Source organism: Eptesicus fuscus, chromosome 2 (genome assembly GCF_027574615.1).
Source record: "Eptesicus fuscus isolate TK198812 chromosome 2, DD_ASM_mEF_20220401, whole genome shotgun sequence".
Lineage (NCBI taxonomy): Eukaryota > Metazoa > Chordata > Mammalia > Chiroptera > Vespertilionidae > Eptesicus > Eptesicus fuscus.
This window is the reverse complement of record NC_072474.1, coordinates 60517223-60574509: the sequence shown is the minus strand read 5'-3', so window position 1 is coordinate 60574509 and position 57287 is coordinate 60517223. Positions and strand designations below refer to the sequence as shown.

The 57287-nt window shown below is 43.5% G+C and overlaps 2 protein-coding genes, 1 non-coding gene and 1 pseudogene across 4 annotated transcripts; 2 read left to right on the top strand and 2 right to left on the bottom strand.

Moving 5' to 3' along the window:
- Window positions 1–716: 716 nt before the first annotated feature.
- Window positions 717–25229, bottom strand: SLC10A6 (solute carrier family 10 member 6). The gene is made up of 6 exons (XM_008143581.3): window positions 24853–25229; window positions 11219–11337; window positions 9269–9357; window positions 6166–6341; window positions 3582–3739; window positions 717–2366 (listed from the first exon to the last, which is right to left on the bottom strand). Exons 1-6 carry the CDS (start codon window positions 25227–25229, stop codon window positions 2149–2151), a joined length of 1137 nt encoding a protein of 378 aa, XP_008141803.2. The 3' UTR covers window positions 717–2148.
- Window positions 7391–7496, top strand: LOC114232279 (U6 spliceosomal RNA). Its single transcript, XR_003618318.1, has one exon. It is a non-coding gene; the product is annotated as a U6 spliceosomal RNA (small nuclear RNA).
- LOC114232291 (small nucleolar RNA SNORD115) lies at window positions 23476–23561 on the top strand (annotated as a pseudogene).
- Window positions 25230–33167: 7938 nt separating the features above from the next.
- Window positions 33168–44420, bottom strand: LOC103287873 (uncharacterized protein C4orf36). 2 transcript variants are annotated; one of them, XR_008558391.1, is made up of 5 exons: window positions 44019–44420; window positions 42944–43081; window positions 40837–40991; window positions 40272–40604; window positions 33168–33249 (listed from the first exon to the last, which is right to left on the bottom strand). XR_008558391.1 is itself a non-coding variant. In XM_054727629.1 (4 exons), exons 2-4 carry the CDS (start codon window positions 43003–43005, stop codon window positions 40471–40473), a joined length of 351 nt encoding a protein of 116 aa, XP_054583604.1. In that variant the 5' UTR covers window positions 43006–43081; window positions 44019–44420; the 3' UTR covers window positions 40199–40470. The 2 variants fall into 2 exon arrangements, 1 of the variants encoding a protein (XP_054583604.1); XM_054727629.1 differs by lacking the exon at window positions 33168–33249 and having other exon boundaries at window positions 40199–40604.
- Window positions 44421–57287: the final 12867 nt, after the last annotated feature.

The window sequence follows — 57287 nt, the reverse complement described above, 5'->3', positions numbered from 1 at the left end:
ACTAAATGTTTGACCAAATATCGCAATATAATTTTAAGTTGATAATGTGTATGGCCCTCGAATGAGGTGACAAACATCCAGATGGCCCTTGGCAGAGAAGAGGTTCCCCACAAGCAGGAGCCCTCCCGCCTGGTTACTGCTGCTGTGCCCTGTGTCTGTGCACGACGCGGACCAGCTTCTCAGCCCCTCCCGTTTGCAGGTGGGTAAATGGGAATCCCCCCGGGCCAGGCAGCCCTGAGGATTAACAACCGGGGCAAAGGTCTGCAGAGTTTCCTTCCATGTAAATACACCGGTGACACCCCATGGGGCTCTTTCTGGGCCACCACAAAGGTGTGCTCCGTTGTTGTGAAACCACCACAATAATCATGGTCATTATATTAACCCACGAGTTCTTGGGAATACTGACAAAATAAAATGGTAAAGATTTATCTCAGACAACACACTTTCTTACACATTTCAAAACTTACAAATGAGAATAGACAGAAAAAAAAATGGAACCAAATGGAATCCCGACCCCCCAAAAAATATATTATATAGGAAGTTAGGTGATAAAGGAGGCATTTCAAATCAGTAAAGAAAAGATGAATGAGTCAATATGTGATATTGGGACAATTAATCATAAAAAGATTACGTTCTTAACACACCATACAGAAAGATAAATTCAAAATGGGATAAAATATGTACATGCCTAGTTTTTCATAAAATCAAGATAAAAGTATATGGAAAATATGTTTAATGTAAGAATAGAGAAGGAGGATGGGCTCTACAATGCCAGGCAGTACACACAGCAGCTAGTAAACACCCAAAATGAACTCCCTGAAAAGGGGCCAAATACATTCTCAACAAGGAATCCTTTCACAATTCACAATCACATAAAAATATAAAGTTCCAACACTGGACAGAGATCAAGGTCAAAAACATTATTTTAAAAGACTAATACTGCTTAATATGTAAAAAATGTAAAACTGTACAGCAAAAGACATTACCGAAGAGCAAAAGATAAATGAGTGGGTAAAATACTGACAAAACGGGGCAACGGGTCACTATCCATAAAGTGTTCACACTTGTCAATCAAAAAGGACAAATAAAATAGAAAAGCAGGCAAAGGACATGAATAGGCAAGTGGTCATGCAAAAAATACTTTACTCAGAATTGATTAAATGCGGCTTTAAATGAGACGCTCTCACAAATCAAAATTGATCATCCTTTGGCTGGGGCCATGGGAAACCAGGCCCTCTCGGCACCGCTGCGCACACAGCATTGCCGGAGAGCAGAGTCCAGCGTCTTCCTGTGCAATTGGTCCGGCGATTCAAGTTGTAGAAAGTGGCCCCACAGAAATGCCCCCGAAGGGCACAGGCACGTGTAGCAGCATCGTAATGCCAGTGAGTTGACCGCTCTCTAAATGCCCATGAATGGGAACGGTGAAACCAGCCCATCCTTCCCCGCAGTGAGATGCTTCTACAAAGCCATTGTCCTAAGAATGAGGCAGGTCAACACAGACCGACGTGTGAAGAAACTCCATAATGTGTCATTAAGTGACTTATTAGACAGTCTACGTGGGAAGAGCCCAGTATTTTTAAAGTGATATAATGTGTAAACAACAATTGGATATACATGTGCCTATCACTGGGGAGTGAAAATATGGGACATTCACCTTTTAACCTCAAGTGTTCGTTAACTTTCCTCTAAATCTGTATTACATTTAGAATCCAAAAAGACTTTCAAGCCCTTAAGAATTAACGATCATTTGAGAAAAGACCCCATGTTTTCTAAGACCTGAGTGCTTCCTCCCCAGGGCTCCAAAGAACCTTCCCAAAGCCAAGGGCGTTCAGACTGTCCTTGCCCTGAATATGAGATGGCATCTCTACAGAGTCCCTACCCTCCTGTGGTTAAAAGCCACAAGTGAGGACGACCGCACATAACAATGGGAAGACAAGAACATAGCAACTAGTAAATATGTTGTGTAAACCCCAAAGGACTCCCTGAAATAGGCAGAATACATTCTCAAAAAGGGATCCTGGGACAATTTACAATCCACACAAAAATGTAGACACTCCCACAGGCCTTGCCAATGAGATCCACGCATCAGGCCTTCACTATCTTTACTGACGGCGGAGGTAGCCGGCGTCCAGTCGGGCCAGCAAGCCCCTACTGTGCACATGAGGAGATGGGGCCCATTGGCTCAAGAGCCAGGGGGGGATCCATCGGCTCCGAAGTCCCAGGAGTTACAGCGATTTCTTCATTCACCTCCAAGAAAGCCCCAGTCTCTTGGGGAGAGGTGGAGCTCTTGTTACGGCAGCCTTCTGCACAGCCCGGGGTCTTTTTTCTGTGTTTATTCTTCAGTCTCCTCTTGTACAACTTATATGCTAGATGTGAAAACACACAAGTCATTTAACAAATCACGTTAGTAAGGATTATAATTTGGTGACCTTGTGCGCTTGTCCATACTTTAAGAATTGGTTTGTTTGGGGTCATGTGTGTATTAACACGCAGGAAACTATGAAACAAAACAATTTAGTGTATCAAAATGGTGACTCTGTCTGGACTGGACCATTTGTGAAAGAGACTTAGTCATCAGCTCACCAACAGCTCATCCATTTATTCTGTCAGTCCGTCAGCAACTCCCATGGAGGGCTTCCAATGAGCGTTCCCCTGGGTGCGGGAGGAGAGCTGGGAATCCCGTGTTCCTTCCCTCACGGTCTCACCAGGAGAAGGCATTCAAGCTTGACTTGAAGTCCAGGTGTCTGTTAGGATTTCCCCTATCTTGTTAGAAAATTAAACCCCCAGTATTCTTATATTGATTGTTGTATCAGTAATCAGTATATAATCAGCTATATCAGCAATCACTGAGACTTACTCAGCGCCTGTTCCCTGACAATAATAAAAATTGACCATGGCCCAAGATTAAAATGCATGTGTTCATACCTACCGATCTATATTTTTTTTCAAATTTACCTTATGAGTCTAAATAGTGATTGATTCCAAAATGACATATATTTGGCTACATGGGTAGACAGCAGACAAGGTGGGGCAAAAGTAGGTGTATAGTTGTCAGTATGTGAAACACAGAGTTTGTTCTTGTTTATTATTTGTATTATTTTCCATACGAACAACTGTAAACCTTTTTTGCCCCCTCCACACACACACATAATTAATTTCAATATTTGTGTATGTATTATATTTGAAACATATGTCACAGCCATTCAGCACAATTCTTTGCCACAAGAACACTGTGAAATAACTTGACATTTGGCTCTTGATGAAACATAGTAAGTGTCTGTTTTGAAATGAATGATTGCTCCTGGTGACTGATCAATCCTGAAATCTAAGTTCTGATCGTGCACTATTTTTGTGTGAAGCATACTTGTTTATCTTCGTCGGCTCACTTTCCCATGGTTTTTTATATTTTTCTGTGAAACTTCCACTTTGTGGCAAAGGATCTCGTTTGTGCATTTTATTTGCCAAAAAAAAAAAAAAAAAATGTATCACGAGGACAGCCCGTGCATGTTTGGACTGAAAAGGGAGTTGGTAAGGTGGGTCAACAATTTTCAGTCAAGTGTACCCAACAGGGCTCTACCCACCTGCAACAATGAGAAATCCATCCAACATCTGGAAGAGTCCATAGGACAGGGGGAAGCTAATCATCTGGACCAACTGCTGGGCAGTGAAAGAGAGCTGCAGCATGGTGAGGCACATCTGAATATTCTGGGCTCCAGTTTCTAAGGATATTGTCCTGCACCTACAATGAAAATTTTTTTTTCAAGAGTTACATAATAGCAATAAGGACTATTCTTACATGTTCTCTTACAAATAGCAATAAATGTAAGCTGTGGGCTTAGGTCCCTAAAAATGTTTACTCGTTCAATCATTACTTGCCGAGTGCCTACTCTGTAGGTGGTCTCCTGAGAGGCAGCTGGGAGGAGGGCCCTGTGAACCCCACCCTAGGAATCCGCTTGGAAAGTCAAGATATACACACGGGAAAATTCAGTGCCGCCACCAGACAAATCGGGGAGATGCTGTGGACATTTAGAAAAGGGGCGTCAGTGGTTAGAAAAGGCTCCACAGAGGACGTGGGATTAAAGGATGGGGAGAGGGGAAGAGGCATTTACTGTGGGACAAGGACTGAAATTACAGTTCCAGGGACAGGTGTGAGCTCGGCCTCCCCGGAGGCACGGCACGTGCTGTAAGCCAATCTGTGAAGAGCAGAGGCTTGGGGATGAGAAGGGACAGTTGAGGTAGAGATAGAAACAGCATAAGCTAAACAACACTTGGAAGTAAACACAAAAACCTTTTCCACTTTCCTACATTTTATTGGTTTGCTCATTGCAAAGAAAGAAAATAAGTAAAGAAACCTCACTTGAAAAAGAAAAAGCAAGAGGAAGAAAAAAGAAGACATAGGCAGGGCCTTGAGGGCTGGAGTCAGCAGTTTCACCTGTCTCAGGTTGTAAAGGGAGTCGGCAGGTTTTTATGGCTGGAAGAGAAGAGAGGTGTTCAGAAGGTAAGCTGGACCGGAATGTGGGTGTGGAATGTGGGAGTGAAAATGTCATCACTTGTCACAGGACGAGTTCTGTGGCTCTCATTTTATTTATAGTGGCCCCATTGCTTGCTATGCTTTCTTCAGACTACCCTACCTTCATACAACTAAGCTACAAGCTGGGCCTCACACCGAGGCCATTCATTCACTGGGCACATGCAGTATCCCAGTTCTGATCTTTCTTAAGCCATCAGGTGGGGGGAGGATGGGTAATGAGATTGTTGACTACACTTTGCTATAGGAATACTTTCTCTCCAGATCCAATTATGTTTCAACTGCTCAACAGTCCCTGTTCCTAACTTTGGAAGCAAACGCAGGTCCAAATCCTAACTCTACCACATTCTGGCTCAATGAACCTGGTCAAGTTGCTTCATTTCTCTGCAAACTATTGATGATATCTCTGAGGCTTTGTAGCAAGTAAATGAGATACTCTTGTGGAACCTCACCCCGTACTTTGTACAATCCTAAACGTTCCCAAGTGAACTGGAAACAGCATGAGGCCAATTACATTTTTCCCAAACGCCACCTTTGGAATTCAACTGCATAGTTTACTTTTCTTCAAAAATTCTTTTCTGATTTTAAAAGAATTGAGAATTACATACTCAGTGAAAAACATAAAAAATATACCAAAAATGCTAAGCAATTAAAATTAGTCTTAATCCTACTATTCAAAATAAACACTATTAGCATATGGTATATTTCTTCCAGTATTTTTCTATGCATAAAATTCTTTTTCTTCCATCTACAAGATGAGACTCAAAATGCATACTGTTTTCTTTCTTTTTTAACTCAAATTTATCTGTTAAGTATTTTCAAAAAAATTAAAATTGATACATCATATTCCATCACATAGCCACATCATGAATTAAATCTGTATTGTTAGATATTTAAATTGTTTCTATTTTTTATATTTATGAATAACATTTCAATTAACATCTTTGCATATCAATATTTGTGCATTTACCTGATAGCTTCAGGACAGAATTCCAGAGGTAAAACCACTGTTAGCTATAAATATTTATAAGGCTATTGATGTGACTTGTCTTTTAGACAGTTTATGCCAATTTATGTTACCCCCAACAGTGTATAATAATGCTCATCTCATCTATTCCAATAACATGGAATATTATCATTTTTAATATTTCACAGCATTTATAAATTATGTTCCCCATTTGTAATGATAATATTTAAGGTAAATTTCTATTTTATTTCTCAAGTTAGCCCTTTCTCTTCTTGCCCCTCATAAGTAGCACCTTTTTAAAAATTGGCACAAACAAGGCAGATATGCTTAATCTCTTGAACTTGCTCATGCCCTGGGATGATCTCTGTATGTAGTGAAACCATCTCACCCCTCCTATTTAACCACTAGAATATGAAGAGCAAGGTGTCCAGATTACAAGTGGTATCAAATACCCAGGTCCTAATTTCACAGATTACAACGTCCATCAATCTGGCCTTTGCGTTCATTTACATAAAGAATCACTGTGAACTTTTCACCCTCTGTCTGATGAGCTGTCCTATTCCCTCCACCTTGTAAGTCAAAACTCTGAGTTTCCAGACACAGCCCGACAGCAAAGGCTACGCGTTTAATTTATTCTTCTCAACAAAGTTTATGGATAGTTTAACTGTACCTCTGCCAAGAATGGTGGGTAAGAAGTGCCAGCAGAAAGCCCGCGACATGGCCAATCAAAGGAAAGATGCAACTGATGATCAGGAGGGTGATGTCTGGATTCCAAGATTCTCTCGCCAGCACCACTCCAGCAACTGTGACCACCAAAAGGAGGGCCCCACCAACAACGGCCCCAATCTAAAGCAAACCAATAAAATAAATACATAAACTTCTTGGTCTTTAGGTTCTACGATGCAAAGTCCATCACCGCTCTAAGAAGCTTGGAACCTAGAAGTTTAAGAACAAAAAGAGGACTTTGAGACCACCAAATCCATCATTTTACAGAGAATAAACCTAAGGTCCAAAGTGGTCACGTGACTTGGCTAAAGCTAGGAATTGGTAAGGCTCAACACGAATCTCCGTCTTCTTGTTTTATGAACTGTAACTTCTCCCTTTAAGTGGAGGATTTGGTCAGAAGGATTGCGTAGTCGTTTTCATAGGTAGAACATATTTGTGAAATAAGTGAAACCTGACAATACGCATCCAGCACCTGTACACACACCTCTTAGATACCTCGCTGGTAACCTCTTATCTGAGATCCTTCCTGCCTGACCATCCCCCACTCTCTTCCCACCATCCCTTCACCCACCAGTGGCTTCTTATTGCTTTGGTCCCTGCCCTTCTCTCCTCCAAATGAAAGTTACCCATTCTTCATTAGACAATCTGAGCTAATTCATGTGACATGAGAGGTACTGACAAATACTTCTACCCTCTCCCAAATGAATGCTGTCTCTTTGGTTGTTTGTCAGAAACAAAAAATCAACAGAAAATTTTCCAGTGGTTTGAGTTTTAGATCAGATAGGAAAGCAGCAAGACCCAGAATATTTGGGAAAGATCAGGGTCTTGGCAAGCTCCCATTCATACCATGCTGACAGCAAACCAGTTTCAGCACCCGCGGTGAGGTGACATGGTTGAGGGTGTAGAAGAAGGTAGCCATGGGTAACCAAAACAAAACAAAAACAACTCAGTGTGCCGTAGATGTGTTCCAGGGGTCACCTTTACTGCCCAAACACAGGGAAAGACGGCCTCACCTCCCTGGAAGATGCTGGAACACACTGAGAAGGCCTGCGACTATAAAAATCCTTCTGCATCTTTCTACCAAAATGGGGATTGAAAGTTTAAAATTCACAGAAAGCAATTTGTTTAGAAAGCGAATCAGATCTTAAATTAAAGGAAGATGAATAACAGTGCTCGCTTCGGCAGCACAGATACTAAGAGTGGAACGATAAAGAGAAGATTAGCATGGCCCCTGGCCAGGATGACATGCAAATTCATGAAGCGTTCCATTTTTTTTTTAAATAAGTAAATAAGTAAATAAATAAATAAAACAATGATTTAGATTTTTTTTAAAAAGAGGATGAAGAACAGAGTGAAGATATACCAAATAATGATTCAATTTTCCCAGTCTTTTTTTTTAATCAAAGTGGTCTAGAATATCTATGCATATTACTAAATATTTTCTGCCACAAATCCAATGGAATAGCCAAAGGAAAGGGGCTTTAAATCTGACCTTTACAGAAATGAAACTGAACTACAGAAAATATATTTGATTTCCCCATTGTTACTGACAGATCTGGAAACACCAAAATCATGACTTTCTTTGTTAGAAAATAGTCCAGGGTAGAGTACTTGAAAAGTAAGAGGTTCCAATAATCATATTTTCTTCTCTTGTTTTATAAACAAAATTATAACCATAAACTGCCTCATTAGACATTTTCTCCCACCAAAGTGACAGTCCCTCCTAAATGCGCCATGGAAGCCTCCTCCAGCGCTGTGCCAGCTGACCTGCCTGCCTGTCCCCCTTTCTCATGTTCGTCGTCTCATTGGAGGGCGGATGGCAGGGTTTGGTTTGGGGCCAAACCGGGAAAGCAGCGTCCATTTGTGCAGGCACATGGAGCGGCCTGTTCTGCCAGGCAGAGCCAAAGGGCAAGCGCTTAAACTGAACCAAACTGTAAACCTTCAACTGAAATGACCTCAGACATATTGGCGGAACCTCCGGTTAGCCCCCGCTGTTTATTTCTTTATAAATGTAAAATATAACCACAACACCTTTAAACACTTCATGAAAGTAGCACACACTACAATTCTCTGTCTTCTGAAACAATCCTAGTAGATAGCCCTGGCTGGTTTGGCTCAGTGGATAGAGTGTCAGCCTGTGGATGGAAGGGTCCCGGGTTTGATTCCAGTCAAGGGCACATGCCCGGCTTGTGGGCTCAATCCCCAGTGGGGGGCGTGCAGGAGGCAGCCGATGAATGATTATCTCTCATCATTGATGTTTCTCTCTCTCTCTCTCTCTCTCTCTCTCTCTCTCTCTCTCTCTCTCTCCCTCTCCCTTCCTCTCTGAAATCAACATATATATTGTATATATCAAACTAAAAGAACATAGACACTAAAAATAAGCATCTATAAAAATAAATAAAGAAAACAACACATAACGGGGAAATCGGAAAGCACCCCAGGAGGTTAACACCCTTGTTGCGAATATCTTCTGTCCAGCTAGTTACTTTTACAAGCCATTTAACAGGGACACGTGCTTGGTTCTCCGGCAAACACAAGACAAGGCGGGAGCTGCGGTTACCACTAGTCCATGGCCAGGCTCCTCCATGTGGTCGGCAGCCCTTGCCCGTGTGTACAAACTACAACCTTAGGAGCTCCCCCGGGGATGTTTCCGAAAGACAGCCCTTGGTCCCGCTCTGCTCCCTAAACGCTGGGCTCCACCGCGCACACTGACCGGCGGCCACCGGGGCGCCTGTGTGAAGCCTTGTGAGTGGATGGGCCCTGGGTTCTCCGACCACACTCAGGCCTCAGCTTTCTGTCGCTCCAGCAGGAGTCCCACACTTTCCGGGGTGTCCTAAGCCTCGGCTGATGGGTCTATGGGAGTGACAGAGCAAGGCTCAGAGAAGCAGAGGAAACTTGGAGGTAGGATCCAAAAATGTAGGACAGGCAGGGGAAATTGCTGGGTGTGGGACCGCATGTGACTGGCTTGTTTGTTTCAGTCATTGCTACATCCATCTGTCACGTCTCTGAGTCTGAGGATGTGCCAACTGCCAGGCGGAGCTGCTTACCTTGAGGATGATTTTGGATTGTTTGGGGCACCTATAATTCACATAGACACCGAAGGCCACAGGAACGGTCAGGCACAGGAGGGAAATCCCTGAATAGAAGAGAAATCCGTCAGGCGGCATCGCCTCTCACCTAACCCTCGGGCCTCAACAATTTCTATTTCAACCAGATAAAAGCTTTCATTAAAGCTGCATTTTGCTTCTGCATCCACCTCCAATTTTTTTTTCAATCTTTGGAAGGCAGTCTTTGAAGGGTATTGACCGAGTGGCCAGATTATGATCTCTGAACGCATAATAATCTGGCCACTCAGTGTATACCCTATATGATAAAAGGCTAATATGCAAATTGTCCCCTCGACCAGGAGTTAGACTAGCAGGCAGGCCGGCCAACCGCCCATGTCCCCTCCCTCTGGCCAGGGTGGCCAGACCCCCCCCCCCATGCACAAATTCATGCACCGGGCCTCTAATATATATACTGAGTGGCCAGATTATTATGCATTCAGAGATCATAATAATCTGATATGATACTACTGACTGCCACCATATTTGGTCCATCATTTCTCTCAGAATCCCTCTGACAACCCCATGGAATTTTAGGGACAACTGGAAATGTAAAGTTAGCAAACAGGAGGATGCTCTTTAATCTGTGATCATCTTTGGTGCTATGTATGGGGTCCCCTCCACAACCACAGCTATTGTTCCCTTTTGGACGCCAATGGGTCATTTGCTTCACAAAGTAAGAATACCTGTTTCAGACATAAAAAACAGCACTTGTTACACATACCAAAGCCATTTCTCATAATCTCCAAGTGTAGCTAGGTAACCCAACGGCAAGTAGGAAAAAAATGCCTTTTAGTTAACACAAGCGAATAAAGGCCCTGAAGGCAGGCTCAGTAGAGCAGGGGTCATCTTGCCAACGGCATCCGTACGCTGGCATTTCCAGAGCCCCTTACCAATGCCTGCAATACTGGCTCCAAAGGTATATGAATTGCTCCTAATAGTTTGGGTTTTAATTATTTATGAATGTCTTTCAGAATATGTTATCAAAACAGAATATATTCAGTAACTTACTAATCAGAAAAGTTGTACATAAAATCATGATCTCTAAATTAAGATCTCCCTCAAATTTTACAGTCAATAGTCTCCAGCTATTATCAGAAGATGGCGCTAGTCATGCTTTTAAAATATGGACTGTGGTTTGTAAGCCTTCCAAGGGCCGACTTGAGACTCCAGATTGACATGTTAGACTTTTAAGAGTCATGTTTTCTACCAGTTCTCCAAACACTCTGACCAAACTAGAACAGGCAGATCATTTTACCCAGTTTTTCTTCCAAGCCTAGTGAGTCCACAGAGATCTCTAGGAGCTGGGTAGAGTTTGATGAGAAATAATATTCAGGAAGAGAGATAATGAAAAGGATATGGGTAATAGTTGTGACAAGTGGACACACTCCAATAATCAACAGGAATCATTTCTGTTGATCAGCAGAGAGGTCAAGGCTCACAGGCGATGTGAAAGGTGGACTTGTGGGAACTGAGGTCTCATTAGAGCCACAGCGATCCAGGTAACCTTTTGGTCATGGTGAGTCCAGTTGCTTTACAATAAACTATGTAAATGTTTTTAATAAGTTTTCTGGCTTTATTTTCAAAAGTGGTGAGCTTAAGTAGGGGTTAAGAGCTTGGACTTTGTGGTCAGATTCCTGAGTCAGAATTCTAGTGCTGCCATTACCAACTGCACAAACTTGGTCAGGTTACTTAATCTCTCTAATCCTGAAAATCTAGGAAATGGAACTAGTAATAGAATCTGTACTGTAGGGTTACTTAGAGAATTAAATTAGGTAACAAAAAAAAAAAAACAAAAAACACGCTGCCTACAGGAGACACTTAGTAAATAACAGCTAATATCCTTACCATCCCCATTCCTGTTACTCTTTCATTGCACAAGCTCATACAGACCTATGTTCTGATATGGAATGGTGAAATTCTGCTCAAAATTCCAGGACAAGGTGTAGAGATAAAGGCAGAGTGGCATCATTCCCAGGGCAGCCACTGTGGAACAGGTTGTCATACTGATGCTGAAAGTAAAATTAAAATAATGTGTCAGAGAGAGAGTTTGGAACAAGAAGTTAGCTCCCTAACCAAATGTAACTATTGGACACAACTTCTTAGAGATTACATGGGGTAGCTTAGTTGAAGCTCACTCCTGTCTTATTATTCAACAAATGATGGCAGTACTTCTAGACGTGTGGTCTAGAAAAAGATTTCTAGCAGTTCTTGGCATCCATCAATTAACTCTTTTTAAATTTTTATTTATTTTCATTTTATTTTTTCCAGCACCATTTATCCAATTAACTCTTATTTACTTGAGGATATACTTGCCCTAAATGATCTGCTAATTATAGTTATAAAGATTTTTTCCTTATACAGTTCTTTTCTATTGAGATATAATTTACAGACCATAAAATTCATCATTTTAAAGTGTTTTTAGATAGGTATATAGATCAATGGAACAGAACAAGGAGTACAGATATCAACTCATGCCTATATAGTCAATTAATATTGGGCAAAGGAAGCAAGAATAAAGACAGTTTCTTCAAAAAATGATATTGGGAAAATTGGACAGGTATATGCAAAAAATGCAGCTAGACCACCAACTCACACCATACACAAGAATAAGTTTAAAATGAATAAAAGACTTAAATGTATAAGTCATAAAACCATGAAAATCCTAGAAGAAAACATAGGCAGTAAAATTTCAGTCATCTCTCATAGCAATATGTTTGCTGATACATCTCCTAGGGCAAGGAGAACAAAAGAGAAAATTAACAAATGGGACTACATCAAAATAATAAGCTTCTACACAGCAAAAGAAATTATTAAAAAAAAAACGAAAAGGGAACACACTGTATGGGAGAACATATTTGTCAATAGTACACCTGATAAGGGGTAATCTCTAAAATATATAAAGAACTTATACAATTCAACACCAGGAAAACAAGCAATCCAATTTTTAAATTGGCAAAATGCCTGAATAGACACTTCTCCAAAAAGGACATACTGATGGCCAAAAGACATATGAGAAGATGCTCAATGTCACTGATCATCAGAGAGATGCAAATTAAAACCACAATGAGATATCACCTCGCACCTGTCATAATGACTACCATCAATCAATCAATCAATCAATCAATCAAAAAAAAATGTTGGAGAGGATGTGGGGAACAAGGAGCCCTAGCATACTGTTGGTAGGAATACAGAGTGGTGCAGCCACTTTGGAAAACAGTATAGTTTCCTCAAAAAATTAAAATTGGAACTGCCTTTTGACCCAGTGATCCCATTTCTAGGAATTTACTTTAAAAATCCCAAAACACTAATTCAAAAAAAATATATCACCCCTGTGTTCATAGCAGCATTATTTATGACAGCCAGGATCTGGAAGCAGCCCAAGTTCCCATCAGTAGGTGAGTGGATAAAAAAGCTGTGGTACATTTACACAATGGAATACTGTGTGGCCATAAAAAAGAAGGAAATCTTTTCTTTTGCAACAGCACCAATGGCCTTGGAGATAATTATGCTAAATGAAATAAACCAGTCAGAGAGAAACAAATACCATATGATCTCACTTATATGTGTAACCTAGTGAACAAAATAAACTGACAAACAAAATAGAAACAGAGGCATGGGTACATGGAACAGACTGACAGCTGTGAGGGGGTTGTTGAATAAAAGGTGAAAGGATTAGCCAAAGAACATACATGCATAACTCACAGACACAGACAACAGTGTGGTGGCCAGAGGGAAGGGGAAGTGGGGGCTGGGTGGAGGTGGGAAAGGGGAGGAGAGAGAAATGGGGACATCTGTAAGAGTGTCAACAATAAAAATAAAGTTAAAAAATAAAATAAAATTTAAAAATAAATAAAGTGTTTTAGTATATTTGCAAGATTGTGCAATAACAACACAATGTCCATAATATTTTCATCAAACAAAATAAAAGCCACCCCAGTAGCAGTCACTCCCCATCCCCTTCTTCCTCAAGCTCCTGGCAACCAATACTTAACCCATTTTTTGTCTTTATAGGATTGCCTATTCTGGACATTTCTTATAAATTTAATTACATGTGTATCTGGCTTCTTTCACTTGTCATGTTTTTAAGGTTCATCCATGTTTTAGCATGTATCAGTAGTTCAGTCTTTTTTCTGGTGGAATGTTATCTTGGTTACTGTGGTTTTATTACACTGTATGAAATAAGTTATTGCTTCATACATTTGTAATATATTGTTTTTATTTTTTCCCAATATGTAAGGTCATATTTTTTGTCTTTACTTATTTTAACTGGAGAAAAGCACTTGGTTACACATTAAAATACGTAAGCATGTATACATGAAATACATAAGCATCTATATATATAAAACCCTCATATGTAAATAGATGGAACGGTGGAACAACCGAACAACCGGTCACTATGATGTGCACTGACCATCAGGGGGTGCGCACGGAACATGGCAGGCATCAGCAGCAGGTGGCAAAGCGTGAAACATGGTGGGCATCAGCTGCTGCGGGATGGTGAAGCAGGTGAGAGGGGGCGCCAGACCAAGGTGGGGCGCTGGTCACTGTCATTGGGGCGAGCCTCTGGCGGTTACTGAAAATTCTTTGCTCCCACATGTCACAATCCCACCAGGTGCTCACTCCTGCTGCTGGCGCCCGGTGCCAGCCCCGATCACTTGAAGCCGTCAGCAGGTGCTAGCAGCAGCTGCCAGCCCCAATTGCCCCTCAGGGCTTCTCCACCTCCCCCTGCTCCTGAGGGGTGATCAGGGCAGCACCCGCTAGCACATGCTGCTGGCACTGGCCCCAATCACTCTGTGCCATCAGCGGGTGCAAGCGGGCCCAGCACCGTTAGCATGTGGGAGTGGTGGCGGCGGGAGCAGAGCTGCAGGCAGACAGGGGACCAGGGGCCATGATGGGAGGGGCCAGGCAGGGGCACGGACGATGGGCCAAGACCCACCCCTGTGCCCACCGCAGCCTTGTGGCCCACAGTTCCTTCCAAGGTGCATGAATTCATGCACTGGGCCCCTAGTGCATACATAAAATGCACAAGCATGTATAATGAGAGGCCAGAAACTGGGAGCAGAGCTTTGGAAGACTCCCCCTGGGCCCCAGCTCTGACCTGGGAAGCAGGAGAAGAGCGCATGGCATGTAGGGAAAGCCCAGAGATGCGGTGAGAGCCAGGAGGTTCATCCCATGAAAGCTAAGAAAAGAGAGCTTCCAAATGAAGGCGAAATGCAGGATGAGAACCTGAGAAGTGGATTTAGTGCCACCCAACTTTCCCCCAATTTCTGGTGTCTCCACCCCAAATCGACCCTTTCCACCTCCCACCACCACCCGCAACCCCCGAGCTGTTTTCCTCCCTCTCTGGGTGACAGAGCCGTGAAAGAATGAGGGGAAATGAGGTAAATGGAAATGAGATATCCTCTAGGCCAACGAACTATTTTATCTTTAAACTGCCGGAAAAATGTTACACAATCTGCTTAAGCACGTAGGAACTATTTATGGACACTGTGAATGCTGCTCTGCCTGATGAGCTGGGCAAACAGCACACCACACAGTGCAACCCAGGGGGGAAGTCAGACTTCATCCACTTCAACTCCAGGCCCCTAAGTCCAGGGCCGCGAGGGGAGTAGAGAGGAAATGAGTGGATCCTATGTTGGTAATTGCTTGGGGCTCTTCCAAAGCTGGGTGAAATGCATAGGGGTTCACTATTCTACCTACTTTTATATATTTGAAGTTTTCTACAATAAAAATAAGAAGTGTGGTGAAGCCCTGGAGTGGGGAAGGTGTGGGGTGGAGGGGGTCACTGAGGAAAAAAATGGGACATCTGTAATACTTTCAACAATAAATTTTCTAAAATAATAATAATCCTATATAATAAAAGGGTAATATGCAAATTTACCCTAACAGCAGAACGACCGGTCACTATGACACGCACTGACCACCACGGGGCAGACGCTCGGTGGAGGAGCTGCCCCCTGGTGGTCAGTGCACTTCCACAGGGGGAGTGCCCTCAGCCAGAAGCTGGCTCATGGTTGACCAGCGCAGCAGCGGTGGCGGGAGCCCGTGGCAGCACTAAGGGTGTCTGACTAATGGCTTAGGAGGCGCTCCCTAGTTGGACATCCCCCGAAAGCTCTCGGGCTGCCAGAGGAATGTCTGACTGCCAGCTTAGGCCCTGTCCCCAGGGGAGTGGGCCTAAGCCAGCAGGTGGACATCCCCGGAGGGGTCCCAGACTGTGAGAGGGCACAGGCCGGGCTGAGGGACCCCCCTGAGTGCACGAATTTTCGTGCACCAGGTCTCTAGTAAACTAATAAGTGTCCCTTCCATCTTGGTGGGGGACTGTGCAGTATTGCTCCCAGTCTGGTTAGGTGAGGTTTTCTCTGTCATATTTTACTTGGGTGTCATATTTTACATCTAGCATTATGCGTACACTGCATGGGGGCATCTAAAGCATTTCCTGGCCAACCCTGGCCGGCCGTGGGCTTTTCCGTCCTCAGCACTGCTGTGTACCACCCATCTGCTCTCCTCCGGGGATGGCTGCCATTGCCCTCTGGACACCCTTGTTCTGGCATTACTCACATGCTGCACGCATTCTGCACCTGCATGAGAGCTGCGTCCTGTCGCTGTGCCCCAGACAGTGAGCTCTTAGAGGGCAAGGGCCTTATTGACCTCCCACCCCTAGGAACCTGGCAGAGCCTCGTGCTGAGAAACACTGGAGGAGCTCGCTACATCCTTGCTGAATAAATCCATGAACCAAAGGATGAACCAACATATTAATACACTGGTGCTGGAAAAAGTTCTTGCTGCGTCCTTCATGGGTCATGTGACTGCAGATGAGACTTGAAAATCTTAGCAACGTGGCCCTTTTACACTGAATTCAAATGGTAGATGCCCCCTACAGCAATCCAGAGGAATGGAAACTTTCTATGAAAACATAATTAAAATCATGCTCTTCCGAGTACAAATGTAACATTTTATTTTTTTATGTTTTTAATATATTCTTTTTTATTTCAGAGAGGAAGGGAAAGGGAAAGAGAGATAGAAACATCAACGATGAGAGAGAATCATTGATCAGCTGCCTCTTGCACGCTCCTCAATGGGGATTGAGCCCGCAACCTGGGCATGTGCCCTGACTGGGAATTGAACCATGACCTCCTGGTTCATAGGTCAACGCTCATCCACTGAGCCACACCGGCTGGGCCACATGTAACATTTTAAGGAGCAGCTATTTATCTGATTGGTGCCCTTTTCAAAAATCCAGACTTAGGTCATTCACAAGCATCTGTAAACATCCCTTCCCCTCTTTTATTTTTCTATTAAGCAGTCCTGTTTCAAACATGTTTGTTCAATGAGTAGAGGTTTATTCTTTGGTGTGTTTTTTTGGAGTAATCACATAATACATGTTCCTGTGCAACTAGGTTGCTTTTATTTTTCCCCTCTTCACATCATAGACATCCATCCTTTCAGGACATCACACATAGACTAAGTTCATTCTTTTTAAAAATTGCAGAGTATGCCACAATATAAATGTGCCATAATTTCTTCAGTTGCTTTGTTAATGATGAATAAATGGCTTTGAATGTGTTTGCATTGTAAACAATGCTGTAATAAACATTCTCTGACATATTTCACTTGAAATAATTCCTTTACCAGTATTTCTATAGAATACATTTCCAAAAGTGGAATTGCTATGTCTTTTACTTTAAGATAGTACCAGATTATTTCCCAAAAAGACTCCTGCATTTCATAATCCTGCCTCCACTGGGTGTGACTGGTCCCTTATAATTCCCATGAGAACTTTGAAAAATGCATCTCGCTGTTATTTTGTTACACACCCGACTCTCAACAAGGTCGTATTTCATGCTTGCTGGCCTCTTGGAGGTCCTCTCTAAACACCCATGCTTGTCTGATTTCTTCTTTTCTCAACTTGCAGACGCTCTTTTTAAATTAGGGTACATATCATCATCTGTAATACAAATATCTTTACCAGGTTTACTGTGCATTTTTGACTATGCGTATGACTTTTGCCATAATAAACAGTTAACCCTCAGACAGTAAAATCAGTCCATTTTTTATGGCTTCTCAGTTTCTTGTTCAAGACTCCTCTTCTCCTGAGGCTATTCAAACATTGCTCCCACTTTTCACCTTTTTATAGATTGATATTCTTTTTAACTCATCTAAAAGGTATATTATATATGGTGTAAGGCATGAAGCTACTCTACTGCTTTCCATATTGAGAGGCAAGTGTGCCCACACTATTGGCTACATTAACAACTACATTAACAATTGTCCACTAACTTGAACTGCCAACTTCATTAGGCATGAAATGTTCAAGGGTATTCAAAATGTTCTGTTTTCCTTAGCAAATACCAAATTGTTTCAATTACAGTGTTTTCATAAATGATAGAGCAGACACTTTTACATAAGTTTTTCTTTCAAACTTTCCTTAGCCGTTCTTGCATATATTTCATTCCCCATGACATTTAATATCATTTTATCCTGTTAATAATGCTTGCTTTGAGCAAAGACCTCTCTTCTAGCTAGAAAGCAGATCAAGGAAGAGAGTGTGCCTGGGAAGCATTTGCAAACTCTGAGTCTGTGATAACACTACATTCCTTGGCTCTGCATCTGACCAAGTCTTGTAAAGAATTCCATATGACGTCACTTGAACTCCTGGAGAATATGGATAGCATTCCCCTCCCCCCACCCCCCATGGATGCGGCTCAAACAGCAGAAAGGTATGATTCATGATTATGGAAAGCGAAGTGTGAGATTTACATCATACTGACTCTATATCCTTGTCTATACGGGTTACTGCCTCCATCCTTGCACAAGTCTCCAAGCCCGTGATGCTTGTGGGAATGGCGAGAGAGGATCCCAGTGCCCTGCCAGCAGTTATAAATGGCAACAAGGCTGGGAAAGCACACGGTGAGCATGAGTGAGTGCAGTGGAAAGTCACACCTTTGGTTTTACTGAGTTGAAATCCCAATGAGGTATAAACAGAGGATGTGGCTACCTGGGTTTCTCGGCTATTCACATAGAGAAAAATTGTTGCCAAAATCTGACTTTGATATAACAAGATTCCACTTGCACTAAGAATGGCATCACCATCCCAAACTGTTATAGAGAATAAATAATGAGACAGATTCAGCAAGTCTGGACAAACAAGTAAATCCTGAACCTCCCTTAAAATGTGGAAATTAGATATAATCGCATTATGTAACAACTAGAGGCTCGGTGCACAAAATTTGTGCACTGGGAGGGGGGGTCCCCTCAGCCCAGCCTGCACCCTCTCCAATCCGGGACCCCTTGGGGGATGTCCAACTGTCCGGCAGTAGGACATCCCTCTCATAATCCTGGACCACTGGCTCCTAATCACTCACCTGCCTGCCTACCTGGTCACCCCTAACTGCCCCCCCTGCTGGCCTGATCGCCTCTTACTGCCCCCCCCCCCTGCCGCCAGCCTGGTTGCCCCCAACTGTTCTCCTCTGCTGGCCTGGTTGCCCCTAACTGTCCCTCCCTGCTGACCTGGTAGCCCCCAACTGACCTCCCTGCTAGCCTGGTCACCTCCAACTGCCCTCCCCTGCCAGCTTGGTCGCCCCTCACGGCCCCCCCGCCAGCCTGGTTGCCCCACGCAGCCTGCTATTCAGTCGTTTGGTCATCCCTCACTAACCCCCCTGCCAGCCTGGTCACCCCATGCAGCCTGCTTGTTCAGTCATTTGGTCATCCCTCATTAATCCCCCTGCTGGTCATAGGCAGCCATCTTGTGAGGGTGTAAGGGTTAATTTGCATATTACCTTTTTATTATATAGGATGTAGCATCAATAAGTATACCATTTAGCAATTGGGTTTAAATTATTAAGATGTTTCCATTTTAAACCAATAAAATCAGAAACTCTGAACTTCAAATCTATGAAAGTACTTAATTCCCCACTGAAAAACTTTTTTAAATTATCTGCTAGCCAGATGGAAATGGAGTATGCTAGATCGGGTCAACAGACTTGGCCTTAGAAAAGAGTTCAAGGCCAGGTTTTCCATCCCCAAATAGAAATGTTACTCCTGTCTGCTGCCTCTCAGTAACAATAACCAGCATTTATTGAGCACTACCTGCTAAGTATTATGCTCCATGCTTTTAGATACATTTTCTCTTCTCATCTATACTCTAGGTATGTGTAGGTATCATTTCCATTGTATAGACCAGGAAACTAAGAAACAGAGAGTTACAGAAACTTACACACAGTCACATGGATTCAATCTAAGTTTTGTCTGTTTTTATTTTTGTTATTCTTTTTTTCTCCCTCGCAAATATGTTTTTGTTGATTTCAGAGAAGGGAGAGGGAGAGAGAGAGATAGAAACATCAATGATGAGAATCACTGATTGACTGCCTCCTGCACGCCCCACACTGGGGATCGAGCCTGCAACCCAGGCATGTGCCCTGACTGGGAATCAACAGTGACCTCCTGGTTCATAGGTTGATGTTCAATCACTGAGCCACACCAGCTGGGCCTAAGTTCTGTCTCTTAAGATGATCAGTTCTCCACCAGACCATGGCAGACAAACCTGAAGAATCTGAAGTCCTATTTCCAGAGTCTCTGCTGAAGAACCAAGAGATCCTTTAAAGTTCAAAGGTCAAAATTGGCCACTGAACTGCTCAGTGGTCAGAATTTCTCTGCAGCTGAGGACACAAATACATCCTTAGGGGGAAATAGACCTCAGATACCAAATGTCAAACTAAAGACATGGGCTGTCTTGAGTCGCACCAGTAAACTGATTGCATTTCAAGAGAAGCGTGTGTAACACACGGAGGCCATCAGAAACGTTCCTTGTCATTCATTCAATGTTTATCAAGTACCTACCACCACCAGGCTGGCACTGAGCACACCGAAATGGAAAAACCCTCAAGGAACTTACAGACCTAGTGGGTGAGACAGATAAGCAGCCCAACTATTGCCAGGCTTTCCAATAGATGACAAGAAAGAATGACCTCTTTGGTGCTATGGGAGAGAGGAGAGGCATCTCTGTCAAATAGTTTCAGGAGAAACATTCAAAACTGGGGTGGAGAGATGAGGACACAAACTTTATCATTTGTTTTTCTTTTCCTGCTGCCACAAGATATTTAAAAGACCTCAGATCCACTCCTGGTTTATACCCAAAAGAATTGAAAGCAGGGACTGCAATAGATACTTACAACCCATGTTCATAGCAGCATTATTCACAATAGCCAAAAGGTGGCAACAACCCAAGGGCCCATGGACAGAAGAATGGATAAACAAAATGTGATGCAACATGCAAAAAAGAAAAATGTGATGATACACAATGGATTATTATTCAGCCTTTTTAAACAAAGGAAATTCTGACATGCTCCAATACTGATGCATTTTGAAGACATTATGCAAAGTGAAATAAGCCAGACACGAAAGGACAAATATTTTGTGATTTCACATATATGACACCTAACGTGGCCAAATCCATAGGGACAGAAAGTAGAATGGTGGTTGCCAGGGGCTGAAGGGAAGGGGGAGTTATTGTTTAATGGAAGATAAAAAGAAGTTCTAGAGATGGATGGTAGGGATGATTGTACAATAGTGTGGAATGTACTTAATGCCATTGAACTTTACACTTAAGGATGGTTAAAATTTTATGATATGTGTTATTTACCATCATAGGCCTCAGACAGTCTAACCCATTGATTTCACAACTGAGGAAACTGATATCCAGCTTCTCTTTGAGCAGAGACTGAAACACAGACCCCTACTGCAATGCCCTTTTGTCTGCTCCACATAATAATAATAACAACTCATATAGCATATTGTGCCAGGTGAGATTCTAAGCATTTTATATGTATTAACTCATTCAATCCTCACAACAACCCACGAAGTAGGTTGTTTCTCCCTATTTCAGAAGTGAGGAAACTAAGGCACAGAGAATTTACATCATCTACCAAGACGACCCAATGAGTAACAGGTCTATTTACTGGTTCCAGAGTGGTGCACTTAACTACTGCACTCCCAGATCTTAGTTGCCACGTCTTACCCTCAAAGACAAGAATTCTGTCCATCCTCAGCACAGTAGACTGCAAAAATGTCCCCAGATACTCACCCTTTTCTCATCCATGCCCTCTGCAGTGTGACCTTGCAGCTTACTGCATCAAGAGGCAGAAACTACTCCTTCTTTCCTTGAATCTGGACTGGCCTTGAAATTTGCATTGGCTAATGGAAAACCATGAAAGATGATAAACGGGTTCCAAGCCCAAGCCGCAAGAGGTCTGGTATGCTTTCTCATTTTCAGAGCCCTGCCTCTGTCATGTGATGAGGTGCAGGCTAGCCTGCTGGAGAATGAGAGACCAGGGGAAGGGGAGCCCCGTCTGAGGCCACTAAGACCAGTCTACGTTAGCCAGGGCCCAAACATGTGAGAGAGCCCAGCAAGATCAGCTGAGCTCAGTCCAGAGGCAGGCTAATGTCTTCGGTTCTCCATACATATGGGCCAACTGCTTTCCAGAACAGTTAGAATGAAGAAAAACATCTGACTTGGGATAGAATCGGGCCAACAGTTGGCTTTCCAGGCTGTGGGAACAGCACGGGCAAAAGAAAGTTGGAAATGTGTGGGGTGTGTTTAGAGAACAGTGAGTAGCCCATTGAACTATAGACCAATTGTGTTTAAGGGATTAACGGGAAATAGACCTGGGGAAGTAGGTTAGAACTAGATTAGTTTCTACCTAAGATGTTGAGAAGACTTTATATGTATCACATGTTCATTTTCTCTTTACAATACCATAAAGAAAGTATTATGACTTCCAGTTACAGAAAAGAGGTCCCAAGTCAGGATTTAAATATAGACAATCGGAGCCCAGAGCCTGCCTTATCGGCTTACTACAAAACCATGATGGAGAGACTGAAGGTGGGGAGAATATTGTAAAGATACCATAATGGCCAATAAAGCAATTGTGAGGGCCTGGCCTGAGGTAATGGCAGTGGGGACAGATGGAAAACAATAGCTGTGAGTGACATGCAAGGGGCTGGGCTACAGGACTAGACAGCAGATTGAGTGAATAAGTGAAGAATGAAGGGAGTCGCAGGGGAATGCTCAGATGGTGAGCCCAGGTGACAGAAAATCATAGGTGTCGTGATCAGCTACTCAGAGTGCAGAAACTGGTTCAAACATGTTGGTTCTGAAATGCCCTGCATGGAATGAACACGTGGAGGACTGCACGTAGATTGAATGAACACAGAGTTAAGGCATGAAAAACATGTTTGGGGTGATCTGCATAGAGCTAAATCTCAATTTCCTCATGTAAAATGAAGTAGTTGTTCCAAATGCTGAATTTTATCCATCATGAAAACAACGGAATTTCTATCTATGACAATCTATTGAGTTTTGCTGAAAAGTTCTTTTTATTGGTAATCAAGTGGGAAGAAAAGTAATGAACTTGGATGTTACTTCACTCAATAATACTGAATTTTCTTTTTGCAGTTTTTACTGAGATTTAAAGTTTTATGATTCTTGTATCTATAAGCTTTTGAAAATCTAATATTTAGTCCCAATTTTAAAATGTCATTTCTTACAGATTTTTTTGCTTGTTTTTTTGTTTTGTTTGATTTGTGAGACCAAAATCAAATTTTAAAAGAAAAAGGGTAAATTAGCTAATAGTTATTGCATACCCACTATGTGCCTGGCATTCTGCATGTACATTTTCTCCTTAAAATATAGTTTTGTGAGGAATGAGTAATGTTAACCCAATTTTACAAATGAGGAGATGAGACTTACAGGTTAAATCATTTGGCCAAAGTTAAAGCTAATTAAGGGAAGTAAAATGAGCTTTATATTTTATAGACTTCCTACTCATTGGTGTTTTTATTACAACGTTGGCTAATAAGAGATGAAGGTAGTAAATGTTCTCTTTCCCAAAACAGAAGTGGTTGAGAGCACTGTTTAAAGATTTCCGCTTCTATTCAGAACAGAAGATCTAGTGTGTAAGTAGCCTGGAAGAAAGTGCCTCAACTACAGCCTGATGAGAAACAGATGTGAATTCAAATCCGAGTTCTGCCATACTCATTTGTAGCATTTGGCAAGCTCTTAACCCACCTGAGTCACAATTTTCTCAGCTGTAAAACTCAGAATAATAAAAGGTCATGTACAAGGTTATTATGAGCCCAGAAAGAAGTGAAAGGGATCAATGATGAGAACTCATATTGTCTTGAAGAGAGATGATGACTTAAAAAAAAAAGAGAGCGAGAAAGAGAACACGTGAAAGCATCTACCTCATGCCTAATCAGAGTACTCAATAAATATTTTCTTTTCTTTCCAAAAACTTTTCGATTCCAAAACTTATGGCTGATATGTGGACTTTGAATAAAGGATATTTGTCATTTTCCAATTATTATGTTAATGATCATCTTTATTGTATTTAAATTAGCAATGCATATCCGTATGACTTGTTTTTTTTAATTAGCAATGCATCAAGTGATTCTTTAAAAATCTCTGATAAGTGGGGTCACTAAAACATTGCCATATCGAGTTAATTATTGGTCTGCGCCCATTAAAATGTATAGGTGAAATATGTTCCACGTTACCCACTCAGCACACACAGGAAACGAGACACCCACCTGTGCAGCTGACTCACTAACATCAACTCCCAGCACAGTCAGCACCTCTGATTCATTCATTCATCGAATAATAAATCTCAACTGAATGACATGCACATCAAACGAAGATTTACATTTATAAGTAGTTCTTTCCCTGGGCAGGACGTAAAACAGTTTGTTCATCAGTAAGCTAAGAATCTAGAAAGATACTGCTTTTAGCTCTTTCGCTTTTCCAATCGTGACTCCTGTATTCTTTCCTCAAATGCTCTCTTTTTCCCCCATCACAATATATATGCAATTAACTTATCCTCATTAAAGCATAAGTGAGTGATAAAGTCTAATGTCTCTTAGGGGTATTTGTTTACACCACGATTGGGAATAAGGTCACTGGCCTACATGAAAGGAGTGGGATTCTCCTGATGAATGTTAAGCATGTGAAAAGCAACAAGAAAGAGCATTTTTAGTCATAAATCTTTATGTGGCTCTCCAAGTCAACTCCATAGGCCATCACCGGCACTTAAACCAGGATACATCAGCCACGTAGCCCTGAACGCCTTCATTCAGTCCCCAAAACACTGATTTCATGAAGTAGGTGCAACACTTGCTGGTAGAGCTACAAGGCCTGGCTCTGGTTATGCCACCACCACCATCACCATGACAGCTTCCAAGCCCCTGTCATTAGCTCCTGGGAGTCTCAGCTTATGTCCTGGGAGATATAAACCAAAGCCCTCCACTCAGAAAAGTAGTTGCCAGTCCAACAGAGGACAACCACAGCAAAAGTCCATGTTAAGCTCAGAAAGGCAAGTCTTTCCAGGACTGAACAAGTCTCTGTAAAATATTTCCCACTTGGATCTCCACCTAAATAAACATTGGCAGAGTTTTCAACATGAAAGGTGTCAGTTAGCTGCCACCCCCAGGCAAAGTGCTACCAGGGGAAGCCTGAGCTCCCGGGGGTAACTTACCTGAGATCCATGTCTCCATCAACCCAGAAGGTGAAGATGTTAGAGACGGTTCCCCCGGGGCAGCACCCCATGATGAGAACAGCAATCGCTTGCATGGGCGCTAGGGAGAAGCTGATGGCCAGGAGATAGGCGATAAGAGGCATGAGTCCAAACTGGCAGAGCAGTCCCACCGCAATGCCCCAGGGTCTCCTGATGTGCAACCACAGCTTCCGGATCTCCACAGAGCACCCCAGCGAGAACATGAGCAGGCCCATCATCACGGCTGACACCACTGCGAAGACAAGTTCCAGGTTCCCGGGTGCCCGCAGCCCCGCTGGCAGCTCCTCCTCTGAACTGTTGGCAGCGCAGGCTGAGCCGCTGGAACAATTTGTCCTCATCTCTTCATCTCCTTAAGGCAGCATTACAAGTGAACATCTGCCGAGACGGCTGGGCATGTCTATCCTGCCACGTTTTGTAATAATGCAACAAAGTCACGCATGGAGAATCATTCCAATAGCTATTGGCCAGCAGGTTGATTCACCCTAATCTGATCAATTCCTTTACGACTTTGTAAAAGCAATTATCATGGCCATGAAACATATAATGAACTGTGCTAAGTAAGGCTTTCCACTTCTGTCCTTACTCACCACTGAATATTAAAGAGAAACGAGACAAGCAAACTCATTGTCAAGTGGAGTGATTGGGCTGTGTCGTCAGCATCACATTGTGTTCCAGGAAAGGAGGGTGGATGCCAAGATGTAATTTCTCCAAATTCAATGGGGATTTCAAAGAGCCAGGATGCAATTTTTTTGGAGAGAGAGAGGCTAATTCTGGGAGAAAACAAAACAAAACAAAAAAAAATTAAAAACAAAGGCAATTAAACCAAAGCCCTGTGTCATTAACAAAGCATTAGCAAAGAATTTCTGTTGAAAATATCAAAGCCAAAGGCTGCCAGTTAAGGAAATGGTAGGAAATACTAAGGATCATTTCAAGAGTGCTTTAAAATTAGTCTCCCTTTTTCTTCTTTCCACTTCTCGTAGAGTTTGTGTCTAAAGTCAATAACGAAATGCCTGCAAGAATAATGTGATATAAAGCCTGATTATGCCTCATGAAACAAGGAAACTCATTTCTGTTCCCAAAATAATGCAAGGGAGCTGTCGCTTTCTTTCGGAAGATAGTGTGGCTTTGTGATACCACACCCTCGGGCCTGCTGGTGACATCTGGGAACACCGGAGGGAATGCAGTCAGGAGCTCAGTCTGAGAAGCCTCTGAGGTCAGCCTCTGACCACAATGGCCCAGGGCCCCTCTGTGTGTCCTAACCAGGCACCTCGGGCGAAACCAGAGGAGGAAAACATGGGTCTGTGAAACTAAACCTCCAAAAACGCAGGGGCCACGCCCTTTCTCACAGAGAGCAGGAGGTTATTTGTGGGGCCAGGGCTGGTGACAAGGTACACTTTATAAATGCCTCCGCCTGCTTAAAGGGGAGACTGGCTATGCATTGTTCATGGTTTGATGAGCAAATTCTTCATGACAAAATGGGCTTGTTTACTGTATAAAAAAGTATGAGTTGAATACAAATGTGAAATAAAATCTATTTGAAGAAAGGATAACTGCCTTAGGCCAAAACACCCGAAAGGCCGCTCTGAAGGTGGAACCCTGCTGGAGGCCACCAGAGGTCAGAGTGATGACTGGCTGCCACCATTAATGCTGAGAACAAGCCAGCATTCATGCCCAGCTTGGAGAGCCCATCAGAGGCAACCCAGAGCTATCGGAGGTGTGTTCACACAGAGCCAAGCAGAGAAATGGACACTCAGGGACCGGTTAAAGCTCCGTGCTCCCAGCTACAATAACTCGGAGCTAAGGGGGAGGGGAGGAGGGAGAGAACTAATTTGGGGGCGTACCTACTGGGTGACAGGAGCATGCTAAGCGCTTTATGCACAGGTGCCTGTGTCTGATGAAGCAGAACTTTTTCATTAGGTTATTTAATAAGAGAAGGGGTCAGACATTTCTTTCTGGATAATGTCAAAAAGTTCCTTGGCAGACCTTCTTTGTTCCCGGGAGAGTCACTTGAATTTACAAATTTAAGTGGAGTCAGCACCTCCAGGAGATGTGCCAGCAGGTACTCAGCACTGATAGCTGGAGGAGGGGCCTACATGTGCACTCTGCACTGAAGGAGCTTCCTAAAGGCACATGTGACCTTGGCCACTACCCTTTTGACATTTATTGTAATCAGAACGTCTCAACTGAATTAGGATGGTTCCATCTGACACCTATTGGCAGGAAAAGATACCAAGGTCCCATAACCCACCATGAAAGGGATGTCTGGACAGGTGACAAGTTCCTCTGGATCCAGTCCAGATGTCACACAATGACCGAGTGGTTGTAACCTGGAGAGAAGTAACCTTAAGAGGCCACATCCTGGCAACCATGTTGTGTGCCAGTATTGGGACCAGAGGCAGCAGTAAGGGCCATTAGACTGACTGGGTGGGGCCAAAAAGTACCAACAAAAACAATAGCAGCTGAGCCCAGCTGGCATGGCTCGGTGGTTGAGCGTTGACCCATGAACCAGGAGGTCATGGTTGGATTCCAGGTCAGGCCACATGCCCAGGTTTCAGGCTCGATCTGCTGTGGGCAGGAGGCAGCTGATCAATGATTCTCTCTCATCATTGATATTTCTATCACTTTCTCCCTCTCCCTTTCTCTCTCTAAAATCAGTACTTTTTTTTTTTTTTTTTTTTTTTTTTTTTTTTTCAGAAAACAATAGCAGCTGAAACCAGAGCCTCCAGGTGACTGGTCAGGCTTTTCCAAGTTTCTCTCCACCTGAGGTTGGGAAGAAGATTCCTTTGGGCAGAGTAAGCCCCTGGAGTTCTTGCTTAATTTGTAAAGGGTATTTAAAGTAGGGGATTCTAAACTTATTGGCATGTAGGAATTCAAAATTTAATCAGACAATTTAAAAAGATATGAGCAAACCTATACCTTGGGGTACAACCTTACCCCCAGCTGGTGAGGCGGGTCGTGGGATCCTACTGAATCTTCTCCTCCATTCTGAGAGGTGCGTGCTATGATTCCGCACTTCACAGATAGAAACAAAGGCCTCGTGAGGCTGTGTGATTGGTCCAAGGTTACTAAGCAAGTAAAATAACGACAGGATTGCAATCCCAGTGTGGTGCTCAGCCTGCTCTCACTTCCCTGGGGCATGCTGAAGTGGGAGCAATGGAAAGCAGTCAGGAGCACCATCGTGCCAAAAGACTGGCAACCACGCAGAGGTAAAACACTATTTGGCATAAAGGTGAAGAAAACAAACAAACAACCCCTAATCTTTCATTTCATCTCATACGCTCATAAATGTATAAGGCACCTGAACATGCTCAACATATATGCACCTTAATTTTGAGATCCAGTTCTACAAACCACAGGACGCATTTCATGTATTTCTGTTCTCTGCAATAAGAATCAGGGGAGAAAGAGAATCTTCAGCAAAAACCAACGGGAAGGCGTGTGCTCTTCAGTCTGGAAATGTGGACGCTGAAGGGAAAGCACGAAAAGGAAAGGAAATCAAATATGGCTGCAGGGTTGTTCTCCAAACTGAAAATTACCGCAAGGGGGGATTTCTAAAAGCTTGAAAGGCATAAAATAGCCTGTAGGCTGGGTTCCAAAACAAGTTTAAAGAAATTAGTCATAAGGAAGCGGAAGCAGACAGTTTACTCAGACATCACACGGTAAAAAGTGTAATTCTATATTAAAAAAAAAAAACTTCAAAAAACAAAAACCACTATCACCTCACAGAAAAAGAGAGAGAGAGAGAGAGAGAGAGAGAGAGAGAGAGACCAATAATTGAAAAGAAAATTCACAAAATCATTAACAGGGCAGAGGAATCAATATCACTAGTCATTTTAAAAAGTACATTAAAATATGTTGCCTATCAGAAAGAAAAACAAATTTAAGATAAATATCCCTTACTGACAAGAGTTGAGTGAAAGACACATTCTCATACACTGCAGGTAAGATAAAAAATTCACACAACTTCTCTGGAAAAATTTGCCAATATGTACTAATGACCTTGTCACAATGAGCCCAAGAAGCTGTCTTAGTTAATAAGCTGCAATACTGGCAAAAAATGTATTATTAGCCTGAACCGGTTTGGCTCAGTGGATAGAAGGTCGGCCTGCAGACTGAAAAGTCCCAGTTTCGATTCCAGTCAAGGGCATGTATGTACCTTAGTTGCAGGCACATCCCCAATAGGGAGTGTGCATGAGGCAACTGATCGATGTTTCTCTCTCATCCATGTTTCTAACTCTCTATCCCTCCCCCCTCCTTTCTGTAAAAAAATCAATAAAATATATATTTTTAAAAATGTATTATTATTTGAGGCAGATCTTCCTATATATAAAGGCATTGTTATTTGTAAGTACAGTCTTATTTATCATAGCAGTTTTATTTATAAAAGCAGAAAACTGGAACAACTTGAATATCCAAAGTAAAATTTAAATAAATTATAGTACAACCATACAATGAAATATTATGGAGCAATTTAAAATGTAAACATTTTCACAAAGAGAAATATGTATGTGATAAAATTTAAGCAAAAATAACAATCAAGATCAAATGGTATAGATAGAATTCTCACTCTGGCTGGTGTGGTTCAGCTGGTTGGAGCCTTGGCCTGTGCACCAAAAGGTTTTAGGTTTAATTCCCAGTCAGGCTACATACCCAGGTTTCTGGTTCAATCCCCTGACAGAGGGCCTACAGTAGGCAGCTGACTAATGTTTCTCTCTCACATTGATGGCTCTTTCTCCCTCTTCTTTCCTATTTCTCTGAAAAATCAGTAGAAACATATCCTCAGGTGAAGATTTAAAATAAATAGCATTCTCCTAGCCATCTGTATATATAAAAGCCTAAGCGACCAGAATGACTAGAATGACCACTCATTATGACGTGCACTGACCACCAGAGGGAAGACACTCAATGCAGAAGCTGCCCCCCTGGTGGTCAGTGAGCTCCCACAACCAACCTCCCCTGGCCAGTCAACCTCCCCCAGTTGCTCCCCCCAGCCGGCAGGCCCCAATCACCTGATTGGGGCCGGGCCCTGGGTTGGGACGGGGAACCCGGGGGATGGGGGGCGGATGTGGCCCCTTTCCCAGGGGGCTGAGGGCTGGCTCCCTCCTCAGGGCTGGTGGCCAACCTCCCATGCCTTGTCCCTCTCTCTGGCCGGCAGGCCCCAATCGACCTGCCACCCACCCGCCACGGCAGTGGTGTGGCAGTGAGGGAAGGAGGAGGGGGGAGGGGGGGAAATGTGTGGTAGTGGGGTGCCAATGATGGCAACATTGGCGTCCGGCATCCATTCCTTCTACACCCAGCCCAGCAACCATCGCCTCCTCTCTGGTCCAGCCCTGATTGGCCTGGCCCCGATGGGCCCTGATTGCCGGCCAGGCTTAGGGACCCCACCCGTGCATGAATTTTGTGCACCAGGCCTTTGGTGTTAAAATAATAAGCACAGAAAGAGATTAAATGGAAAGGATGCAAAATTGTTATAGTGATTGCTTCTGTATGTAGGACTATGGATAATGTTTTTCTTCTTTATACTTTTTGTATGATCTAGTATCTTTGAAATGTCTATGTTTTACTATTTTTATAATCTACTATTTTTATTATAATCATGAAATCATATAATAATGTATATATATAAAAGCCCAGTGACTGGAATGGCAGAACAACCAGAATGACCAAACTGACTGGTGGCTATGATGCACACTGCAGCAACCAACCAGCCTGATCCAGCCCCGATCGTCCCCCCCACTCTGCCCCCTCGGCCAGCCCACACCTGATTGACCCCCAACACCCCTATCAGGGGTGGGGCTGGCCAGCCAACTGCCCACGGCCCCTCCCCCCCAACCAGCCCAGCCTGATGGGCCCCCATCAGGGCGGGCCGGCCGGACCCCACCCATGCACAAATTCATGCACCAGGTCTCTAGTTTATAAAAATTTTATAAGGAAAAGAAGTAAAGACAGAGGAAGTTGTGGTTATTCCAAGCATCTCCCTAAATGTTGGTAACAACCTGGTGACTCCATGAGGAGCCAGACTACTGAGATGGTTCAATTGTTGCCTCTGTTCCCCTGTTTTCAAAAGCTAGCCTAATAAATTCCAACGCTTCCAGGTAAGAGACACCTGCAGAAAATGGAATGCAAGGGTGTGAGCAGGGCTGACCAGCCAAGACAGGACCTAGATAAGGGTGGGGAATTTAGCCTGCAACAGAACCTGCTCCACCTTCAGGATAAAATAAAAGGAAGGAAAACGAAGCACTGTGTCAACAAAATCAACTGGAAAGGCCTGTTCACCCTGCTTGGGTGGCATGCTATTTATAATAGTGTTTGTGGTCCTTTTCCCAACAATCTTTTTTTGGCCTCAGCTCATCAGATCAGATGTTATTAAGATTAGAACCATAAATGCTCATAGCCTGTTTAAATTCTAGAATTATGAGAAGAAAATCCACAAGTTACGATATATGAGGTTCATGGGGTTTGTCATCCATGACAGCAAATTGCTGACACAAGTTTTCTAGGATAATAACAGTAACTGCCATTTATTGAGTTCTAAGAATGTACCAAGTCCTTGCCTCTTTGGCACATGGATTATTTCCAGCAGAAGGCAACTGAGAAGCAGCCTTCTTCCTATTTGTGAAAAAGCAGGATGTAAATTTGTAAAGGTGTCTCCCCTCCCCTCTCTACCAGAAAGGACAGAAGTTAATCACGGAGCACATGTCTAGACCTGTCTGACCAAAGGAATCTACATATAAACCTTGCTAACGCTAGCCCTTATCTAGCTTTATATTTGTCTTCCCACAGGTTTGTCTTCCCACAATCGGCCACCCGCAGAAACTCAAACTCCTTTTCCTTTGTCTTGTCCCTTCTCTAAAAATGTATTGTTCTTTTGTTAAGATTCTCTGTAAGCCCAAATCCTAACCACCTTGGGTGTTACTCATCTCTAAGTGCTCCCATGTGCAAGTGCAATGCATGTTAATAAACTTCTGTGTTTCTCTCCTATTAATTCATCTTTCATTCTAATTTACAGGGAGTACCCAAAATGGGTAGAGGAAAAAGATTTATGTTCCTCCCCAACAGGTATCTCGTTTAATCCTCTCAACAACCCTACTCTGCAGGTACTATTATTACACTCATTTACCCATGAGTGGAGAGACTTATAGAGGTTAAACAACTTACCCTGGGCTAAACTAGTAAATGACAAGGCAACATAGTGGGAGTCAACTCCAGAGTCTATTCTATATATGAACAATAAATAGAATAAATAAAATAATAAAAATCCAAGAGTTTCACTCATGAGTAATAACAAATAATAATAACATTATCCTTGCTACCCAAACTAAGTATCGCATTCTGATCACCTACCAATATTTACCTACTTAAACCCTTAACTCATATGCCCTACCAGATACTAAAATGTAGGTGCCATTCAATATAGTGGCCATTCATCTCTTCCTTATACACTTTCAACAGAGATTAAACCCTAAAGCTACAGCCAGAAAGCGTCAGAAGCATTTTTTCTCCACCCTCAACTGTTAGGCCAGGAGGACATGCATCTAGTACATTAGCCAAAATTAATCAAAATAAAGGGTGCTGGTGAGCTCAGGCACCTGGTACAAGCTTTTTCATCTGACCTTTTCTAGCTACCATGCCTGGGACATTTGAAGTGCTCAATAAATATTAGCTATTGTTGGTTATTATCATTAATAACGTCTTCATCTAACCCAAAAAAAGTAACAATGTAAATATCAAAAATAAATAAATAAATTCTCCTTTGCTCCTGCTTCCAATTTTTGTGGTTTTTTTCCAAAGCTTTTTATTAGTAAAACTTATAAACTTATTTCAAATACTAAAACAGTCATGTGATTCCATGATCAAAGAAAACCACCATTAGGAAATAACCCTCCTCTTGAAGAAAATGATGTCAGCTATTTCCACTACTTTTGTAAAGTCATTTCAATATTGTTCGACTACAGTGCTAGAATCCTGACAGTCACTCACCTGAGAACACTGGAGCCTCGGTGCGACAGATCTGGGAAAGGAGGTGGTGCAGGCAATGCAGCCCAGGAAATGTTTGGTCATTTATGGAGGTCAGCTTATCTCTATCTTACTTGCTCTACATACTTGATGAGAGCACGAGACTAAATTCCAACAGGGCATACCCATCAGGTGAGCAATGTCTAGAAGAAGGAGCGAGGGAGCCTGCTTCTGGCACTTGGAAGAAGTTGTTTGACAGAGAGTTGATTTGACGTAGAAAAGAAATGGCACTTGCAGTTGACGTCCAGGAAGGAGATCACACCTACATTCCAATGCTGTGAAGACTTCAAAGTGAAACGCAGGTCTTTAGGGTGGAGGTAGATCATTCGAAGACGAGAGGGACTGAAAATGAGAGAAGAGTAAAAGCCTATTAGTAGAAAATTCCAAAAGAAAGCCTTAGACTCCGGTACATTAGCAACTTTTTCCTTCTTTAGGGATCAATTAAGAATAATAATTTAAAAAAATAATAGATTTTGCCCATAATTACCAATAAAGTAAGCCAAGGTCACGAGGCTCTTTTCACAAATTATGCCCATGCTGAGGGACAATGAAAACATCTCTAAACCTCTTTGTCAATGCCCCTATTGTTTTGTTCCTATCCCTTTGTCTTCCAAGTGAAAAAAATTGGATTTCACCTTGGACTCCTTAATGTTGGATTGATAGCTCAGTGAAGTCTGAGTAGATTCAGCAACCGTTCTCTACCCCTGAAAATCAAGGGAGAAATTGCCAACTTTGTGGCCCAAGATCATGTGCAAGACTAGAGGCCCAATCTTTTCATTGTATATATCTATCCTGTTCTCTCTCTGTCATGGTACATCAATTGTGTTAGGGTTAATGGCATATTATTTAACCATTGGTTGCAAGATCCAGAATAAAGACAAGGTCTATGTATCACCCTGAAATCCTGGTCTTGGACCTGATGCAGTAGCTAGATACAATTTTGAGGAATCAGTGAGTGGGTTTATGTATATGGAAAGAAGGGTGTGAGTGAATATGAGTAGCCAAAAGGGTACTGGAGAAATCTGTTCATTGCTCCCCAGCATTCGTTTTCCTCTTGTCATGGTAAAAATAGTCTGCATTTCTTTTGGGGAAATGCCCTATCCCATGATTCTCAGCCATGCAAAGAGACCTAACCTTCTGTTTTAGCAATGTGTCCTGAGTAGCTTAAACCAATCAGTTAAATCAAGGTTTCTCAGCCTTGGCATTATTTTATTTTATTTTTTAATTGACTTCAAAGAGGAAGAGAGAGGGAGAGAGAGATTGAAACTTCAATGATGAGAATCATTGATTGGCTGCCTTCTGCATGCTCCCTACTGGGGATCCAGACCCCAACCCGGGCATGAGCTCTGACCAGTAATCAAACCGTGATCTCCTATTTCATAGATTGACACTCAACCACTGAGCCACATGGGCCAGGCAACCTTGGCATTATTGGAGCTCGAAAACTCTTTGTTGTGCAGGACTGTCCCGTGTATTATAGTATATTTAGCAGCATCACTGGATTCTACCCACTAGATGCCTTTATGATACCACAAAGTTAAGATAACCAAAAACATTTCCAAATGAGGGGGTGGGAGAGGCAAAAATCATACCTTATAGAGAACCATTTAGCTAACCTAATCCCTCATTTTACTAGTCAAGGTTTTTTTTTAACATTATTTTTTTCATTTTTATTGAAAAATAACTGACATATACTACTTTACAAATTTAAGGTGTACAGCATGATGATTTGGCATACATATGATGTGAAATGATTACCACAATAGGTTCAGCTAACACCCACCTTCTCATATAGATACAATAATAGGAAAAGAAAAGAAAAAGGGAAAAAATTTTCTCCCTGTGATAAGAACTCTTGGGATTTACTCTTTTAATAACTTTCCCATATATCATGTAGCAGGGTTAGCTATAGTTGTCCTATTGTACATATATCCTCAGTAACTTATTTACCCTATAACTGGAAGTTTGTACCTTTACACCACCTTCCTCCAATTAGGGTTTCTGATTTCAAAAACACTGTTAAGTGGCATGTTTTATTTAGTACTAATTAAACACCAGGAATTTCTGGGATAAGCCTCAACAGCTCTATGAAGTAGTATATGTTAGGATAAAGATGAAATTAATGTAATAAAGAAATCCCACAATGTCGTGGCTTAGAAAACAAAGACATTTTTCTCATATTCAACAGTCTTGATATAAATTGTCCAGGTTGGGGAAAGTCCACACAGGTATTTAAGGATCCAGGCCCCTTCTGTCTTGTTCCACCATCACTGTCTCATGTTCTACGTTATTACTGTTTATGCGGTCAAGCTGGATGACCAACACATCAGGGTTCCATCCACCAGTAAAAGGTAATGGAGGAGGTATCACAATGCCTTTTAGGGTTCAGATTTTAAAGTGGTACCCATCACTGCTATACATTCCATTGGCAAGAACTTAGACACACTTAATTATAAGTCAAGTAACAAATGTGCCCTGCAGAGTCATGTGCTCAGCTACAACACTACTATGAATGAGATATTGGTGTCCCCCCAACGTTGGAGTCCTAATCCCCAATGTGATGGAATTTGGAGGTGGGTCTTTGGGGAGGTATTTACCGGTAGGTCATGAGGGTGGAGCCCTCATGAGTGGAATTGGTGCCCTTATAAAAAGAAAAAAAGAGAGATGATATCTCTCTCTCTGTGTGTGTCTCTGTCTCTGTCTCTCTCTGTCTCTCTGTCTCTCTCTCTCTCTCTCTCTCTCTCTCTCTCTCTCTCTCTCTCTCTTTTTGCCATGTGAGAACACAGCAAGAAGGTGATGGTCTTTAAACCAGCAAGAGAGCCCTCACCAAGAGCCTGACACTGACTTGGACTTCCAGCCTCCGAAACTGTGAGAAATAAATGTTTGTTATTTAAACCACCCAGTATTTGGTATTCTTTTATAGCAGCATGAACTGACTAAGACAAACACTGTACCGATAAAAGAAGCGGGGGGAAAGAATTTTGGTAGAAAACTAGCAGTCTCCACATATTGTCATGTTACAAGGGAGAAAGGCAAGGTGCAAAGAGCTAAAGTAGCTTGCTCAGGGTTTTATGGCTGGCAAGTGGGCCTGAAATGCAAGCAGTCTAATTGCAGAGCCCATGTTCTTAAACACTGTATTGCCACTTTTCAAATGTTTGAACCAGACCTAAAATAAGAAAAGCATTTTACCTAGCAATCTGGCACACATATGCTCATATCTATGTATGTTTATGTGTGTGTGTGTGTGTTTCATGAAATAATCCTTACCCTTACAACAGTCATGAACTCTGATATTTTAATTCTATATTATTTCATTTTTTAAACGTTAGACTCACAAAATTGATTTCATAGCCCTCCAGAGTGTTGTGATTGACAGTAGGAAAAGTGCACTCAATTTTAATAGGAGAATTGGAAGTCATTGGATGGCTATCGGAGAGCTCCCAGTATGACCTGTATGAATAAAAAGGCTAGAGAATAAGGTTCAGAACACAGGTAGCCTGGACTCCAGGAAACCCGGAGTCACAGCTAACATCTTGTCCTGGGAAGGATCTATTAAGATGCACTTGACACCACTGCTGATGTTACTTCCACCCGCAACTGGGAGCTGGACACCATGGCCATTACCACTGCAATGAATTCCAAACCAGCTTGGCTCCTGTGTCTCACTCCAGAGTCCAAGTCCCAGGAGGAAGCAGCCAGTTGGCATGCTTTGACCACGGACTTGTGCCCAGGCTTTGAGGATCAGGCAGAGCAAAAATCTGACTTTTCAGCTCACAAAACCACAGAAATTAGATTAGATTCTGGGCAGCTCAAAAATGAACAAACAAAAAGCTAATGTGCAATATACTCATAAACCACTGGAAGAAGCATTGGTACAGCCACTTTGGGGAACAATTTGGCATTATTTTGTAGAACTAAAATATGTCTTCTATGACACAGAAATTCATTTTCTAGGCCTAGAGTCTGAATTGAAAGTCCCACACAATGTGCTTAGAGAGACTTGTTTAAGCATGTTCACAGAAGCATTGTAACATTGAAACCTGGAAACAACATAAAGACTTACCATTAAAAAATGAACAGGACTGGGTCCATTGATCATCTTTAGATCCCAGCACCAACCACTGCTGACAGATTATCAGAACCAAATAAATTCCTGTTGAAATGAACTGTAACTAAATGAACTACCAATCAGAAATTATCTGGGGAGACCAGCCGGTGTTGCTCAGTGGTTGAGCATTGATCTATGAACCAAGAGGTCACAGTTTGATTCCCGGTCAGGGCCCATGTCTGCATTGCGGGCTCAGTCCCCAGTGTGGGGTGTGCAGGAGGCAGCCAATCAATGTCTCTCTCCCCTTCCCCTCTGAAATCAGTAAAAATATTTAAAAATAAATAAATGCTTAAAAAAATTATTCAGTGAATGATATGCAAGGCCAAAACAATGTTGTGCTGTGCATGAGGGATGATTATGCCAAGGAGGTGATCCCTCAGCCTTTGGGTTTTTTAGAGCCGTGGGCCAGTCACCTCTGGCCTTGAGCATCCTCATTCCTATTTACTCCAGCATGCCATAGGAATAGTACACTTTTCCACATGTGCCATGATAGAGCAGTCCCTGGCACATAGGATACACTCAGTACATGTCAGTTCCCTCTCTTTATGGAAGGAACGTGGGGCTTTCAGGGTTTCTTAAACCGAATTGTAGGGGATCTAAAATGCTGTGGGCCTTGCCAGATCTGAGAGCCACTCTCCTAAAATCACAAAGGATTTAACAATGGCCTCAATACATCATCACACAAAGACCACCCAGAGTAGGAAATGTCCAAATATACAGACAGGAGTCCAGGGGTCTAGAGTGAGTCAATGAGGGAATAAAAAGAAATGTCCTTCCATCTTACCTCCTGAACTCCACCTGAACTTAGGCCATCTTTTTTCTTATTCCTTCTCAAAAGGATCTTTATGCCTTGTGTGTCATCACCCATAAAGGTGTTGAGAAGGAGCGCTTCCCTAGGGTGGGTGTTTCCTGCCGTGTGAAGTGTTCCAACTGCATGACACCCCGGGCCTCCCTGTGCCCCCTTGCTCACTCCACACCTAGGGAAGTGAGCTGATTGATAGGTTTGGAAAGAGAAAGTGAACACACGTGGCTTGATTCCTTCCTCCTTCCTTCCTCTCAGGAGCTGACGTCCTACAGAAACCAAGTGTTCTTTACTCAGCACACAGAACACTTCCTGGAAATTACCCCGCTACTCAGAAGGCCTGCTGTGGCCCAGGCATGCCAGTGATTAGAGGGGAGAACCCAACACATTTCAAACTCAGGAATAGGGCCTACCAGCTCCATACCAGCCACATTCTCCAGTATCAGCTTTCTCAATAGGCCGTACAGGCAGCCAGGCCAGAGGGGGACCAAGCGGGTGGCTTTACAACATGGGTTTTGGGAAAAGGTTGGACTTTCACTTCACAGGGATCTAGAACTGTTGCTATTACCTTTTTAAAAATATATATTTTTATTGATTTCAGAGAGAGGAAGGAAGAGAGATAGAAACATCAATGATGAGAATCATTTGATCAGCTGCCTCCTGTACGCCCCCCACTGGAGATCAAGCCTGCAACCCAGGCATGTGCCCTGACCAGAAACCAAACGGTGACCTCCTGGTTCATAGGTCGACTCTCAACCACTGAGCCACACCAGCAGGGCTATTGTCTTAATTTCTTAAAAAAAAAAAAAAAAAAAAAGAACACATTTTCATAAGACAGTAGTGAAAGAAAACTCTAGGTTTTAGTTCATGGGTCTGAGTTCTAGTCCTCTCCCCACTCCCCCTGATGTCCTGATTTGTTGTGCATCCTTGAGAAATTTCTCAATTTCAGTGGAACTCACTTTGTTTCCTTTTTTTAAAAATGATCAGTTGTAAATGTATATTGAAGGGTAAACTAAATATTTGTGTTTAAAAACAGTAGTTCTGTGTACCCCTGCCACTCATTTTCACCTCTACAGAGGCAACTAATTTCACCTCTTTCACCTATTTTGTTCTTTACCTCCATGTCTCTAAGTCACACTTTGGTACTACTACTTCTTGATTTTTCCTTTTTAGGCATAATCTGCTGACTTCCCTGTATAGAAGATAGCATTTTGCTTCTATTCTTTCCTCCACCATCACCACACATACATACCATTTCCATATATACTTCCTCTTATGAACTTTTGATCATGTGGAAATTTTCAATCAACCATCAATACATGCATATTGAGTGCCTACGTGAGTTAGGCATTCAGATAGGCCTCGGAGTGCTAACATAAGTAAGAAACCAGATGGCCAGGTCTAAAGTATGTACTCTTAAATACTATGCCACAATGCCTTTCATGATGAAGCTAAGGTACCAGAAGCACCTAATATGCCTACCAAATCATCTAACACTAAATCGTGCTTGAATTTAACTGTTACATCCAAGTGTGCTTTATTGAATTCAAATGCTAGGAAAATTGATTCATGGAAATCCAATTCTTTGCAGTCAATCATTCCTTATTCTCCAGCTACTCTGTACAAATAAGAGTTTTCCTCATAATAAGGTCTTTGTCTTTTCACATCACTTTAACATATGTGTTCTGCATGCTCCAGAGACACAATATGAAATTAGGCAGAAGGAAAAAAGACCATTTTTTAGGAGAACAAAACCTAAGCAAGTTCTACTTGCTACTTTAAAGTACTACATGAGAATAATAATGAAATTTCACTGAAAATTGGGAGCTGGGGAGCTACTAAAAAGAAATCGACAATTTTTCTTAACCAAAGGTTTTCAGTTCATCATTTTTAAAAGAATTTCTTCCCCTGGGCAGCTGATTGGTGTTCTACTTTCACATTGATTTTTCTTTCTCTCTCTCTCTCTCTCTCTCTCTCTCTCTCTCTCTCTCTCTCTCTCTCTCGAAATCAGTGTGTGTGTGTGTGTGTGTGTGTGTGTGTGTGTGTGTGTGTATATATATATATCCTTTTTGGTGCTTCCTTAGGATCTCATAGATGCAAATTTTAAATGTTCTTCAAAATAATGTATCACCGAAACCGGTTTGGCTCAGTGGATAGAGTGTCGGCCTGCGGACTGAAGGGTCCCAGGTTCGATTCCAGTCAAGGGCATGTACCTTGGTTGCGGGCACATGCCCAGTAGGGGGTGTACAGGAGGCAGCTGATCAATGTTTCTCTCTCATCGGTGTTTCTAACTCTCTATCCCTCTCCCTTCTTCTCTGTAAAAAATCAATAAAAATATTTTTTAAAAAAATAATGTATCGACAAGGAGTTTCCTCTTCCCTTTAAGCAAATTTACAAAAATCAAAATGCACAGCACAAATGACGCTGTTCAAGATGAATTTTTCAACTACTCACCATGCTGTTGCTTGCGATACAATGGAACAAGAGGGTGGCAGGAACCCAGGAGGTCTGTCAGAGCTGTCCACTAACCCACCTGAGCTGGCTCATCCTCAGCGGCATTCAGATGCCCGCATGGAAGTTCACACGGTGGAAGGCTACAGACCTCCGTCCCCCATCAGACACAGAAAGCACAGATTCGATTTCGAGGCGATGGTCACTTAGATGGAAGAGGTCTTCTCAAACCAAATTGTTTTTCCCTTAAGGCAAGCTGAATTTCCTTTTCTGCATTTTCCTGACATTTCAGGTTATTTAAGCGCTTCATTTCAAAATCCCTTTCAATTTTGACATCTAAAAAATAAAATACATGAAGCAATCCAATGACAGTTTTTACCGGGTATAGTTTAGTCAAAACTGAGTATTTATCATCCAGCACAATTCACATTCTTGAATACTAAACAAGAAGAGAGGGCTACACATATAGAGAGGGGTATGGGTGCAAATGAACATATTTAAACATGTATCTAATGATAAACAAAAGTCAAAATTTGCCATTTATTAAAGTAATTCTTATTGAACATACCTTCTGCAGAAGGAAGCAGAAGGTCCTTCCTGATTTTAGACTTTTTGAGGTATACAGGACCACCATATGTAATTTCTTCCAAGAAAGGAAATTTGATTTTGCTTAGTTTTGTGTACCAGGTCTCTGTAAGCAGTGCAAGATCCCAAGGTTGCTGTCTGGAGCAAAAATTCATTAATTCACTCAACAAATATTTATTAAGCATCTACTATGGGATATATAGAAGACATCTAATTAATTCTCAGTTCTGATTTCCACTATCCATTTTGGTTTACTGGGGGGCGGCGGGGGGGACTCAGGATTTTCCAGACTTGCAAATCTAGCCAGGAGAAGGAGCTTTATATTGATATCTTTATATCTTTAAATAATGTAAAATTTATTGAAAATGTTCCATAAATTATAATGACAGGAACTTTTATTCACAATACAGCCTTCCTGGAGGCAATCCAATCTTCCCATGTCTTTTAAAAGGATGTAGTCTTTTATGGCTGATCAGAAATATGGCCACATTAGGGGAGGAACAGAGGGAATAGTCATACACTGAACAGGGTGCTTGCCATAGACTGAGACTTTGAGTGTGTGATCTTATTTTAATCCTACGGCCACTACACCGGTAGACAGGGAAATTGAGACTCACTAGTTCATTAACTAAGAACCAGAGCTGGTACCTAGCCTAGGTATATTTATTTTGAAGCACCAGTACCAAGGGAATCCTTAGAAAACTGGAGGAGATGAAACCCTAAACTACGATACTTAAAATAATCACTATGAGCTTTAAATTGTTTTATGTATTCTACTGAGGAAATGTAAAATATCAGCAACAGGCAAGGAGCTGTTTCTCATCTACAGTCAATGTGAGCTCATATGCATGAGGAAGGGGACCGACCTGCTCTCGACGGAGGGAGGGAGTGGAGGGAGGGCATTACACACCTGCCCTGCTTTGTTTTCCACCTCCAGCTTCCTTGCTGTTTTACCATCTAACTTTAAGGAGTGACTTGAAGTGTGCAATTGTTATAGATGGACTTGAACAAGTGCACTAAGACATCTACAAGAGTGCTCACTGACACACAGTTTGTCAAAAAAAACCAACAGAAATAGCTTTAATGTCTATCAACGAGCCTGGTTAACAAACATGTAATGTGGTACATACATGTAGTGAAAGAGTAAGGTTTATCCTTATACGCTGATTTGGAAAGATGAGTAATAAATCAGTAACATTACTACAAGCTAGGCATTGCTTAAATCAGTGTACACATATGAACTCATTTAATCACCAGAGTAACCCCACTAAATAGGCAGGTGCTGTTATTATCCTCATTTTACAGATTAGGGAACAAGAACAGAGAATGACTTGCCCAAGGTCATAAGGCTGAAGGTCATGAGCTGGAATTTGAACAAGGAAAAGTCAGACTTTAGAATCTGTGCTCTTAATCACTGGGCTTTACAAGATCTAGCTGGGTAGGGAGCAAAGTTCAATATAATCCCATGTATAAGGACAGGTGTGTGAATATATGTGTGTATGTGTATCTTGTACAACAGACAAATTCTAGCACCATCTACAGAGGTTTTGAAGGGCGGTGGGCAACAGCAGAAAGCTTTAGAGTAAGGAGACTTCTAACCCTGTCCCTTTGATCCAACTACTTTTCCCAACCTCAGTTTTCTTGTTTGAAAGTGTTCCTTTGCTGTCAAGATCAAGTAACAACCATGGAACAGAGTGGGACACTCAGAGGGAAGGCAGGGGAGGGGGTGTAGGTAGGAGGTAATCAACCAAGAACCTTGTCTGCATATAGGCATGGCCCTGGACACAGACAATGGGGCCTGGTGCGGGGAGGGGAGCCTGGAGGGGGTAACCGGGGGAAAAGTATATGTAATACTTTAAACTATAAAGAATTATTTTTTTAAAAGATCAAGTAATATCATTTATAAACTCCTGTCAAAACAGTTTCCTTAAAAAAAAAAAAAAAACGTATCCAGACACCCGAAAATGCCTCATACAGGCTATTATCTATTTCATGGGGAACAGAAGGGTGTCCAGTATTTTTTATTTAGCAAGGGCACACCCCCCCCCCCCCAACCCCAAGTCAACGCTTACCCTCATGAAAACACTTACACTGTAAAACTGCCCCGCAGAACGTTTTTCACTGTGTTCTTTCTTGGCAGGCCGTAAGCCATGGTCAACTATGAGAGCCTGATTTCCCAACACAGGTGCCTTTTGTGGTTAATGACGCGGATGTTCTGCTCCCTTGGCCTGAAACGATTGCAACACACCGAATGAATGGCTTCCACCTGCCTATTTTTTAATGTTCAAATAATAAAAGGATTCAGAAAAAGCATTCCTGGCTGCCAGAACGCCCCTAATAAAATGTTCAATGAAGCCCAACTCCTAAGGTAAGAACGGTGTTCTTTATGCTCCAGGAACTCGTTTCATCACTTCTTGTCGTGTGAGGAGAAGATGCCAGGTGGACAGCGTCCTTTTTCCGTGGTGGCATTCTGTCCCTGCCAGGAGCCTGCCACACTGGCTCAGACCACATCACCAAAAAGGCGGCAGGCGGTGGCACTGTTACAGGATGAAAGGCCGTTCCCCCCGCCCCAGTCCTTGGGGAAAAAACATGCAAACTTTTCCAGATGTTCCCTCTTTGAAATATCTGAACTTCAGAAGTGTCCAACTTTGCCGGACCAGCGTGGCTCAATGGCTGAGCATCCACCTATGAACCAGGTCAGGGTTCGGTTCCCGGTCAGGGCACAAGCCCCACTGCGGCTCGATCCCCAGTAGGGGGCGTGTGGGAGGCAGCTGATCAACGATTCTCATCATTAATGTTTCCATCACTCTCTCTCTTCCCCTCTGAAATCGATTTTTTTAAGGTGTCCAACTTGAAGCACCACTGCCACTTGCCCTCCCTCGCACCTCTCCCGAGCAAGTCTCCTCCCCGCACACCCCACCCTCCCCGCCCCCGCCCACCACCAGCCCCCGTTTGCGGTTCCTCTGGTGAACCAGCTCCCAGGGACGCCTGGAGGCCTCGGTCGCCCCGGGGGGCCCTGGCAAAGTGGTGGGTCCTCTCTGCACCTCCCTCCCTCCGCACCCCCTCCCCACGCCCGCGCCCCGCTCCTCCCACCACCCGCAGGCTCGCCTGCTGCACCAGGGCCTCCGGGATCGGTCCCCAAAGGGGGCGCCAGCGCCTGCTTACCAGCTCTCGGAGGTCTCGGAGGGTCACGATCCCCAGGGGACGGACGGAGGGCAGGGCTTGCCCCTAACTGGGCGCCTCCTTCCTGCTCAGCGTCGGAAGCTTTGGGGTGGGGAGCCCGCCCACGAAGGGGGGGCCAGGGGCCGGGCGACAGGCCCGGGACACGCGCCCCGCGGGGTCCCCTTGGGGCGGGGACCTCTGGGTTACACAGCCGGGACCCGCGCGCTGAAGGAACAAAGCCCTCTAGCGAAAGAAGGCTGCACACACTGGGCCTTGCCCTTACAACGACACTTGTGTCCGGAGAGGATGCGAAGCGACTTGGCGACTTCGTTTAGCTACCATTTGGGGGGGCCCCTCTTAAGGAAATGCTTTCCATTCTGACGTGTGCAATCGCTGTGAGCGAGCCCCACTGTGACGCCGGAGCCGCGCAGGCAATGGATGGTGTTCACGCCCTGGGGGACCCAGACGGCTTTAAAGGCTCCAGCTGGAACCCCCACGCGACGGATCGGAAAGCCTGGCGGGTTCCTGAAGTCCTGACACTGCGGTTGGTCTCTTTAATACCTCGGATGCTCAGCACCACGTCAAATTAAAGTAGTGTTGCCTTTCCGTCTTGCGTGAGGGGTCTGGAGTCAGAATGGGTTGGGAATTCTAGTTCTGCCACTTGCTGCCTGTAAGGGCTCGCCTACGTCAGTTCCCTAAGCCTCAGTTTCTTCTCTCAAACCGTGTACCTTGTAATGCTCCCTATCTCTTACAGGGTTGTTGTGAGGATTCAAGATCGTGTCAATAAACTCTCTGTACCTAATTATCTAATTTTGAGCCTCGTCACAGGTTTATGAGCGAGGCAAGGGATACTTAGGACTCCAGTTTTATAGAGGAAGAATGAACTGAGAGGTTAAAGGGCTGCTCAGGGTCACATGGCTTAGTGAGTTGCAGGAACAACTTGTATGCCCTTTTGACCCTGACAGCTACCTCTAATAGTAGCTCCTGCCTAATTAGTCTCCTATGGTTGTCCTTTAGAGAGAGCTTTTGTCCCTCCTGGGGACTAGAAGGTGAGGACTCACTTGCTCTTGAACTTTATATATATATATATATTTCAGAGAGGAGGGGAGAGAGGGAGAGAGAGAGAAACATCAATGATGAAAGGGAATCATTGACCAGCTGCCTCCTGCACGCCCCCTACTGGGGATGGAACTCGGGACCCTTCTGTCCTCAGGCAGAGGCCCTATCCACTGAGCCAAACGGGCTAGGACACTCTTGAACATTTCTATTCTACTACCAAGGGGAAAGGAGCAGTGAGGAGTGAAAGTGAGTGTAGTATTTAACACAAAGAACACTGAGGCCATTGATGGATTGTGAAACCAATGCAGTAGATTTTGATCTTAGCCAACAGAGCTTCAATTTTTAAAATAAATTAGTATAGAATGGGGGGGGGGGGGGAATGAGAGTCCATCACGAAAATAAGTGTAAGTATTGTTTTGTGGAACCTTCATTTCTGTTATGCGTATGCACTCACACGTGTGTGTTGTGTGCAGTTTCAATGCAAAGTATCGTTCTGACAGTAGGTCTAAAACGTTTGAAAGCCACTGTGTAAGATCCTTTCATTTTAGAGATGAAAAGCAGAGACCAAGTTGCTGAGGGTGGGGCGGAAACAGGCAAGGGATACTTATGACTCCAGTTTCTCTCTGTTTCTCTCTTTCTCTCCTTCTCCCTTCCTCTCTCTCTAGAGTTGAAGTGGCACGTGGATCCACAGCCTGGCCTCTTTCTACAGATGAAGAAATCAATACCCAAAGAGAGGAAGGGATGGACCCAGGACCACACTGAGAGAGACCAGACAGCTTGTTTCTACATGTGGGAACTCCAATTATATGTATACTAGAGGCCTGGTGCATGAAAATTCGTGCACTGGGAGTGGGGGGAGTCCCTCAGCCCGGCCTGCACCCTCTCACAGTCTGGGACCTCATGGGGGATGTCCACCTGGCAGTCAGACATCTCTCTGGCAGCCTGGGAGCCCTCGGGGAATGTCTGGCTGATGGCTTAGGCCAGCACCCCAGAGAGCGGGCCTAAGCCGTCAGTTGGACATTCTTAGCATTGCCATGGAGGCAGGAGACGCTCCCCCCACTGCCACTGTGCTCGCCAGCGGTGAGCCCGGCTTCTGGCTGAGCAGTGCTCCCCCCGACCACCACCACCCCATGGGAGCACACTGACCACCAAGGGGCAGCTCCTGCATTGAGCATCTGCCCCCCCCCCCCCCCCCCCCGGTGGTAAGTGCGCATCATAACAACCAGTCATTCCCGGTTGTTCCACTGTTAGGGTCAATTTGCATATTACCCTTTTAATATAAAGGATAATCCTGACCATTGTGTTTAGTTATCTCCTCTGTGACTCACTTGGAGCAAATATGGTGGGAGTTACGGAGTATGGCTTCTGAGACGAGATCACAAAAGGTATGGGGGCTTCCTTCTTCAGTCTCCATTGGTCGCTTATCCTGGAGGTCAGCTGCCATTTGAGAAGACACCTTATGGAGAAATTCATGTGCAGAGGGGTTGAGGTCTCAGGCCAACAACTGGTGAACAGAGGCCTCTTGCCAGGAACCATGAGTTGGATCTTGGGAGAAGACCAGGGCTTGGTCAAACCTTCCGGTGACTGAAGCTCCAGTCTCTACACTGAAACTTCATGGGAGGCGCTGAGCCAGCCCATCCAGCTAAGCTGCTCCAAGATTCCTGGCCCTCAGAAAATAAAAGATAGTAATTGTCTGTGGTTTTAAGGCCCTAACCTTTGGGGTATTTGTAACAGAACAATAGTTACCCAATACACCATTGTGTCTTAGTGTAGAAAGAATATTTTGCCTAGAGGAAAATAGCCATGTTTTTATAATTTTGAGATTAGTAGTTTGGTTAAAATGAACAATAGAGCTTCAATTTTGCCCTGGGCAGTGTGACTCAATTGGTTGGACATCACCCCATGCACCAAAAAGTTGCTGGTTCTATGCCTGGGTTGTGGTCTTTATCCATGGTAGGGAGCATGCAGAAGGCAGCTGATCCATGTTTCTCTCACACCGATGTTTCTCTCCCTCTCTTTTCCTCTCTCTCTAAAAATCAATTTTAAAAAATATTTTTAAAAACACATATTTTACAGACATTTTCTGGGCAGCAGTGCATTTTACTAAATCTCATCTATAACCAGTTAAGATCCTTAAAATCTATCAACAGAGAAAATATGATAACCACCACTTCCCCACATGTATTTAAAAACAAAATAACACTAAAATCTTTAGAAAGTAGAAGAATATCCAATAAATACCTGGTTTTCTCCCTCATAATTACTATTTCAGTACTTTCTTCTGAAATACCAAATTCTTTCTAAACCTACCTAAACCTCTCTCCTTTCCCTCCCTTCTTCATTCTCCCTTTCCTCCTCCTCCTCCTCCTCCTCCTCCTCCTCCTCCTCCTCCTCCTCCCTTCTTCTTCTTCTTCTTCTTCTTCTTCTTCTTTTCTCTCTCTCTCTCTCTCTCTCTCTCTCTCTCTCTCTCTCTCTCTCTCTCTCTCCCTTTCTCTCTCCATGATCTCTCTCCCTCTGCTTTTCTGGTGACTTACACATATCTTCCTACTGAGTAAGCCTTCACTGATCTCATCCATTCCACAGTTAACAATTTACATTTAAATTGGTTAAGAGAACATTGCTGCCACCTATTGTTCAAACTAAGAAGAAATGCACAAAACAAGAATCATAACACAAAGACAATACTGGTGTGATTAACATTTACTATGCTTTGGGCCCTGTTCAAGGTACTTCTTATACATTATCTCATTTACCTATCACAACAATAGATGCTATTATTTAGTGATGTGATTTCAGGGATATTAGAGAAGAAAAAACAGGCTTGTCAAGTGTGAATAACTTTATCAGGCTCATAGAGTTTAACCCAAGACTATCTGATTCTGGTATTGTGCTCTCTCTACAACACTATACATTCTCTCATGATTGTAATTATTGTAAGGTTTTGGAGTATATGTTTGTTAATATTTTTGCAACAGCCCATTTCAAATATTGTGTTAATTTCTCTCATATTTATAAATATTCAAAGAATGATGTTTTGTTTCTTTTAACTTATTTGGTAAATCACAAATGTAGCCTAAACTTTTGTGTGTTTGTTAATCCTCATCTGAGGATATTGTTTCCATTGATTTTTAGAGAGAGTGGGGGGGGATAGAAAGAGAGAGAGAAATATTGATATGAGAGACACACATCAATTGGTTGCCTCCCACACTCACCCCAACAAGGGCTAGCTGGGGATGGAACCTGCAACCCAGGTATGTGACCTTTACCAGGAATTGAACCTGAGACTCTTTGGTTCTTACCCAATGCTCTAACCACTGAGAACACTGGCCAGAGTAGCCTATGCTTTTTTCGTGGCTTCATTCAAAACGTTTCTAGTAATGATTCTAACTCTAAGATAATGATAAAGCACTTCACCTGCAAAAACTTTAAAATCGCCAAAAAACAACACCAAAAACCCTAAATAGCACCTTCTAATTCTCTCACATCTCTAGCCACTCTTTTGCTAACGAACTGAACTGGGGATGGTGAAGGCCTGAGCAAAAGGTCTTTCTTTACACATTTTAATATATGAGGCCATTGGGGTGTTACAGTGTCACCCTATAAAGTACAATTGAAACAAAGGATTTATTGGCTTCCAATTTGACATTTCAATACCATGCTAATTTATAATAAACTAGAGGCCTGGTGCACAAATTCTTGCACCAGGGGTCCCTCAGTCAGGCCTGCAGGATTGGGCTGAAACCGGCTCTCCGACATCCCCCAAGGGGTCCCAGATTGTGAGAGGGTGCAGGCCAGGCCAAGGGACCCCACTGGTGCACAATCAGGGTTGGGGAGAAATGTGGGAGGTTGGCCAGCCAGGGAGGGACCATGAGTGGGCTCCAGGGCATGTCAGGCCCATCTTGCTCAGTCCCAATCAGCCAGACCCCAGCAGCAAGCTAACCTAACGGTCAGAATATCTGCCCCCTGGTGGTCAGTGCACGTCATAGCAACTGGTTGAGCGACCTTAGCATATCATTAGCATATTACACTTTGATTGGTTGAACGGCCGACCAGTCGACCAGACACTTAGCATATGAGACTTTTATTATATAGGATTACTTTAAAAGTAACTAGGAAAGTAGGAGCAAATAGATAATTAAGATGAGATTTTTAGTTATTCATTAAATATGTTTAAATGAATCACATTTTATTGACTTGAATATATTACAAATCAATATTGAATTATTTTCCTGGGGAGACAGAGACCAGATGGAGCCAGTATGATCTGATAGAAATGGTCTAACTAGGAATTGAAAAACCCTGAACTGTACACTTTTTTTTCACAAATATGAAAGCTTTAAGCCTTTGTATCATTTATGAAACCTAATATATAGCTCTCAAAAATATTTTTATGATGGATTCCATGGATCTGTCTAACTCTTAACATGAATATCATCATTAAGTCTTTAATAAGTTAGTAAGTGACTTTTAATAATTTTAGATTTTGGCATATTATGTAAATAATTCACTAAAGTTAGTGTATAAAAGAATATACATTTCATTTATCCTAAAACTTCTTTTGAACATTTATATCCCAGGTTTACCATATTCATATATTCTTTTTATTTTATTATTTTTTATATTTTTATTGATTTCAGAAAAGAAGGGAGAGGGAGAAAGAGATAGAAACATCAATGAGAGAGAATCATTGATCAGCTGCCTCCTGCAACCCGGGCATGTGCCCTTGATCGGAATTGAGTCCACAGGCCAATGCTCCATCCACTGAGCCAAATCAGCTAGTGCTCTTTTTAATTTTATTCATTTAAGATTCATATTTCATCTTAAACTTTAATTCACTTAGATTCAAACCAATTTAACACACATCTGCTGAGCACTTTTTGTATGTAAGGCTCTGTGATTTGGTCCCTTCAGTCTAAAATGTGTCCCGTTTTCCCCCTTTTCCCACATACAAGAAAAGCTCTTTTTCCCCTTGAAGATTTAAGTAAATTATAAAAAGAATATATTCTCAGCTTGGAGAAATATGGAAAAAGAAAGTATCACCTCTCCTTCTGTCAGTTGTGTAAGCTGTCTAGAAGAATTAAGATTCTTTTCTTGCCGAAACTGGTTTGGCTCAGTGGATAGAGCGTTGGCCTGTGGACTGAAAGGTCCCAGGTTCGATTCCGGTCAAGGGCATGTACCTTGGTTGTGGGCACGTCCCCAGAGGGGGTTGTGCAGGAGGCAGCTGATCGATGTCTCTCTCTCATCGATGTTTCTAACTCTCTATCCCTCTCGCTTCCTCTCTGTAAAATATCAATAAAATATATATATTTTTAAAAAGGTTCCTTTCTTAAGCCAAAACTTAAAATGAGAATGCATTATAAACCTGAATAGGCAATCAATATCAACGTACTTAAATTCAGAACTTAAAAACAAAGAATTATTTCAAAGTGTAGAACTTGTATCTGACTTCCTAACGATAACCCTGCCTGCATTTTACCCCTTAATTCTTTTTTGTCTGCTTGATCTTCTAAGACAAAATTTTTAAAACTTTTTTGATATGCATATACATTATACAAAGATTACCAAAGTCAAGATAATAAATACATTGAAGGGGAGCACAATTTGCCATCCCCAAAATATGCCTTTTTGGGGGTATATTGATGGCCTTATGTTATTTTTAAGACACAAAAGACTCAGGAAAAGCCTTTGACCTTCCTGCTAACTGCCTACAGGAATTTAGATAGAGACCTGTTCCAGGAAGGGAGCTTCCACTATAGATAATTGTAGTGTAACTAGGGGCCCAGTGCACGAATCCATGCACCTTGAAAGGAACTGTGGGCCGTGAAGCTGTGATGGGCACAGGGATGGGTCTCGGCCCATCCTCCACGTCCCTGCCCAGCCCCTCCCACCGCAGCCCCCCGATCCCCTGTCTGCCGGCAGCCCTGCTCCCACATCATTGGCCCCACTCGCACCCACTGACAGTGCCGAGTGATTGGGGCCGGCACCAGCATCAGGTGTGAGCGGGGCTGGCACCATCAGTGGGTGCGAGCAGCGGCCGGCTGCTGCCCCAATCGCCCCTCAGGGGCAGTGGGAGGTGGAGAAGCCCTCAGGGGCAATCGGGGCTGGCAGCCACTGCTCGCACCTGCTGATGGCACTGAGTGATCAGGGCCGGCGCTGGGTGCCGGCAGCGGGTGTGAGTGGTGGCTCCGGTGCTGGCAGCAGGTGGGAGCAGGGCTGGTGCCGACAGCAGGTGCGAGTGCCGGGCGGGACCACGGTGCGAGGGAGCAAAGAGTTTTCCGTAACCACAGAGGCTCGCCCCAATGACAGCAACCGTGCTCCGCCTGGGTCTGGCACCACCACTCACCTGCTCCACCATCTCGCCACGGCCGAAGCCTGCCATGTTCCATGCGTGCCTGGCGCACATCATAGCAACTGGTTGTCGGTTGTTCTGCCGTTCAGTCTACTTGCATATTAACCTTTTATTATATAGGATATGAACTAGGCAATGAAAGAGGAGAAACCCAACAAGGCCCATTTGAACAAAGTCGCTTCTGTGTCCCATTGTTAAAGATGACAAAGAAAACATTTGATTACCAAACCTCTGATTTTCATCTCCATGTGATTTGCCTTCTTGCTCTTTGAAGTCTCAGATCACACCACCCCCACTTTCCCCGTAGCTCAAGATGGCACATTAGCCTCGACTGCCTGAGGTATCCTCTGGCCCCATATTCATATGGGCCCCCTGTGTACATAAGAAATTTGCTTTTTTCTCCTGTTAATGTTTCATGTCAATTTGGTAATTAGACCTGCCAGAAGAACAAGGGAGGGGGGAGTGGGAAAAGAATCCCCCTCCCCTCCTACAATATCCATCACCCCACATAGTTAACATAGTTAACTCCATGTGTGTGCGTGATGAGAATACTTAAAATCTACTCAACTTTCAAGCATAAAACAGTATTAACTACAGTCACAATTCTTTTTTTATATATATATTTTTTTATTGACTTCAGAAAGGAAGGGAGGAGAGAGAGAGAGAGAAGCATCAATGATGAGAATCCTTGCATGCCCCCTACTGAGGATTGAGCCAGCAACCCAGGCATATGCCCTTGACTGGAATCGAACCCAGAACCCTTCAGTCTGCAGGCCGACACTCTATCCACTGAGCCAACCGGCTAAGGCTATAATCACAATTATTTTTAATTTAATTAATTGGGGTGACATTAATATAGTTAATGTTATATAGTCACCAATTCTTAATTTTGTCCTCAGCTCGCATTTCTACTTTCAAGGTACCAACAATAAATCAAAGTACATCCCCTGCTGCTCATTAGTAGGCATCACAACCTAATGTGTTTTAATTTTCAAGGTTGATCCCATATAAACTGTACAATTGAGAAAGGAAATAGCAGAGGTAAAACAATGCTAGAACAAACTCATTTCTATCCCAGAGTTCAGCAGTTTCTAAATTGTCCCTAAGTAGCTTTATAGTTTCCTTGAGTATCTAAAACAGGTATTTGATTCTAAATTTCAGGAAATTAGAAATGTTCAGAGTAATACGTCATATTCCAGGGAATGCTTTACATTTTGCAAGTCTTTCCAAAAAGACTTGAAACCCCACACTAGAATGTGACCATGTCTTTCTAGTAACTTTCATAAAAGCCAACGTTGGCCTTGTACCTCTAGACAAAATGTGTGTGTGGGAGGCAGAATTCTAAGTTGATTTCCAGTTGTGGGCTGAATTGTGTTCCTCCAGATTTCACATGCTGAAGTCCTCACCGCCTCGCTTCAGAGGCGCATGTTTGGAGATAGGACCTTTAAAAAGGTAATTAAGATAAAAGGAGGTCATATGAGTGGGCCCTATTCCAATGCAACTAGTGTCCTTCCGAGAAGAGGACATTACGACACGGACGTGCATAGAGCGAAGACCATGTGAGGACACTGGGAGGAGGTGATGGCCATCTACAGGCAAAGGAGAGAGGCCTCAGAAGGAAACCAACTCTGCTGACACCGTGGTCTCACCCACCTGTGCGCACCCTGTATAAGCTGCCATGGAAGTCAGCAGCCAGGTTATGGCTAGAACCCGAGGCTGGCCTCTAGGAGCCACGACAACACTGCAGATAGCCAGCAAGGTAACAGGACCTCAATCCTATAACCACACGGAACTGAATTCTGCCAACAGCCTCCATGAGCTCGGAAGAGGCTCTGAAGGGAGTCTGCCCTGATAGAAACCGACTATCAGAGGAGAACGCAGCCCAGCTGAAACCTTCATTTCAACCTGTGAGGCTCTGGGCACAGAACCCAGCTCTGCCAGGCCCAAGCTCCTGATCTGAGAGGTAATAGCTGGGTGGGGTTTTAGACTGGTGAAGTTTGTGGTACTGATTTGAAGCTCAGAAAGCGGTACGAATGTAAGTGCAACCCCAGGATTTGGGTCATCACTGTGTATGGGATTCAAGGTCACTTAATTTATAACATCTCTGAGAAGACCCAGAACCCAGAAAAAATTTTATTTTTCCCATAATGTCTTAATAAGTCCCTGATGTTTTTTAAATGGAATTCTAGGTTGAACTTTCCCATCCCCTTCTCAAATACCACACTGTTCATTTATATATATTATAATGGACAGTTTTCATTGTTTTGACTGATCCCTTGTAAATTATCCTTCATTTCTGACTGGCTCTTTTTCATGGAGTTGTAGTTCTCACTAAGTTCATTGAGCATCTTTATAACTAGTGTTTTGAACTCTGCATCTAGTAGATTGCTTGTCTCCATTTTATTTAGGTTTGTGTTTTTTTCTGTAATTTTGTTCTGTTATTTCATTTGGGACATGTGTCTTTGTCTCTTCTATGTATTAGGTAGAGCTGCTGCATCTCCCGGGCATGTAGAGTGGCCTCATGTAGTAGGTGTCGTGTGGGGTTCAGTGACACGGCCTCCTCATTCACCTGAGCTGGGCACTCCAGGCGTGCCCACCCACCCCACCACCCCACCCCCGCAATGTGGGCTGTGTACACCCTCCTGTTGTAGTTGAGCCTTGACTGCTGTTGGTACATCAATGGGAGGGATTTACCCCCAGGCCCATTGGCTGTAAGAACTGGCTGCTACTACTAACCACCATGGAGGATCATCTATACAAGGACTTGTCCCACAGAGCAGGACTTACTTTATCAGACCTCTGGTGCCCACTGAGTCTGCCCACTGAGTCTGCCCCTTGAGTGGAAGTGGTTGGGTGGTGCTTTGACATGGCCTGAAGCTGTCCACTGAGTGCACTGGCCCTGGGGCCTCCCAGGAGGTGCAGGCCAAGGTCAGCCACCACCTGTGTTCTGCCTGGGGCAACCCAGCATGACCTACAAAGCAATCTGCAGATAGCTGCTACTTGTGCTGGGCTTGGAGGTACCCAAGCAAGGTCCAGCTGTGAACCAAGGCTGGCTGCTGCTAGTGCTAGGTCTGGGGCCATTTACTGAGAGGTATGCAGCATGCTGAGGCCAGATGTGATTTGTCTAAGAGATTTTAAGAAAATCTGAAGCATGAGCCAAGACAGGCCTTTTGTATGGAAAAACCAGTGGAAACAGCTTGGGTGGGCCCACAAGTTCGGTGGGGCAGGGTATTCCCCTGAGGCCACTGTGAGCAGGGTGAGTCTGGTTGATGGAGACTCAGATACGGCCCCCATTTGCTGGCCCTGTGGGAGAGGGCTCAGAAAAGGAACAATGACCTCTGTCAGCACTTTTGTCTGACAGAAAGCTGCCCCAAGCTCTCACCCTGATATGATTCAATTGTATGTCCCTGTGCCTTTCAAATGGCTGTCCCAGTACTGGAGCTCAGAGGGAGGGAGTCTGAATAAGTCCATGCACAGGTCCCTTAAGAGGTGCTGCCTGGGACTCCAGCAGCCACAGTCTCACTCAGCCTCATTCCCCGCTGGTTTTTTACAGCCAGAAGTTATGGGGACTTTTCTTCCTGGCACTGGAACCCTGGATTAGGGAGCATGGTGTGGGGCTGGGACCCCTCACTCCTCAGGGGGGACCTCCTCAGCTGAGATATCCCTCCATATTTTTATCTTCAGCCATGGGTGAGGGACCAGCCCATTCCTCATCTCCAGCCCTCCTGCCAGTTTTGATATGGCCTCTTCTTTAAATCCCTAGTTGTAGAACTTCCATTCAACTTGGTTTCCAGTGGTTATGTGTGATGGTTGCTTTATAGTTTAGTTGGTTAGGGGAGGATGTGAGTACTGCATTTACCTATGCCACCATCTTGACCTTGCCCAGATAACTTCTTTGAAGTCATTTAATTTTACACACACACACACACACACACACACACACACACACACACACACAAATCACATATGTGTATATATCTCTAGAAGTAGCACATTTTAAAACACGTTTTCCTATATTTATTCTGAATGTAAGACCTCAGATAGAGGTCTTATGAATTGCACATGAAAAAGCATGAGTTTTGGATCCGTCTAGAGACCGGGTTAAAATTCCAATTCTACCACTTTCTAGCTATGTGAGCCCCAGTTTGTTTCACCTGCAAAGAGGAGCAGATCAGCAGTCAGGACCCACTCTCCAGGTTTATTGTAAGAAATAAATAGCAGAGCAATGGTGAGGAACAGCTGTACTTTACTAAACAAACAGGGCACTGCCCTAAGCACTTTTCCCGTAGTATCTTTAGTCCTTGGTACTTGGCACTTGCCCAGTGTCAGCAAATGTCCCTTCCAATCCGGACGCAGGTTTTACAGCCCTGAAGATGGCGGAGTGGGGGCCCTGGTCACCGGAGGCTGGTGAGAGAATGTAGTATGTGTGTAGGGGGTGTCATCTACAAAGTGGGGACAGGCGGTGGCTGAAGAAAGCCTCCTGAAATTTACAAAGGAGTCCTGGTGTTGGGAGCAGGGAGGGTGCGGGTGGAGTGGAGAGGAGGGAGGGAGTTAAAAGGAAGTGTGGAGTGAGGAAGGAAGGGAAGCGCCTGGCGCCTGGCGTGTGCCCCTCCTGAGTGCTCTGCACTGCTGCTCTCCCACTTCACACAGCCCCTCCCAGCCATTATCACCGCACTTACCCTTGTGGCCCAGTAGCTGGTCCAAACGCAGGCCTAGCCAAGGGCCGCCAAGATTCAAACCCACATAGGTCTCGGCATGATTGCTTCCTTCCACACATCACATCGCCACATCGTGCCCTTTCCAAATGATCTGAATGACAACTGTGTGTGTTTTCTGTGTGCGTTTTTTTTTAAAAAACAAAACTGGTATCTGCCCAGCCGGTGTGGCTTAGTGGTTGAGCTTTGACCCATGAACCAAGAAGTCACTGGTTCGATTCTCAGTCAGGGCACATGCCTGGGTTGTGGGCTGGATCCCCAGTAGGGGGCAGGCAGGAGGCAGCTGATGGATGTTTCTCATCGATGTTTCTATGTCTCTATTCTACCCCTTCCTCTCTCTCTAAAATAAATGGTCATACAAAAGTGTGTGTGTGTGGGGGGAGTTAATCACAAAAAAACTGGTATCTGATATGACATGTTAGACACTTTGGGAATGAGGGATTGGGGTGTGGGGGTGGGAAGAAGAGAGGTGACCTGAGAGTGGCCCCAGAAAGACCACAGCCCGCATTACCCAGTAAGACAGTTTCCAACACTTCTAGGCTTCTGAGGTTCCCATTACTGTTTGCTGGGCCTGCAGATAATGTTTGGTCTGCAAATCAGAGCTAGCTCCATGGGCCCCATCAGCAGTCCTGACCACCTGAGAGGGTGTGAGGGCTGCCTGACCTTGGGAAGCCAGCCACTTCCCAGGAAACGCTCACATCAGCAATTAGCGAGGAACAGATTCTAAGAATTAGAAAGGGATGATTCTAAAATCAATGTTAATTAGAGAGGATGGCCTTCCCTCTTTTCTATTTTTCTCTCCAGAGGGCTTTGTGTCCAAACTGGGCTTAAATGTACAGCAGGAGATCTAAAAATACTTTTCAAAGGGGAACCTGTAGACTCATGAGAAGTAAGTGGGGAGTGATTTAAAAATGCATATCTCCAGGCCCTGCCACCAAAATTCTTTTTATTTTTAATCCTCACCCGAGGAGATATTTTTGTTTTTTGTTTTTTTTTAGTTTTAGTTTTTGTTAACCCTCATATGAGGATATTTTCTCATTGATTTTTAGAGAGAGTAGAGGGAGAGAGGAGCAGAGAGAGAGAGAGAAACATAGATGTGAGAGAAGCACATCAATTGGTTGCCTCCCACACATGCCCTCTTGCAACTCA

What these genes read in the sequence shown, in the direction of transcription:
- SLC10A6 (XM_008143581.3), bottom strand. Translation starts at nt 25,229, where the DNA reads ATGAGGACAAATTGTTCCAGCGGCTCAGCCTGCGCTGCCAACAGTTCA. An exon ending in CATTCCATATCAGAACATAG is followed by an intron (nt 9,358 to 11,218) that starts GTCTGTATGAGC and finishes TCTTCTATTCAG; the next exon opens with GGATTTCCCTCCTGTGCCTG. An exon ending in AATCCAAAATCATCCTCAAG is followed by an intron (nt 6,342 to 9,268) that starts GTAAGCAGCTCC and finishes GGTTTGCTTTAG; the next exon opens with ATTGGGGCCGTTGTTGGTGG.
- LOC103287873 (XM_054727629.1), bottom strand. Translation starts at nt 43,005, where the DNA reads ATGGCTTACGGCCTGCCAAGAAAGAACACAGTGAAAAACGTTCTGCGG. An exon ending in CTGCGGGGCAGTTTTACAGT is followed by an intron (nt 40,992 to 42,943) that starts GTAAGTGTTTTC and finishes TTTTTGCTCCAG; the next exon opens with ACAGCAACCTTGGGATCTTG. An exon ending in TCTGCTTCCTTCTGCAGAAG is followed by an intron (nt 40,605 to 40,836) that starts GTATGTTCAATA and finishes TTTATTTTTTAG; the next exon opens with ATGTCAAAATTGAAAGGGAT.